The sequence below is a fragment of the Catharus ustulatus genome, chromosome 1 (genome assembly GCF_009819885.2).
Source record: "Catharus ustulatus isolate bCatUst1 chromosome 1, bCatUst1.pri.v2, whole genome shotgun sequence".
Classification (NCBI taxonomy): Eukaryota; Metazoa; Chordata; class Aves; order Passeriformes; family Turdidae; genus Catharus; species Catharus ustulatus.
In genome coordinates this window covers 48,589,122-48,661,210 of record NC_046221.1, presented here as the reverse complement: position 1 = coordinate 48,661,210, position 72,089 = coordinate 48,589,122, and the positions used below count along the sequence as shown (strand labels likewise).

General features: G+C 39.4%; 1 protein-coding gene across 2 annotated transcripts; it reads left to right on the top strand.

The window, feature by feature from the left end:
• Positions 1–17,662: 17,662 nt before the first annotated feature.
• On the top strand, positions 17,663–70,254 carry DPY19L1 (dpy-19 like C-mannosyltransferase 1). Of its 2 annotated transcripts, none has more exons than XM_033058622.2 (23): positions 17,663–18,146; positions 18,983–19,051; positions 25,587–25,611; positions 26,130–26,217; positions 27,925–28,062; positions 32,895–33,015; positions 34,561–34,654; positions 37,634–37,691; positions 41,843–41,934; positions 43,346–43,445; positions 44,806–44,883; positions 46,455–46,541; positions 48,560–48,619; positions 52,176–52,256; positions 53,031–53,132; positions 53,837–53,908; positions 55,371–55,420; positions 56,078–56,102; positions 57,695–57,814; positions 64,463–64,637; positions 65,406–65,505; positions 66,930–67,055; positions 68,666–70,254. In XM_033058622.2, exons 1-23 carry the CDS (start codon positions 17,852–17,854, stop codon positions 68,820–68,822), a joined length of 2,313 nt encoding a protein of 770 aa, XP_032914513.1. In that variant the 5' UTR covers positions 17,663–17,851; the 3' UTR covers positions 68,823–70,254. The 2 variants fall into 2 exon arrangements, with proteins under 2 accessions (XP_032914513.1, XP_032914521.1); XM_033058630.2 differs by lacking the exon at positions 17,663–18,146 and adding an exon at positions 18,360–18,514.
• Positions 70,255–72,089: the final 1,835 nt, after the last annotated feature.

Below are 72,089 nucleotides of genomic sequence, written 5' to 3'. Positions count from 1 at the left end.
TCGTCTGTTTAAATTACCAATAACTGCAGAATAGCTCAAAGAGTAAGATGTGTTTAAAAAGGGAAAATGAATCAGTAATTGGTGATATTTAGAACAAATAATCCCCCAAAAGGTGGAGGTGTTAACAATTCCTTGAACAGCTGTGGCTTTTGTCTGTTTAGTTGCTTAACTTTGGTCAGCAGTTCTGAGAGAATCATAGAAGAAACAAAGTACACACCAAAAAAATCTGTGTCTGACACCTTTGTCAGAAGTCTATTAACTGCACTTTCAAAGGCGATGCATTCATATGGCTTTGTCACCTCAAACTAGAATGATTTTTGTTCTTCTAACCTGGGTCTCAGTCTTAAGGCATCTTAAATTATGTGAAAGGAATTACATGAAATTGGTGAAGTTCATGATGTCTTTACTTCTAGTGACTGTACATAATTTTAAATATAAATATTAAATCATTTAGCTATTTGGGGTCATCAGAAACTCCTCTCTCTTCGAGTTCTGATGGAGGTGGAGTAAATTGTGATGCTTAAACTGGTAGTCCGCACTTAATAGCGGTCACTGAAATTTGATTTAAATCATGTTTTCTTCAATAGAAAATCCCACATGATTTTCTGAAACAAGAACTCTGCGGTCTTTGCTGGTCTTCACTCTGGTGTAAAAGTTGAGTGTGGGAGAGAGCAGTTTCTGTTTATCTTAAAGACATGGTTGATACATAATCACAAATCAATTATTATTTCTTCCTGTACTCTCTCATGATTGATACCAAGGCAGCCAAAAGAGAAATTACTTTTTATCTTGATGCAAACTCTTGGCTATAAGATTTGCGTTGATAATATCTGAACATGTAATGAGGGCTGTGGAGAGGCAGGCTTCAATTACCTTCCCTCTGAATGTCATAGCTTTCAGACTTGAGACAGCAGTCATACTACTCATCTCCAATGATACTACAAATAAGTTAATAGTACTCGGGATTTATCAGCCTGACTTTATTTAATCTCTCAATTTTCAGTTAATATAGTCACCTCAAACAGTGCATTTCCAGAGGATGATCAGATTGTTTCTGATGGTTAAAGGCTTTGGCCTTCCTTGCTCCCTCATTTTACAATGCACTAGGAATCTTGTACAGTTTTGACTGCACATATAAAAGCCTAATACTTGTGCCCCCATAATTTGCTTTACAAGGCTTTAAACACTTCTGAGTTTTGGTTTTGTTTTTTTTTAATGAACTAGTATGAGTTGAAGAGCCTATCTAGTGCTTAAGACAATTTGGCATGGTTTCCAGTAGTTCTGGACAGACATCTACTTGTGTTTTCAGTCACAGAAAATGTTTTCCTTCCTATATATTTGATGAGGAAAAAGACTAACAAAGAATATTATAGGCTGAGATTTCAAAGCCATTACAAAGGTAGATGCACAGCTCACAGTAATTTTAGCAAGATGTGTGTTTGAGTTCTGTTCAGAAAGTCTTTTCCATAGTGTTTGTTATCTTAAGTTTATGGTTTTTTTCAGAGTCCAGCCTAAACATTTTAACATTTGTTCCTGAATATTTTAAAGCCTCTTTTGCTCCATACCATAATATCGTCCCTTTGTTCTTCTGTTCTTTCAACTTTGGCCAAACTGTTAGAGAACATATGGATTCTTCCTTTTCATTTGCTAACTCAATAATAAGAGAACTCATGTGAACTGAAGAGGTTAATTTACTTTTTTCTTTCTTTGTGGAGTTTTGGATGTGGAGGTTTTTGGTCTTTCTTTGTGGATCCTGCTCTTCAGAGTTTACTTCTTTTTTGCTTTGCTTATAACAGAATAGTTAATATTATATATTTGTCTCAAAGGCAGAGAGACAATATTGCTCTCATGACAATATATGCAAAACTGAATTTTACTGTCCAAAATTTGAGGGATGAGCTTGAGTTGTCTCGACGTAAAAGAAATGAGAATGTAAAATGACATGGAGAAGCATCAGATCAGCATGCTTTCACCACTGCCAGGAACTCCCACTCTGCTCCTGAGCAGCTGCTGCCATTCTGCATGCAAAATTTACCCAACAGCAAAAGCAAAATGTTTTCCTCTTCAGGGTTTTGGTATAGGCAGAAAAGCAGATATTAGGTTCATGATTAGTTTGTCCCCACCTTGCCCTCAAACATATAAATATGCAGAGTATTTGATGCTGAGGAAGAGCTTCATCAGCTTGTGCCTAGAGCCCCCCAAGGCTGTGGATTCCCCAAGTGATCTAAAAGCCTAGAACCTAAAATTTGCAATGTATAAGCCTGTCTGTCACACATGCAAATCTTTATGGCTTAGAATATTTTTAACGCTTGTATTATTCTGGAAATGTGAATCCCCAGTGCAGCTACAACGAGATGGATATGTTCACCAGAATGGACACACTGGAAAATCAGGAAAGATGTAAATAGCAACTGTCCAGATGCAACAGCAGAAATAAATTGGACGCTGATCATATGATCCAAGTGGGTATTTAGAGTTCGTGTAAATAGAAATACCAAATTAAGCAAATAACATGTAATTTTGAGATGAATTGCCCTATGTGCCAAGCGCAAAGCTTTGCACTGACTATGCACTGCATGATAACACGAGAATAGGGCAGACATTTAAAAACCTAAAATCACATGAGAAATTGCAAACCACAAAAAAGAATGCTAAAACTCACATGTGCAATATGACTGTAAACAAAACTGCAGTATGGTTAAAGACAATTCTTGCTTAGAAAGGTTTCCATAACATGTAACCTGAAGACAAACCAGATTATAGGTCTAAATTTCAGCTATAGCAGATTCTAATGGGAAAAAAATTTAAAAGCCCCAGTGTAAGCATGACTAAACACAGGAAATATGAATGCTTATTCTAATTTTTGTTTTACAATACACTAATTCCCTGTTTACTGCTTTAGTTCTGGAGTATGTCCACATAAAATACTGTGGCTTAAACCAGTTGTCCAGATACACAAAGTCAATAATAACTGATTTTTCTGATTTATCTGAGATTCATGGCAAGTGCTGAACATCTGTCCAGATGGAGAAACTTAGAGAAGACAAAAAGGAAACAGAACTGTGTATCATCTTCATTTAACTAATAAAAGCCATAAGAATTAATAAGTGCACCAATCTGTTGGAATAAAACTGAGAAAAGAAAGAAAGGTCTGCAAAATTTCTTCCACAAGTGAATACAACAATAAATAATTTTAAAATTAACAATGACTTCATTTTTGTTTCTCTCAACACTTCACTAATGTTGGATTAACCCATACCTTAAAATAGATTTCTCCATCTGAAGTCTCTTTGAAAATTAGCTTTTGAATGCAATGTTTCAAGCTAGTGAGGAAATCACAAATTTAAGAAAAAAAGAAAAAGGCAAGCTTTTGCAAAAAGCTTACATGATGATATGCACTTTTGCTAGTAAAGAGAACAATGATTCCTAAGCATGAAAATATTCAGGCATAAACTTGATTCTATAGATACTGTGCATCTCTGTGATAAAAAGAACCATAACAGGGAGCTTATTCATTTAACACAAGCGTGCTTTCACCTGCATTTTAACTGCATTTTCTTATTTTTATATACAAGACCTTATAGACTAGTTGTTCTTGTTTCATCCAGACCCAAATCTATCCACTATCCACACACAGAGGTATAAGACGGCTTTTAAATTTTAACGTGAGTTGGCTCCTCCCATTATCTAGTTTTAAGCCTGAAACATTTCAATTCAGTGTTAGGGAAACCAACTTTTTCCTCTCCAAAGCATCCTCTGATTTTTCTTTTGTAATTTTCCTATGAATTTTGTATTGTTTCATCTTGGGTTGTTATTAAAAGCATGGACTTGAGAAAAAGAATTTCCTGAGAACCCCACCTTCCAAAAAAGAAAAAAGGTGGGAGGAAATTAAGGTGGAATAAATATTTTAAAATTCTGGATACTAATAAATAAACCACCTTATAATTCTTGTTTGGACACTTTTTCTTTCACTAGTATTTGGGACTGTAAACAGAATAACTTTTGCTGTTGTTGCTATGTCAGCAAATATGTTTATTTCTAACATAATTTATTCCAGTTACACAACCAAAAGAAACAGTAATGGCAAAGTGACTTGTTGCTGTCACTCTTTACACAGCCTTTAGAATTCAAAAAAAGTTAGTGGATTTTTTTGGTTGGTAGATGAACTGTAAAAATATGGGGAAATTAAATCAGAATTAAATGAAATTGCAAAAATCAAATTTGGAGGAGAATAAAGGGCTGATTTAAATGAAGAACAAGACCCATGCATTTTGGGTAAATGCACAATGTATATTCACTGAAAATGTTTGACTGTGTCCTCAAGTTCATCAAAACTCTGTTAACTTACTAATTTACATCAGTTTCAACTGAAATACTGTAACACTTTATCACCTATCAAATAGCTTTTTATTTTCAACTTCTGATATAGTTTCCTCTTTTTATTTCCAGCTGAAAATCATTTGGTCTGAATTAGAAACTCATTTCCACTTCCAGGAGCCAGATTTAATTTTGACAAATGCACTTATTACTGAACTTCTTGGTCATGTGGAGTCCTAAGACACTCCTTCACGTGACTATTTAATCTTTAATGTAATATACACAGCCATTCCATCATTGCTTTTCTTGTTCGATGGAAGAAAAAACCAAAAACAAAGGAGGGTTGTCACCTAACACTCAGCCTATTCTGAAGGTACATAGACACAGGAACTTTTCTGTTTGTTTGTTCCTAGTCGAAAACTAGTGGTCTTTGCGTTATACACCCGTGAGGTAGGGCAGCACGCTCCTGTTCGCGGAGGGGAGCGCAGCCGCGCGTCCCGCGGGCGCCCTGTGCCCTCTGCCGGCGGCACCTGCGGGAGAAGGTAGGCGGGAGCATAAACAGCGAGAGGGAAAAAACTGAAGAAAAATTTCACTGGAATGCCTCCGATGTTTTTCAAGCAGCAATATCCCTTCTATCCCCCATACTCAATATGTAACACGTGGGGTATGTTTTCCCAGATTTTCTACCAGGTCCTCAGGTATAAAATCCACGTAGTGAGTTAAAGTGTGCTGTCCTGCATCAGATATCTATTTATGTTTCTTAAGTTGATTAGGCTTTTTCCAGGTTTGTTTTTATCTCAGTAATTTTGTTTGTTTGTTTTCTACTTACTGGTTGGATGACATCCAGGCAAGTCATAAATGTCTTTTTGGATTATGAATGGTAAATACAATTTTTTTACTTTCTTATTTTCAGCAAACATTACTGTTGTCTCCAATAAATGAGCCTGAGCAAGTAAAAAGAGTTAGCTTGTTTCCATATGTACTACTTCTAATTTCTTCCAGGTAGACAAAAGAAATATTTTGCTCTGTATCTTAACAAAGAAATAATCTTTAAATACTTCTGGAACATGCACTCAACACCATACCAGGCAGAAAATACAGAGCCTGATGTTCATTTACACAAAAGCCAATTTATAAAGCTCAGGAAAACTTCCAAGGATTAAAGCAGATGTCTGCACTCACTTAGAGCTTTCTTTCCACACCAGAGCTGTGTAACTGTATAGTTGTTCACGACTTGTTGCTGCTGAACTGGGTAAGTGTGCCACACCTAACACCTTACTCAGGGAAAAATTATGTAGATTGCATATTTGCATAAAGATGTATGTATTTTCTTTCGTGGCAATAGTTTTCATACATTTGCAGCCCTTCACTTTGGGTCTCAGAAAGCAAGCTGATAGTCTCAGCATTTTGTCCCCTTTTCCTTCCACTGATTGTGTTGATCCAAACTGTCATTAATACAGAAGCCATCAAATTAAGAAGCCACACCCCACCATTTTAAAGTGTAACATTGAATTAAGTTAAAACTGGCTATACAGTAAAAAATAATTTTGTATAATTAGAGAAGTTCATATATGCATATCCAAACATCTTTTTCTGTAGGAAACTGAGTAAAAAGCATGAGCATAAGGACTTATTTTCCTCTTTTTCATTTGATTTTGTATTCAAGTGGACACAATGAAAGAAATGGAATCACACACTGAAATGGATGAATACAGTCTCTGCAAAAGGATCATGTTGTCTCTGCTGAACTCTCTAGTGAAATGGGAATAATTCTCTTTTAATTCAAATGTTGAAGTCCAAAGTATGCATCTGCCATAGCCCTGCCATCTGAGGAGTAAAGACATATGACTGGTTTTGAGTTTGAATCCCTCCTTCTTCTTCCAAGCTGCATTTGGAGAGCTTTTTAGAAACAAGAGGGCTAAAATCCAGAAAAAAAAAAAAAAAACCAAAACCAAAAAAACTCTAACATCTAACATCCCATTCCATTAGTGCTAAAATTACAGGGACTTTAAGACAAGGACGGGGCAACACCAAAGAGTAGAGCAGAGACAGGACAGAAACCTGAACTGTTTATTAAGGACCTTACAACAGAATATGTGTCAGAAAAACTTGAAGGTGCAGTTGCAATCTTTCTTTTTGCAAGGTGGGTGTGAACTTCTTTGGCTTTCCTTTTCTTCTTGCACAAAGGGTGCAGTTGTTCTATGAAATTCAACAAAGGCAAATGCCAAATTCTGCACCTGGGACAGGGCAACTCCGGTTGTGAGCACAGGGAATGAGAGGCTGGAGAGCAGTGCTGCGGAAAGGGTCCTGGCTGTGACAGTAAGCGAAACATGAGTCAGAAGTCCCTGGCAGTCAGGAGGGGAATCTTGTCCTGGGGAACGTAAGGCACAACTTGTCCAGCCAAGCAAGGGACTCACCTTGAGTCCTGTGTGCAGTTTTGGGCATCATAAAATAAAAAAAGACATGAAGCTGTGAGAGCATCCAAAGGAGAGCAATGAGGATGGTGAAAGACCTTGAGGCAAAGCTGTATGGGAAGTGGCTGAAGTCACTCAGTCTGTTCAGCCTGGAGGAGACTGAAGGGAGACCTCATTGCAGCCTGCAACTTCCTTGTGAGGGGAAGAGGAACGGCAGATACTGATCTCACTCTCAGAACCAGTGACAGGACTTGAGGAAACATCATGAAGCTGGGTCACGGGAGATTTAGATTGGGTATCAGGAACAGGCTGCTCCCTGGCACTGGAACAGGCTCACCAGGGAAGTGGTCACATCATCAAGCCTTGTCTGATTTCAAGAAGTGTTTGGACAATGCTCTCAGGCACATGATGTGATTCTGGGGGTGCCCTGTGCAGGGCCAGGAGCTGGACTCAATGATCCTGATGGGGCCCTTCCAACACAGCATTTTCTGTCATTCTATGATTCTAATTCAGATAGTAGTGACAATGGAAAGTGAGGACCAGAAACAGGCTCTTCAAAAGACCTTTGGGACTTATTTGTGGTAGTCTTGAGTAGGAAGAAACCTTGAGTCAGTTCAAAAGAAGACAGCAGCAAAACTCTATCACAGTACAGACAGACCCACTCTAGAATGAGGGCAATAGAGCAGACATAATTCCATGAGAAACCAGCATTTATTGTATTCTGGGGTAAAGAAAATACATACAAGAATGCCTTCTCAATCTTGTAAATTACATGGAAAGTTTAACCATGGCTGATTGGCTTTTATATGTCCTTGGGAATGTGATGTTTTGGGGTCTCTGACCTACTATAAGCATCTGGTCAGGGGATGCAGGTTCCAGAGCCAAGATTCACTTCAGCACTTAGATATTTTTTCTACCTGTAGCACTCCTTTAAAAACATATGAAACAATGAAAAGCACAGAATCTTTGTTGGAGTTAGGCTTCTGTTGCACTTGCACATTAAAGGTTATTTTCTAATGTAACTTTTCTTTCCTCATTCCTTCTTTGTCCTCCGACTTTTTAATTTCTTCCTCATTTATTGCCTATTTCTCTTCATTCTCATTCTGCATACAAATCTCCTATTCTCAATGCTACTAATTAATTACTGTCACAGCTCTCTTCCTTTCTTGTTATCACCTCATCTTAGACCATCCACTGTACTTACAAAGTAGATCTGTGGCAGACCCAGTAGTGACACCTGTGTGCCTCTTTAAGACTTGGGCTAGTTTTCAACTGCAAACTCAGTGTTACCTCTCTTCCTTCTTTCGTTCTTCTGCTCTCCCACCTCAAAAGAGAGGCCCAAGCAAATATTACAGGTTTGTCCCTGCTCTTCTGCTTCCAGATTTCTTTCTCTTTTCTTGTGGTTTTTTTTTTTTCTTTCTCCCTTCCTTTTCAGGTATTTGCAAAATTTGAAGGTTTTGCACATGTATTCCACTGTTGAACATGGATAATCTCCAAGTTTACATAGAGCCTTTATGATAAACAACATAGCATGTCAGGGTAAAAGTAGCATTTTCCTCAGTATATTAGGAGCTGGGTGGTCTCCAGCTCAAAGGTGGGTCAGGGGGATACTTGCAAGGAATTTTCTTCATAAATACTCACTGAGGGATTAGCCAGTATATAATAATAATAGGTAGGGCAGGAAGGGGTCTTCAGAGATCATCTCCTTGATTCAAGCCACAATCAGTTTATAATTAAACCACCTCTGGCAGATGTTTATCTTATTTGTTTTTAAGAGGCCCCAACAATGGAGGCTCCACAGTCCTTTAAAGATTCTGATGCTTAACTATCCTTTCTTCAGTAATCGGCTGTAATATCTAACCTCACCCAGGCTGAAATTTTAGCCCTTCACTCCTTATCCAGTGCTACTGTCACTGCTTGTAGTAACCTTTTGCCTATTTGAAAACTGATATTACGTTCCCTCCGATTACTCTTCTCCAGACTACTTTTTACATCTTCCTTGTGTAGACTTCAAGGGTGTTTTCTGCTGTATGTGCTTGGTGGAGGAAGAAATCTGCTTTGCAATTACCATGGCTGACTTAAATTAAGGATGACAGCAAGAGATAAAGGAGATTAGGAAAAGTCCCTGTCTTTCATTGTGTCTACACATTTCCTGAAGTGCAGTGTTCACTATCAGATGCATTCCTTTAGTTGAGATTACCCCAGAATTAACTAAAGTTAATAGATGACTGCAAAGTAAGATGGTCATAAGCTATTTTGCATTCTTTCTTCTGCAGTTTTTCTAATAATGCTGGCAATGAGGCTTATAATAACAGCTGAAATGTGGAGGTTCCATGCTGCCTGTAAAATGGAATTCTGCATATGGTGTGCTAACACTAAACTACTTTAAACCTGGTACAGGCAGTTTATAGTTGTTAGTGGGCACTAAAGCTCTTTCTGTTTGAAAGGCAGATGGAATTTTTCCAAATACCACCTCAACAGATCAGAAAGTTTTCTCTAAAGAGAAAATACCTTTTAAAACTTCATCATGTTTATTCTGACAGTCATTCTGCATTCTGCCCTTTGACATCCTTTTCTCCTTCCATTAAGTGGTAATTTTAAAAGCATCCTACCCATGAAGTATTTCTCCACCAAAACCCAGAATTACTAGTGGGCCTTGCAATGAAGCCCTGGGACTCATTCTGGAACCATAGCTCTACTCAATTAAATTCTTGGTGGCTTTATGACATGACAGCTGCATGGGAGAAATGGCTAAAGACAGGTCTGTCTTGTGAAATACGCCTTCCATGCTCAGCAGTGCAGGATTTTAGTATTTTGTAGATGCTTTTTATATATACATGCATGCAAACAGATACATTTGTATGTACACGCTTGAAAGTGCATTGTTTAGTGAATTCTCCTAATTTTGCTGTGGGGCTAGCAGGAGAAAATGAATGCCATCCTATATTCAGGCTTCAGTCCATTGTCAATATACACCTTGATATGTATATCAATGTAATCTCTCCGGAAGGGAAATCCTCTGAACTCCCATGTGTCATGCCAGAAGGAGCCATGTTACAAGATGCATTACTGGGAAACAAGTTGTTGCACATTGAGGAACTGGAGTGGTTGCACCTGCTTTGTGAAACAATAAGTCATCTGCTGCTGACTGAGCATAATGAGTTGTTCTGTCAAACTAAAAAGAAATTGAGATTATGAAACAAGTTGTGTATTCTAGAAGGAGTTTTTCCCCTCCCCTCACATAACCTCTTCAATGCTAACAGCTTCTTGAGAAGTGGGTGAGGCTAGAGATTTTTGTTCCCTATTGATACTTCTTTTGAATTGTTTTCCGTAATATCAAAAGTAGGATTTTCTAATGGTAGGGATGGAATGGGCAGAGCAATCCATGCCTTGTGTAAATGTAAATGGGGCTTTTGGGGTGAGAGAGGGAGTGCCACCAAAGGTCTGCGGTTACTTGTGAGCAGTGGTTGGTGGGAGAGCAGGAATGGTCCCAGGCTCTCTCACAGGACAGTCTGTGGTGCTCCAAGTGACACTCCCAGGGAAGTGAAACTACCTACATTGCCACACACCACTCATGGAGAGAGTGAAGGCAAACACAAACGGAAGATGAGCTTGTAAACAACACCTCTGTATGTAACAGGTAATTTGTATCTGCAGAGCTGGAATGATCATCTGGAGCAATACAAATCTGTGGCAGAGGTATTTACAACTTGTACTTGAAACACAGGCTTGATTCTTCTTACTTTGCATGCATCTCCAAGTGCTTCCTTATGTAGACTTACTCAACATTTACAAATCAGGTGTAACTCAAGATCTGCATAGATCCGTGGTTTAATTAAAATTATCAGCAACTCTGACAAAGTAGCATTAGAGTCAGCAAGAAATTATAATGGCTCAGCCAATCTGTTTTCTTTTCAATCGGTTGAACAACCCCAGACTTGGCCTACTAGCCTAGATGAAAGAGCATATTGAAACACAAATGAGTGTGTTATTTCACCTGCTGCTGTTCTAATTATGATACAGCAGCAGAGAGGATGCATTGGACAGTAGAGGGCACTGTGGCCTCAAAAATATGTTGCAAACCAGGCTGTAATTGAGCCTTTTTGTGAGCACAGCTCATCAGACACAGACAAATGCCCCATTCCAACCTAAAAAGAGCTCTGTTTGTTTCTTAGTAGTTCTAGAGACTAGATAAATAATGTCACAAAGCAAGGAGTGGTTGAACTTAGTACAAAGGCATGATCACTACAAATTTACACACAAAAAAAAATTGAGAAAAAGGGATGAATTTCATCAAGATGCTTGACACTGTGGCATATCTTAATGTTTTGTGAGCACAGTCTTTAAAGCCTGAGTTGGGTGCTATTCTTAACGAAGTTTAAGAATGTATGATGAAGTATTTAGGATCATGCTCTGAGACAGATTGTCAAAAAGTTGAAAAGGTGAGGAAGGAGATGAGAAGATGCAACTACTATTTTTAGTCATCAACAGGACTCCAAGTACCATTTTCAAAATTTTTCTGTATAAAATTTCTACCACATTTTTAATTTTGTATGGGTATAGATTAAAGGGTATGCAGCCTCAGTAACATTTTTTCCTCCTCTTTATAAGGTATCTAGGAAAAACATCAGATTTATCAAGAAAGGATGCCCTGTAGCCCCCCAAATGACTGTGTTAGTCACCTCAGTTTGTCATAAAGACTTCACCCTTTCTCAGTCATATACAGGAGGCAAACAGCATTTCCAAGCCATGACTTTGTTTGCCATTGAAGAGGTGTTTGAAGTGTAGGATTATCTTGCCTTCAGTCTTGTCTGCCATGTTGCTCGGTTTACCAGAGGTGCTTTCTAGCACTGCCTTAATGTGCCTCTTCTCTACCTCCAGTAACCAGGGCAGCAAAGCACATTCTGGAATCCCCACCAAAATGAAAATCAGGTTAAGCAAAGTGTGAAACAGAAATAAACTTGCTAACATCTGAACAGGCAAGCTTAGACCCTGCTGCTGTTTCTGATGCCACTGTTTGTATTTCACAATGATCCACAAGCTTCTCTTGCCAAAACAGATTTGCCAGTAAATCTCCAGATTGACACAGATATACTGACTTCAATATGCCAACATATATCAAGAGCCCCAGCATTTCTCACATGTGGCTGCTCTGCCAGTTGTTCACTGAAAAGCTATCCTGTGAGCACTTTCAGATCACTGCTTTTATCCTAAGTCCATTGCTGGCCTTCCTGTATTTGCACCATAAGTGGTCCCTATATTCTGAGTCTCACACAGGGAGTATCTGCTATGAAATATAGTAGTAGCTCATTCCATGTTCATACGGTTCTGTTCTGTTGTTATCACTTAGCTTCTGCTTGTCGCTGCAAGCTGTTTCCTCCGTGTTCTCTAATGCATCTTTTGGCAGCTGCTACTTAGAGACACAGCAGATAAACATCAACTCCATAAAAAATTAAGAAAAACCACTGTGGCTAGTAAATTAGGTTAGGGGAAGCCGGATCCATCACTTCTGCTTGTAAATATTGAGATCTGTGGTCCTTGGATAACTTACTTTATAATTTGCTCCTCCAAATAGAAGCATAATGAGATGCAGTTGCTATGGCTGTGAATCATGGCATCTATGCCAAATTACTGTGATTACTCACAGTGGCCAAATGCCATGCAAGGAGAATGTGGCGTATACAGCAAGAGATCTTAATTTTAAAATCTGTAAGGACATTATGTCATGTAGAGGAGTTAAAAGCCCTCAGAACAGTGAAGAATTCCAGGCCTCAGCTGGGAGGAGATGATCATGCTCCATGCCTTAGGAAGGGGCATTGCCAAATCTCCCCAGTCAGCTGATCAACAGGGCAAATGCTGCTTTCATTGTTCTGTCTGCCGCAAGGAAAGAAGGGTAACTGGAAATATGCTAGAACTACCTAAAAGTTTCTCAGTGTAGCCTAAATTTCTTTCCCGAAGTCATAGTGCTTAGTGGTCCTTTTTTTAAAGTATTTTTTTTCAGAGCTGCAGGGAAGCACTTAAGATAGCATGAATATATGGTACTGGAAACTGAGAGCAAGTACTTAGTGGTTCTTTTTTTTAAACTATTTTTTTTCAGAGCTACAGGAAAGCACTTGAAGTAGCATGAACATATGGTACTGGAAACTGAAAGCAAAGAAGTAAGAAAAACTCTGATGGAGATTAATTAGTTTTTTGAGTCATTAATGTTCTTCAGTGTTATTCTGGCAGCAGGAAGTTTGAGACTTATAATCGACATTATAAAAACAAATGAAGTAATTTCTGTGTCAAAGATAGAAGGGTTTTCAGGACCTCTCATTCAAAACATGTGATGTTTTGTTTCTTTTGTTGTTGTTGTTGTTGCCAGGGTAGGCAAGCTAGGGAAGGCGCTCTTATTTGTTTCTAGTAGAAACAAGATTTTGTTTGTATGAGCAGTGAGCCATGCAGACACAGATAATTCGGTTCTACATGTTTTTTTATATATACAAAATGCAACCACAACTTTAAAAGTGAGAGAAGATACATATGAGCTGGCATGTGTGTGTAGAGATCAGATTACTAACCTACCAGGAGCATACTTTCCCCTCCTCAGAATATAGGTAATTTATTTCAAAAGGGCTTAGCTCAAGGGGGAATATTTATATCCTGCAGAAAGTGAACTGGCCCCACAAAGCTGTTTAACAGGACAAAGCACATACTACAAAAGTTTGCCATTGCATTGTGCTGTTTTTATTTTTCCCTAGCAAATTCCTCCATGTACAAATTCCAATGGCAATCCTGCATCTTTACTTCTGCCTTACGAGACTCTTTTGTCTTCTACACTTATATTCAGCCTCGTCTTCACAAGAAGAGATTCCAACTATTTCTGGTTCCATAAAGATCTTTCTGTAAGTAAGAATTTGTCTGCTCAGTGACTGAAGCTCAAGTAGTATAAACAATGAGTTAAGTCAGTTATGGCCATATGGCATGGAGCTCAAAATGCTCTGATGTCCCGGTTAGTTACCTGAGGCTCTCTGAGCTCCACATTGCTGCAGCTCTCTGCTGTCAGCACTCAAAATGGCTCATTTAATGCCAGGTTGAGTATGTCTAACCATGCAGAAATCACACAATGGTTTTTTTAAGAAACATAGTTTTCTAGAATATGCTTTCATTGCATGCTAACCTTGGATTAAATGAACCAAAGAAAGGGAGCCTGAAGTTTCCAAACTTGCCACAATGCAGCCCTGCTATTATTAAGTCTGCTGCTGAATGTGTGAAAATGTGGGGGATCAACACAAACTTCACTGCAAAGCCCTCTGGTAGGTGGAAATGGCAGTCTTGTCACAAAATCTGCAGAATATGCTCTGAGGGAGTGCCACTGGAACAATGCACAGCAGTACAAGAAACATCATTACAGTTAGGACAATCTGATTAAGATGATGTCTCTCCTATGTCCTTCAGCGCCCTTGAGAATTGAGAAAAATAAAATTTATTTTCAGAGATATGTTTCTTTCCTTCCCTTCCTCTTTTTTGTTATAAACAGAAAGGTATGTGCTGATTTATTGGAATCACTCCATTTGCTGTGATGTGCAGGCTTAGTAATGAGCTACACTGTTTGAAATGAGATGCTGGATATTAAACATAGCCCTTCTCCAAAAAAAAAAAATGCAATTCCTGTGATAATACAAACCCAAGCTTTATTTCTTACTATCTTGTACCTTATAGGTTGAAACAAATGTAATTTTATTTTTAGAAAAGTACTACTGCTCTACTGCAGCTCTTCTGAAGTAGCATTGGAGGTTTTCTATAGCAATTAATGGTTGCTGAATATGGGCACCTTTACATTCAATAATGTGATGTTCTGTTTGTGCACACTTAGAGTAACTTTTAAAACCTTTAAAACTGTTTAGTAGTATATGCCTTTGTAACCAGGTTCTGTGGGTGGTACCTGTTCAAATAAATTGCCCAAAGAGTTTAGTAAGACAAAACAGCCTGAAGGTAATCGATCTGCTGCAGGCTGGAGCAGGCCCAGTTAATCTCAACAGCTGAGCCATCCCACAGCAATTTTATGAACCTTAATAATATCAGCTCTTCAAGTTTCTAAATGTTCCATGACTCTACTGATTTTGGCAAAAATTGAAATAGAGGTTACAGGAGTTAAAAATCAACAGAACGTACCATATTGCTCTTCGTCTATGCTGTTTATGTACATAACTCTATCTGGACCCTGTACCTTTCAATCACTCAGACAATAGACTCCTTTGGTTACTGAATTTATAACTAGGCTACTTAATTAAAATAAAATACAAAAAAGAGCAGATTGTGGGACTTTTTCTTCTGAAAAGCAGGTGAACAAAATAGTATGTAGTCTTCAAAAACTTGAAGGGTGTTCCTTTAATGCCTTCATTTATATTCAGTATGTAATAAGCACAGATAAATGTTTCTTGCACTATGAAACTGCCACACATAATTCATGTTGGAAGAAGAGCCCAGGTACTCAGGAGACCAGTTGTCTCATATGAAAAATTGCATTTCTTCCTTGCTTGCATTTTTAAGATCAGTGTAATACACATCCTTTGCAGTTATCTCCCCACAACAGCTAGTGGTAGGAAGGTGATTCTCCCCCAGCAAGGAAAAGAATATGGGGCCAAGAGAACTTATGGACACACAGGATTTCTGTCAGTCCCACTGGCTGGTTCATTTAGTAACACTTTTATATTTACAACCTTATTGGGATGTTAACAGCCTTACTACTACCACAAAGACAGCAAAAGCCATTCTGTTCCTACACTTCCATTGCCTCAGAAGCTGAATCTGAACCAAAATTACAGTAATTTCACAATTATAAGCGACACCTGATTGTAAGCCGCACCTCCGGGTTTCAGCATCGTCTTCATTAGGTCTTCATCCACATATAAGCTGCACCTGATTATAAGCCGCACTTTCGCTGGCAGCGAACTTTCACAAAGTTGCCAATTAGTAACGGAATCTCGGGATCGTGGGGTATACTGGCAGGTGCTGACTTTGGAAACATTATTTCCAAGCGAAAAAAGATACAGACAATAGCTGCGGCAGTGTACCCTGCAAGTTTATTTAAAAGCGGAAAAAGATACGAACAATAGTGTGGTAATTTTGCAAGCATTTCCAACAGATCCATGCTGCCTTTAAACAGCCACCCAGCCACGCGGGCAGGTGGCCGGCGGAGCTCCGAGCGGAGCCGTGCTGTCACCACCGAGTGGGGCCGAGAGGAGCAGCTCCACCGCCACCGCTGAGCGGAGCCATGCTGCTGCCGCCAGGCTCGCTCTCACCGGCCTGCCGCCTGCACTGCCACCGCCGGGCTCGCCCTGGCCCGGCGTTGCCCTGCAGTGCTGGCGGGAGCTTGCCTCCCGCCGCCGCGCAACAGAGTAACCAATTTGTAACAATCGCACGATTGCAGGTTTTACTGGCGGGTGCTCAATTCATGAGCTCGGCTTGGCCCGCAGCTCTCATTTCCAGGTTGGGAAATTTCCGAACTTTGTTCATATACTGGCCGCTCCGGAGTGTAAGCCACATTTCTGGGTTGGGACCAAAATTTTAGTCAAAATGGTGCAGCTTATAATCGTGAAATTACTGTACTTTCCCGTGCTAACAATGTGACAGTTATATATCTGTTAAATACTTTAAAAAATGCTTAGTACAATGTTTGCCACATTAGACTCAAACCTAGTGTTTCACAGGATAGGATTCATAAAAATAATTAGGAAAAGGAGATGGACATAAAGAGGTTGTAAACATTTCAGAAGAAACCTACATATGCCAGAGGAAAAAAGTGGAAAGGCTAGGAAAAGCAAACAGAGTTGTATGGAAAACTCAAACATAGAAAAATTGAGAGCAGAAACATGAAATGAAGAGTGCAGAGGGATAAAGAAAAGCCCAAAGACAGCAATGAGGAGCACCTGGAAGGCAAGGAACAGGTACAGTCAAGAAAGATAAAAATAAGAAGTCAAGTAGGAAGGAGTGAAATTGATCTGTTTGGAGAGGTTGCAGTTACTGAAGAGGTTATACTCTGCTATATTTAATCAACATTATCAAAAAGTGGTAATTAATATATTAATATATCCCTATCGGATGAACAGCTGCCTGAGTGTTGTTCTGTGCTGAGTAGGAGAGCACAAGAAGGAGTAGGAACAGTGGCTTTGCTGTAACTGGGTCTTGTTCCACAGTTGCTGTACATTCACTGCTCTTCAAAGAGTAGTGATTAGAGTAGGAGCTTCAGGATTGCTAGTGAGAGCTCCTGAAGATAACTGCTCTGGAAGTCATGAAACATGTCATGTCTCAAGGGTTCACATTACACAGAGTTTATGCACAACGGGGCCTTTTTAACATCTGAACCCAAAGAAAGGGTTTAGCTGGATATGCAGGGTGCTCATGAGCGAAGATGCCGCATTACAAAGGCAAACCCGCAATAAAACTCCAGAACAAGGAGTAGAAGGAAGAGGGTGTTTTCTGTGGTGCGGAAGGTCTGTAGGACACAGCAACAACACAGACAAGTTACGTTCTGGGAGTTAAAATTTTGAGAATTTGGGCGGGGTGAGGGGTGACGGGCACTTCTGGGGTGGACTCAGTTTAAGTTGATGTTTAAGATGATGTTACAAAGTTGAACGGCCCGGGAAGGGCAAAGGCAACTGAGCGAAACACCAAGAGGTCTCGGAGGACGAGGCCGCAGCAGCGCGGGGGTCACGGCAGGCCCGTCCGCATGGGTACCGGCGGGCGAACCGCAGCCGGCCCTCTGAAAGGAGAGAGAAAGGGCGAGCAGATAAAAGCGACTACCACCTACTCCTGCTTCCCCCCTCCCGCGGAGCTCCGGGGCAGCGCGTCCGTGAGCGGCGGGGTGGAGCAGGGGGCGCGGAAGCCGCACCCCGCCCCGCCGGCAGCACCGCCCCCGCCCCCACGTGTCCAGTAGGGCGGAGCGGACGGCGGCGGCAGCAGTAGCGACGGAACGAGGAGCGGCCGCCCCCTCGCCTCGTTACTACGAGCCCGCCGGCTGCGGCTCCGCCCCGTGGCCTCCGGGCCCTGCCAGGGGGTGGGGGAATCTTCTCACTGAGCACTGCCCCTCTCGGCTCGGCTCGGTGCGGTGCCCCGGCCCCAGCGGGGACTATGCGGAGATGGTCGTCCCGAGCCGAGGCAGGAACAAAGAGTCGCCGCCACTCAAGCCTGGTCAGCAGCAGCACCAGCAGCAGTCACCGGGCGCCAGCCCCAGCCGCAGCCGCCGGCCGCACTCTCCCGGCCGGCTGGGCTCCGGCGGGGCCCGCGCCATGCGGAGGGGAGGTGGTGGCCGGCGGGGAGCCAGAGGCGACCCCCGGGGACCCTACCGGGAGGGGCTCGCGGCGGACGGGGAGCGGGACGTGCTGGGCCGCGGCCCCCTGAGTCTCCTACGCGTGTGCGGAGACCGGCTCCGAGGTGAGGTTCCTGCCCCGAACCTTGCCCCCTCCCCGCTCCCTCTGCCCCGCTGGGATGGGGGCTAGCCCTTCCGCCTGGGGGAAGTGCGGTGGGGCTGAGCGCTGCTTCCCGTCCCTCTTTCCGGCAAGTGGCGATGCCCTTGCCCAGTGGCACAGGGTGGCTGTTGCCGGGTAAGGGAGCGCAGGGACTTCTTTCCCCGGAGGCGGCGGGCGGTGTCTGGCACTGCCTGGCGCAGCCGGCGGCGAGGTCGCGCTCCCGCTCTGCTCGGGCCCGTGCTCCAGCCTGTCACAGCGCGGTAAAGAGAGGGAAGAGCTGACAAAACCCACACAGGGTTCGACGAGAAACGAGGGCGAGGGAAAAGCAAAAAGGTTTTTACCACTTCATCATCCTTTGGGGCAGAAGTGGGGAAACGTGCTGTTTGTGTAACTAACTCTTGTTAAAGAGTTATTGTCTGTCTGGTGGTGTTGACTGTCGCAGCTTGCAGTGCTGGCATGACAAGCTTATTTCTGCTGGAAAGCATGGAGGGTTGTGTATGCTTTAGAAGTCTGACTTTCTGCTTGAGCAAATTTGCCAGTAACCTAGCTATGTAGAAATTCCCCTTTAACAAGTTATTCTGTGAAAGTTATTTCAGAAATTAAAAACCTGATGGTTTATATAGTCACTATAGTAGTCTGTGATTAAAGCTTTTATGTGTACTCATGAACTTGCTGTATGAAGTTTCTTTCATAATTTTTGAGGTCAAGATTTTTACGTAAAACTAATGCTGCAGAGCTCACATTTCCTTTTATAGACGCTGTGCTTAAGTGATGTTTAAGGTGCGTCTGTTCTTTTGGCAGTATTTGTTATCGACAGAAAGGCCTTCATCACAAAAGCTGATAGCAAGATATGGCTCACATTCCTTCTGGGTAAGTAGAAGGACTAAAACTGGGGGGAAGGTAAATACTGATCTTTTTACCTGCTTTCTCTGGAATTGTAAGTTGTATCAAAATATATTTAGAAATATAACTTCGAAAAAGAAAAAAAACATAGCTGATGTTGAAAAAGGACAGGAAATAACTTCCTACGTGATAACTTTTGTAAAGCTATTACTGTAGCAGTTGATGTGGTATCACAACATTTGTAGGAAAAAAACCTCCAGATATTTATGGATTTGTCCTAGCCAATCATTAATTTCTAGGAAAAGAAATAAAAAGGCAGCAACTCTTGTTAAGTAACGTAAAACGCAACAGCTTGTTTGGGAAGAATTATGGTGGAAGTACGTACAGTTGTAGAGGGATGTAAATTCAGATGTTATTATGTTTGGAAATATTCTTGAGTAAATAATGGCTAATGACAAAAGTTTTGAAAAAATCGCGTAAAGTATTTGCAAAGAGATCCATTCCTAAAGTTAACAAATGTTAAGTAATAGCATATTTGTCAGATCTACCATTAGATATACCCTGAAAGGTATTTTAGGGAAGACTGTCAGGAGATTCCAATGATATTGGAACTGTTAATCACATCACCAGTAGTCCTGGTTGCTGGAGGGAGTTTCTTCAGTTAGATAATTGCATTGCAAAGTAGTAGCAGGGAAACAGCCCTTAGCTTACAAACTAATTAATGAATGAAATGTTCCTGAATTGCTTTGCTTACATCTGTTTATTCAGCATTTCCTAGACCTGTAGTTACTTAAGTGACATAGAAACACTAAAATGATGGAGAGAATTGAAAAATGCTTTCCTCTGATTGAAATTTGACAGCAGATTAGGGAGAGAGCTTTATAATTTCTAGAAATTGAATTTATCTGTGAATCCCAGATAACCTATTAAATATTTCAGGGAGGTTTTTTTCCCTAATTGGAGTAAAAACTTAATAGCAAAGTATGTACCTAGTGTACAGTATTTTCAGTAGCAAAGAATGTACTTATACTAGATATAAAGTAATGAGTTTTGATTAAGTTTACTGGAATTTGAATTTTTGTTGTTGCTTTGCTTAAGATTTAAGGCCCATATTTTAAAAACCAAGGCTCCCACAGCTGGAGCCTAGTTTAATTATAGGGTGTGAATTTTCTCCAATTTATGTGAAGCAGTAAAGTTTTCAGACTTTTAAGGATATTCTTGTACGACGCTTCACCCTGTTATGTTGTTCAGGTTTTTTTTTTCATAATGACCGTTGAGTTGAGGCCGTATTCCTGAAAACATCCTTATTGCATTACACAGAATCTCAAAATGCAACAACTTGACTAAGCTGCAGAAGTAGTCAATGCTTGCAGGTTCCTCATTGTTTCCGGTTCTGCTGGAAACAGAATCTCTTACCTGGTCACTTTATGGATATTTGCAAAATATGGATCGGTTTATTATACCCTTCACATCCTGTTGAGTTATAGTGTCTCAGCATTTGTTCTCTTGGTAAATAAAGACAAAGAATGGCTATATTCTTCAGTATTTAATCTTCAGAATTAGAATCCTTTTTATATGCCATTCATATTGCTTTTCTTAGAAAAACACATGGGCAAATAGGAAATCTATCAGATTTTGCATATTAGCCTTAGTCTGCAAAAATCTTATCGTATGCTTTGCTTTTAGGGCTTCTTAGGGTGGTTGAGAAAATGGGATCTGCAAGTTCAAGTACATAGTAGCTGTGTAAGTGTCTATAGCATTAGGACTATAGTATTCCCTTCCTGTTGCCTCCTTCATTCCCTTTCTAGTAAGGTCATTAATGAGATCAAAGGGTGGTAATTTAACAGAGCTGAGCTGCATGTTTTTCATCAGAAACTGGCTTAATACAGTCTGTTGAAAAATGCTGATTGGGACTTAGAGAGAAAGTCTAAGAATTAGGCCTGTTGTCTCTTGAAATATGAGTAATTAACTTTAATTGCTGTGTGATTATGAAAAGTCTTCACTTTGTACTTATAAAAGAATGAAACTCTGAAAAAGTATGAAATTCTCCAAAATAACTGTGATTGTATTTACCCTTACTGCATTGACTTTCAATAAAACATTTACTGATGGGAAGAATCAGATTTAAAGACATTATTCTCTTTATGAAATAAGTGGTATGTTTGGATGTGAAATGTAATTTCCATAATAATAGATAATTTATTTGCATCAATAAAACACTACTTATTTGCCTTATTTGGAACCACTTGAATTTGAGTTAATGAACAGTATTGGTAACTCATATGCATTGGACTTTACTGTATATTCTTACCTAACGTGTGATCTTTTGTAAAATTGTTATTTTTTATAGCTGGTGTGTGTGCAGAAGTAAATGTATTTCAGCATCTAATCTTACTGGGAGTCTTGGGAATGTTGCTGAGAAATGAAATAATGCCTTGTGAACATGTGTAACTATTACTCAATAAGCAATAACTAAGAAAGGTATTAGGCTGCTCTGTTTCTTTCCATACAGTTGCTGAAAAACATGGTTTTTATACGGAGTGTGGTTTGCTGTATTGCTGATAGAGCTAATGTGCTTACCTGGAATTCTGTATCGTATCAATACCTGCTCTCTGAAGAAGACATTTGCAGCTTCCCATGAGAACTAATGTAAATGTCCTTAGTATAAAAATACAGTAATTTCACGACCATAAGGCGCACTGGCCTATAAGGTGCACCCCCTGGGAGCCAGCAAATTTCGCAACTCTGTAGATCATATAAGGCGCACCGGACTATAAGGCGTGCTTTTTTTTTTGCAGCAAGGATCTGTGCCGTGTGCAACAAAGTAACGAAGTAGTAACGCCTCCCTGCCCGCGCTGCTCCCAGTGCTTGGGGCCGCCCCCCGCCTCCCTGCCAGCACTGCTCCTGCCCCCTGCCTCCCTGCCAGCACTGCTCCTGCCCCCTGCCTCCCTGCCAGCGCTGCTCCCGCCCCCAGCATCTCTGCCAGCGCTGCTCCAGCCTCCCGCCTCTCTGCCAGTGCTGCTCCCGCCCCCCGCATCTCTGCCAGCACTGCTCCTGTCCCCCGCCTCTTTGCCAGCACTGCTCCTGCCCCCCGCCTCTCTGCTAGCGCTGCTCCAGCTGCCATGCTGTTCCCCCTCGCAGCTCTGTGGAGCCACTGTGCTGTTCCCTTGCTCGGCTCGGCGCTCCTGCCATGCTGTTCCCCATCACGGCTCCGTTGTGCCACCATGCTGTTCCCCCTCGCGGCTCTGTGGTGCCGCAGTGCTGTTCCCCCTCGCAGCTCCGCAGAGCCACTGTGCTGTTCCCTCGCTCGGCTCGGCGCTCCTGCCGTGCTGTTCCCCATTGCGGCTCCGCCCTGCCGCCTGTCCCTCGCTTGGCTTGGCGTTCCTGCTGTCCCACCTGTCCCCCGCGGCTTGGTGCTCCCACCATGCCGTTCCCCCTCACGGCTCTGTGGTACCGCCATGCTGTTCCCCCTCGCGGCTCTGCGGTGCCGTGGTGCCACCTCCCCCCTCGTGGCACGGGGCTCCCGCGGCACCGGGGCTGCAGCAACTCAGGGGGGGCTGCGGCTCGCGGCGGCTCACGGCGGCTGGAAGCGCCCAGGGCTCGCGGTGGCTCACAGCGACTCGGAGCGCCCGGGGCTCAAGGCAGCTCGCAGCAACTCAGAGCGCCTGGGGCTCAAGGCGGCTTGGAGTGCCCTTGGCTCACGACGGCTCGCGGCAGCTCAGAGCGCTCTTGACTCACGGCAGCTCGGAGCGCCCGTGGCTCGTGGCGGCTCGCAGCAGCTCGGAGCGTCCTTGGCTCGCGGTGGCTCAGAGTGCTTGCGGCTTCTGCGGCAGCCCGCTCCCTCCCTCCCCGTGCTGCCCTGGCGCTCCAGGTGCCCCGTGCCGCGCCAGGAGCCCCATGCCCCCCTGGGTTTTTCCCCCGCACTGGCGCAGCCCTGATGCTGGCGGGCTCGCGCCGTGCCGCCCCTTCCCCGATGGCACCGGCTTTCCCCCCGCGCCCGGGTTGCGCCGCCGCTGCCAGCTTTCGCCCTGTGCCAGCACTGCCCCAATGCCACTGGGCTTGCCCCAACCCGGTGCTGGCCCGATGCCGCCGCCGGGCGGGCTCTGCTCAGCTCGGGACTGTTGTGGGCTCGCACTTCCGGGTTGGCAAATTTCACAACTTTGCCCATAATATAAGGTGCACCGGACTATAAGACGCACTTCTGGGTTCGGGGGAAAATTTTAGTCAAAAGGGTGCACCTTAGTTGTGAAATTACTGTAAGCCCTGCAACTCCTGGACCTTTCCTAAAACATTAAGTTCTGCTCACACCAAGCAATTTTGGTGATTTTTTTTTTCTAAAAAGTACATAGAAAGGTGAAGTTTTAAGTGAAAGATTGAGGTTTTCATTTTTTAACTGGAACTCAGGCTTGTCTTTGAAAAACCTACTTTGGTGATGGAAGTAGAGCTGTAAAACTCTGAGGAAAGTTTCAGTGTAGTGTAGTACCACCTGACCTGCTGTGCAAAGCGTTTAGCATGAGGTAAATGTTGTTAATTGTACCAGCAGCTGGTTTATAGATTTTTTGTAGGTAATTTTTTTTGTGTGTTTTTCTATTTTTGTGGTGGTAATTTGTTGCATGCAAAACTTGTAAATTGTAAAATTAAGTTAAAATGTAACACACTACAGTTAGGAACCTTGTTGTGACCATGATAACAAGTACTGTCAGCAGCAGCAGCACTTCCAGCCTCTGTGTTAGAGGAATATGTGGAAATATATATATTGGGCATATATACTGGGGCATGAAGTGTATATTAAGTCCACTCCCATTCCACATAAATTTAGTGGGTTTGCAAAGGTGTTATTCTTTCTCTTATCCCTGCTGCTTTCCAGAAACAGACAACCTTGTAACATGCAGCCTGAACAAATCTACATTCACTAACTCTCAGACTATATTCTGCATCAGCATGCAGGCATTGCTGTGTGTTTTACCAATGTCCAAGCAACTTGACTCACTCCATGTCTTCAGAGGCAACAACAGTGTCCAGGTGCTAAAACGAGGGAAGGTGCGTGCCAGTCAGCACCCTGGTGTCCAAGCAGGGAGGGTGGTTGTCCTTTCACTTACTCTTTGCTCCATAGAACTTATGTGAATAAGAGGGTTCTTCATTAAGGATTTTCATGGATTAAAGACAATTAGTCTGCCAGATCTTTCTATGGCAGAAAGCCTAGAGGACAACTGAGACACCTCCAGTCTGGGAGGAGCACTGTGGTCCCTTTAAATGCCTTCCTATTATCCTCACCCATGACCTTTGCTTTATGACCTTTGCTTCCATGGTAAGCTGCATTTGTTGTTAGCACTGCCCAAGCAAAATGGAGCGGCTCTTGCTCTCTCTGGATCTTGTCATGGTCAGAGTCCTAGACTGTTAACCCACCACTTTATCAGTATTTGTCTCTTCGCTTTGTCCCTCATATTGCCTCCTGTGTTCTGTACCTAATGGCAACAGTACAGATAGTCTTCAAATGGACAAATGGAACCTATTTGTGTGCAGAGTCTATCACTTTTCAGCAATTACAGTCTCAATTAGATTTGTGTTGGTTGTCACAGTCCATTTGGATTGCTCATATTTACAAGCAGAATATGCTCTGTAAATTAAGATTTATTTTATGAGTCCATTAGGAAAGAAAAAAAAAACTAACATGACAAACAAGGGCCAGTCCACTTTGTACCGGCTAGTCTAAAATAGAAATTCACTAAATCATCATTTAAGGCATAAGGTTCTGAACTCACAAGTTCTCTAGTTCACAGCTTAACTTGAAACTTCTAACTTGTGCACCTCTCAGCAAAATAATTACCTTGATGATGTTGGTAGTGTTCATCCTTCCTTTTTCAGCATGATGCTGTATCACTTGTATCACACCAAGAAGCATTAAAGCCGCAGGAGTCCAGGTGCTGTTGGATCTGCTTCAGAAAGTTTTTGGCTAAGCTGATTTCCTTTTACCTTAAAGCTTGAAATTTTGGTCTGTAGTGTTTCCATGAGTTAGCAGATTTTGAAGAAGCTGCCAGACAAACAATACACCAGGAGATTTAGGAGATGGCTGCAGGAGACAGCAGGCTGCTGGTGATAATGGCTGCAGAGTGACCTTAAGCCCTTTCAGACCGCCAGGTCCTGCCTGTTGGTTGTCCTTGCTTTGTCCTAGCAGTGCCGCTTGTAGTGTGCTTCGGGCCTTTTAGCGTGAGATAGTGAAAATATGAGCAGGAGTTGACTAAAGTCACAGTAGGCATAATAAAAATTCTAAAAGTATTTATGCTTATTAAAAATAATGTTTGTAATTCAGTTTTGTTGTTGATAACTGAAATGTGTGCATTTGGTGCTGGTGGGTCAGCTTGAATGATGCAAGATGTAGGTGGAAATGTTGCCTAGTGCTGAATACCACAGAAAATTTTCAAAGATCTGGCTCTGGATGTTAATTCAGATGTTCCTATTCTTCTGTTCTCTGAAGTAGTACTGCAATTACTGCAGTGAACATGGTTTCATGTTCAGTTACTTAAATATTTGAGTAACTTTGCACCTTTTGTTTGCTTTGCAGCTGTTTTTGCAGGAGTTCTACATTGGTAAGGTTAAATTTATTGCTTCAGAGTAATATGGTATTTTAAAATAATAAAAAATATAATTTTTAGTTCTTTTTAGAGAGGGTATTGGGGTAATTTATGTTTAGAACTTTCCTCTCAAGACTAAATTGTCTTTGAGCTGAATAATTCTGTTCTTGTGAAGCTGACATGAAACATGCTTAAGCCTATTCAGAGAAGAGTGAAGCCTGCTTTTCAAGTGAAAAATTGCTGCTTAATCCTTAAGTGTATGCACTTAAAATACATTACAGTTTTATATATAATATATAGTGTTATAGTATTATTACTACTCCTGTAATAGAATTTAATAAATACTCTGTGTTCATACATTTTCAATTTAAAATTATCTGAATAGATTAGGATATTGATATAATATATGAGTAAACTACAATAGCAGTTTGGAAGTAAACTTCTGGTATTCATTGAATGTTCTTTGGTATGTATGACTTAGTAAATATTCTAAACTTCTTTATTCCATTTTAATTGTTACTATTTTTTGGCAGGTGTCACATAACAACTCTTTTTGAAAATGACCGTCATTTTTCTCACCTGTCAACACTAGAAAGAGAAATGGCTTTTCGTACGGAAATGGTTAGATTATGTTTCAGTATTTGGAAAACTTTTGTCTGTAATCTGACCCTGGGCTTTCCAAAATTTCTGAATGCATTCTGCATAAATATACATATTGATTTCTTATAACTGCTGTGCATAACAATTTTACATGCAGGGTATTTGTGTGACTTGATCCTTATGAATGTATCACTTCACAGTTCACCTAAAGTATTATCTAAAAGTATGGTTCTGGAGGACCTAAAATACAAAACTGCAAGTACCTTATACCTTGTTTTTGGTTGTAGTCTTCTTATGCAGCCTTTTTTTTCCTAAATATTTTGTCAATTAATATACAGTAAATTCACGAATACAAGCCGCACTGAGTATAAGCCGCATCTCTGGGTGTTGGCTAATATTTCGGTTTTTGTCCATAGATAAGCCGCACCCGAATATAAGCCGCTCTGTCGTTCGCAGCGAGGACCCGCGTGCAATTAGTAACAGAACCGCGGGAGGGCGGGGTTTACTGGCTGAGCTAAGGCTGTGCAGGCTCGGCCCGCTAGGGGCCGCTGACGGGGCCAGGTCGCCCAGCCCGGTGCTGCTGGTCGGGGCCGGCCGCCGCTGCCGCTGGGCTCGGTCACCCCGGGTCGGCGCTGCCCCGCGGTGGCAGGCAGGGACGGAGCTTCCCCCGCTCCTACGGCAGCAGCGGTGGGCAAGGACGGAGCTTTCCTGCGCCCGTGGCGCCGGCGGCGGGCGCGGACAAAGCACCCCACCTCCTCCCCGGGCCGCGGCAATGGCTGCGCAGGGCTCCCGTCGGCTCCCCAAGACGCGGCAATGGCGGCGCGCGCTTCCACCCGCCTCCCCGGGCCACAGCAATGGCTGCGCGGGGCTCCCGTCGGCTCCCCGAGCCGCGGCAATGGCGGCGCGCACTTCCCCCCCCCTCCCCGGGCTGCAGCAATGGCGGCGCGCACTTCCCGCCCCCCCCTGAGCCGCGGCAACAGCGGCGCGCCTTCCCCCGTTGGCTCCCCGGGCCGCGGCAATGGCGGCGCCCCCCCCCCTCCCCCCGGTCGGCTCCCCGGGCCGCGGCAACGGCGGCGCCCCCCCGCGTCCTCCCCGAACAGCGGCAATGGCGGCGCCCCCCCCCCCCCCCTCCCCTGGGCTGCGGCAGAGGAGGGAAGAAGAGAGCTCTCCCGCCTCTCTCCCCGCCCCCCGTGCTGCCTGCAGGGAGCCAGGGCAACACGGTAACACTGTAACAATTGCGAAATGCCGGCTTTTACTGGCAGGTGCTTGGCTCGGCACTCTGGCTGGCACGTCTGGGGTTGTAAATGTCAGAAAATTATTCACATATTAGCCGCCCCTGACTATTAGCCGCACTTCCGGGTTTCTACCAAAATTTTTGTCAAATTGCTGCGGCTTGTATTCGTGAAATTACTGTATGTTGGCATACACACACACACAACCCCCTTTTGTCTGCTTTTATTTTGAGAACTGTGAAACGCTTTTTAATGCATAGTTACCAGCCCAAATGAGAGATTGCTAGGTGTGCTATGGAACAAAGTGGAAGGAAACCCACATTGCTTGTTTCGGTGGCAGTAATAGAAGAGATTTGAAAAACTGGGTAGTCATCTTCAGTAAGCCTGTCCTGTTTGTTGCGTTACAAAATTTGTTTTAAAATGAAGCTTGTATGTAGTGGTTCCTGAAGCAGAAATGACATCTCTAATTGTAAATAATAATTCTGTTCTCCTGTAGGGTCTTTATTATTCCTATTTCAAGATCATTATTGAGGCACCATCATTTTGGAGTGGAGTATGCGCAATTATGAATGACAAACTAACTGAATATCCTTTAGTGATTAACACCTTACAAAGGTTCAATCTTTACCCAGAGGTGAGCTATTTTTAAAATATAATACCTTCTGCAAATCTTTGGTTCTTTTAGCTTTGACAACAAATTTTTAAGAAAAATTACTCTGGAAAATGCGGTTGTAAAGATACAGTGACTAATGAAGTGTTGCTTAAATGCTGTATTTCAGTTCTAGATTTCAAATGTGTAAGTTAATTCATACATTGTGATAAATTTTCAAAGTTCAAGTATTTTCAATCAAGAGTGAAAGCTTTCTATATGTTTCTTATATTTCTTCTTTTGTGCCCAAAAGTTCCAGACCAATTCTATACTTCTTGCCTTTTTTTGTTCTTTTCCCTGAAAGCAAGTAGGTTACTGATCTTATGTACTTATGTACAGGAAATAAGAAGTATGAGATATCAGTAGCATGTGAAAATAATGACTGCAGTGATACAGATTGCAAGAGGTTATTTTGTTTTCCATTTTGTGTAGGACACAGAAAACTGACAGAACTAAGCACTTCACTGTTCATAGTGGCTGTGAAATCTATGGGTGGTAATAGTTTCTTAGATGTTGCAGAGGAAATTCCTCTGTGGAGGATTGACTGCTGTTGCTTTGTACATACTTAATGTTGGACTTGTTACCTGTTTAGGTCACCTTCCTACTCTGCTTTTTTGTCAGTAAAAAGGACATGTGTTTAAAGTAATGTTGAGGTTTCTGTCTTTTAAGATTTTGCCATTGTGTCTCAAACATTTTGAAAAGGGAAGATTCCTTTGGTTAATGTCCATTTCTGTAATATCATGTGCCAGCAGCAGTTAATTTTTATGAGAACCAACTAATAATGGCTGTGATTGTTAGGTACTAACTTTTATGCTCGTTCTCCTGCTCTGTTGGAGCAGAGCTGCTTTCAGGATCTGTGTGTGTAAGAGTTCTTGGAGTTCTTGGTGTGCATGTATTTGAACAAGTTGCATGTAGTGGTTTCATTTGCTTCTTAAGTCCTTGCTCTGGAAGAACTAAATGCTATGTAGATTAGCACTTTTTGTTGTCCTCTCACTTGATTAGAGTTTGCTTGGAATTTTTTTTCTAACTCCAGAGGGCTTGCAATTCAGTTCTAGAAATCATTTGAATACTTAAGAGTTACTTAGTTTAGCTGAGAAAGATTTGTTGACTTCAGCTGTAGTCTGACTTTCGAAAATCAAAGGTTTCTGGTCAAATGAACTTGTTCTTAAAGAATCATTGGTATCATCCTAAAAGATGACTTAGTAAATTAGATGATGAAATCAAAACAAGAACAATCAGGTGTAGTGGTTGATACTCTGTAAGAGCACTAGGTTGATTGCAATGCAAATTGTGTAGCTTTGTCTGTTCATTCAGTTTTCTAGGATTATACTGGCTCGCAAAAATTGGTGATAAGGTATGAATTCATTTATCTTTTCTGTGCATGTGTGGGCATGCAAAGCAGACAAATAGTCTCTTCTCCTTTCAGTCATTTACTGCTTAATGTCTAGCCTTCCTATAAATAATGCTTTGGGGGTTTTGTTAGTATATATATTGAGTACTCCTGTTTCCACATAACTGTATTTATAAAACTGTCAGTAGGTGGGACTTGACATTTGAAATACATTGTCCAAATTTATAGAATTTTCTTATGATTATAATGGGGCTGGGTGGTGAGAAGATGCTTGTGGATTTATTTGCTGGCAGTAAAATTTTTCCTTCAGATGCTCAGTATCCAGTCATGCTTCCTGAAAGTGTTTAATTTCCTCTTTGATATTTTGGGGTCTTTCCAGTTCCTTCAGCCCATTAGTAGCACTAAGGCTAAATTCTAATAAAGTGTTTGTTTGTTTAGTGGATATTAAAACTAAATTCATCAAAATCAATCTGTAAATCCTATTGCTAAATAGGATGTTAAATAAATTAAGATAAACGAAACAATTCACTTGCATGTACAGCCAGTTCTAGCATTAAAAACATTTAAAAAAGTAAAATGAGTCTGTAACAATCAATACATAATTTATGTAAATTATACATATAAGCAGTAAAAAAACTATTAAAAGCAGCAAGGTATTTCTTGTAGCTGTACAGTGTTATAATCCAAATAAAGTTATTTTACAAGTATTTGCTCCATAGTCAGGTTGTTCTAGTAATTGTGGTGTTTTCATTTCGATGAAAAATGGCAGAGATAACGTGTTCATTTCTGTGGTGGAGAGATAATGTGTTAAGTTTGCTCTCTTGATGTTCATTGTTGTGGAACAGTTGATATTTTTGTGTGCGGTGGTGATAATGAAAATGTGAGTTGAAATGAGGAGTGCGTTGCAAAGATCCATGTAGTTGGCTTTAAAGTGCATACTCAAAGGCAGCTAGTGAAAGGGCTTGACTTTTCTCCGTGTTCGTTTACAGCAAAGGACTGGCCTTTTCCACAGAGCTCTCCTGGGTCTAAAAGCTAGGCTTTTGTTTTCTGGGTTCTATGTTTACTGCCTTGTCTGATAGAGAACAGTAGAAATTCCAGAAGTATCACTGCTCCAACTGACCTAGCAATTTTGTACTACTTACTGATTTACTTCAATTTTTATACTTTACTGTTTCATGTAAAGTATCTTTTGGCAAAAAAAATGTTTTTTTTTTTTTTACATGAAGTACCTAGCCTGATACCTTTTTAGGGAGTATTCTCTTGTAAAATCTGCAGCAGACAGACACTTGTGGCATTAAATGGGTAACTTGATGAATTAATAATTGGGTTGTTTTTGGTTTTTTTGGTGCAACATTGGTTTGGCAAGAATGCTTATATGCTTGGGTAATGTCAGCTTCAGGGCTAGTGATGCAAATATGCCATACAGGTATACCTAAAAAAGCACAATCAGGTGATAAGAAGAAAGACACTGATTTGGTTCTATGCCTATTGATGTCTGTCTAGAGATGGGGCAGGTGTCTGGTTCATGTATGCATGCGTGCACTGCCAGAGGCACTAAGGCACAGATGTTTAGAAAGCTTCCAGGAATTTAGGATACTGTACTTAGTAAGGCACAATGTTGAGGCACGAAATCTAGGTCTAGGAGATGTAGTCATATTTTAAATATACAGGATTTACATTGTGAGGGTATGAAGGCCACAGATTAAGTGAACCATGATGATTGAAGCCTTGGTATTAAAAATTAATGAATTTTAGAATCCCAGAACAACTGAGGTTGGACGGGCTGTCTGAAGGTTGTCTAGTCTCAACACTGCTTAAACCAGGGTGAAGTAGAGCAGATTGCTCAGGGTCATCTCCAGTTTCAATTTGAATGTACTCCATTTATGTGCAGGTTGCTAGTGTTTGACCACTCCCAAATTTAAAGTTTTTTTCCTGTATACAAGCGGATTTTCCTGTATTTGCATTTGTGCTCATTGTCTTATTAACCAAAAAGAGTCTGTCTAAGTCATCTTTATTCTATGTCCTTCTTGTCTTGGGCAGCCCAGAACTGGGCTCAGCACTGCATATACAGTCTTAACAGTCCTGAGTAGAGGGGAAGAGTCTCCTTTCTTGTCCTGGTGATGTACAACTGATGATATATTTGTCTTTTTTGCCTCAGGGGCTTGTTACTGGCTCAAGTATAAATTGTCCACCAGGACTTGCAGGTCCTTTTCATCAAAACTGCTTTCTAGGTGATCAGCTTCCAACATCACTGGTGCATGGTGGTGTTCATCCCCAGTGCAGGACTTTGCATTTCCCCATTGGGAAGATTCCTTTTGGCCCATTTTATCAGGAGTTTCAGATTCCTGATGTCCCTCCGAATGGCAGCACAAGGATCAGTCACTCCTTCCAGTGTTTATCCTGCAGACTTGCATAGGATGTTCCCTTGTACCATTATCTATTGACACTAGATTAAAAAAATATCCACAACTGTCTGTTTATCTAGACAGTCATCCCAGAATATGTTATAAAACCAGGCAGGTGTGATTTAACTTTGTAAATTCATGCTGATTGCTTTAAATCACCTTTTTGTCCTTTGTATCTTTGGAAGTGGTTTCCAGGAGGATTTACTCTATCACATTCTCACACGTATTGTTTGTTTTTCGTTCTTGCTCTTCATGAAGTTACATAAAGAGTTTTATTAATTGTATGGGGAATGAGAAGAGAGAACTATCTTTCTTACATATATTCTCTGTGACGCGGGGCAGAGGTAGTGGTGAAACACATTGTATGTCTGGGAACCCCTGGGTTATAACTTTAAAAGCAACTCAAGTGGAATGGCCACATTACTCATTTATGAACTCTATAAAGTTAGTTATGTCCTGACAGAGTACCCTGGTAATGTTATTAACTAATAACTTTGCTGAGAGATGTATATAAAGTACTGATGTTTTCTGTGTCACGTGTTGAGATTTAATTGAGTTGTTATAAGAACAACCTTTGCACGGAAAATGGAAATACTCTCTTACATTGCACCTGGAAGCCCTTCGTAATACATGCTTAAAATTAACCTATCAAAATTTAACAGACTAAAAATCCTGAAGATTTGGTACACTAACATGCTTGTGAGGTAGAAAAAAATTGACTTGAATGGGTTAAATTTGGTCAACTATGCTCTGTCAACAGTGTCTGTGATTTTAATATCTGATAAATGAAAATACTCAAATGAGGAACCTTCCAGACAATATGTAGGGATTTTTTTTCTGAATATAACAGATTGATGCATGAAATGATTTCTGTTATAAAGCATCTAAATATCAATAGGTATAATTTCAGTCTATTAATGAACAGTTGGCCTCTAGAAAATTGTCATCAAAAGTGCTAAATTGCTAGAATAAATCCTGAGTTTGAAAATTATCCTGGATGAGGACCAGCTGTCGTGAGAGGTTACTCTGGGCAGAAATTTCTAATTCTGTTTTCCCCCTAGGTGGTCCTTGCCAGCTGGTATCGCATGTATACTACCATTATGGATTTCCTTGGTATACCAACAAAGACATGTTGGACTGTAAACAGAGGAAAAGGGCTTAGTCCTGTTGAAAGCTGTGAAGGTAAATGCTGGTTTATCATGATTTCTCCTTGGACGCGTACAATGGTGTCTGTATGTATTTCAGAAATAATAAATATTCCTGTGTTACCAAGGGTGAAAAAATGTGGGTTTTGCTTATTAGATAAGTCCTCCTGCCTAGATTAAATTCCTATCCTGAGCTTCAAAACTTCAGTTATGTTCTGAGCTTTCATAATGTTGGATTGTTACAAAGAGTAAGATGTCCTAAATGTAATTTGAAACCTACTGTACATTATTTTTGTAAATTCTGAAGGATCCTAAATGCATTCTAAGTTCCTACATTTCAAAGTTTCCTTCCTCAATTTTGGAGATTTTTTAGAGAAATCTTGCTTAGTGATGCTGAGAAAAATCATCTCGTGAGCTACTATGCAGCATAAGAATTTCAACCTTATACCTTGATTTTAACACCAAAGTAAGGACACTGCCACTTCCCCCCGCCCCCACATTTGAAATAATGACTTGTCTCAGGTAGGTATTAGACAATCAAAATACCTTACCAAGAAGTGCTTTGGAGGTGTTCTACAGTCAGTTTAAGCTGAATAATCAATGATAGTTTGTGAAGTTGTTTTATTTTATCATTTTGAATGCCTTTGTGTGATGACGGGGTAGTATTTTTCCTTTGCACAAAGGCTGTAAGAACTTTGGAGCTTGAATGGTTCACTTTCTCTGATTTTGCAAGAAACAATAAACAGTGTAAAACTTTTCATTCCTGTTTTCCGTAAAAACAAAACTAACAGAAAAACCAACAGAAGCACCAACTATTCAGACTACTCTGTTTGGTGAGTGTATCATCATCTTACTTTAGAAAACTGTTTTGCTGTGTTTTCAGCAGTGGAGAATAATCAGTTCTGCAAATGAAACTATGAAGTTTTGCTGCCCTTCACTTTAATGAATAAGGCTTTTTATGCTGTATTGCTGAAATGATTAGAGCCACAAGGGTTTAAAGAAATAGTGGAAAAGAGAATAACAGCAGAAGAGTGAGCGCAGAAGCGTCTGTTAATGAATAATTTGAAAGACTTGCATTACTGGAAAATACCTTGGCTTATAATGAAACAAAGAAGGCAAAGAACAATGTGTGTGCTATGTTTAAAGATGGATTTACTCCTGCAAGAGATGGGAAGTGAGAGTCTAGGATTAACAAACCTGTTCGAAAATGCTCTGTGAAGTCAAAATGTAGCCTAGAGAATATTCTTAGCAGTACTTCTACCTTCTAAACTTCACAGGTTTTTCTGTGCAGTTAATGCATCCCTCTTGGCCTATTCTGTCACTGACTGCCCCGATGTTATGTCTACCTCTACTCTTCCTGGTTTTTTTTCAAAGCAATGGTCTCCTGATTGAATCTTCACAATAGTCATAATGATACCTACTTCTTTTTTAATTGTCTCTTTCTGTAGATACACTGAGATATTGTACTGATAGTTTATATATAATAAAGATATATTAAGATGGTATATTGAATGTGTAGTTCTTTATAACCAATATGGCCTTTCTTCTATATTTGTCAACATATATTAACTTTTTTTGTTAGGGTTGGGAGACCCTGCTTCCTTTTATGTTGCTGTGATTTTTCTGTTGAATGGATTCATGATGTCACTGTTCTTCATATATGGTACATACCTCAGGTAAGTCAGTTGAGACTGGGCTATATAGTTGGTATAAGCTGTCAACTATTAGACAAAAACTGAAAAAGTGAATGTAAAAATGTTTTTATGTGATATTGATTATTTGTTTGTACAGCAATGGTGCTTTTTTTTACATCTATGTTGTCACTAAAAATTACTGAAGTAGAGAATATTTTTGCTTAAAATAATGATGCTGAAAAAAATTTGTGAAAATGTCATTGAGGTGGTATCTCATTCATATCACGTGGTTGTGGATAAAACTAGATGCTATATGTGTTTTAAATGGCTTTTGACACATTTCTGCTCTCAAAATTATCACTATAACTAATTTTTAAATGCAGGTTGGATGACAGTGTACTTTTAACGAAGATTGGTATTTTCACAGTGCTTTGCTTCAAGTCACATTTACATGTATTTCCATTTTAACTTAACTGAGAAGGCAAAATATTTTTTGACATAATGCATTCTTTTGGACAAATTGTTTGCACTTCCCTTTTTCTATAAATTTGTGTTTTCAGTATCTGTCCTTACATTTAAGGAACTGTAATATACTTTCATACAAAAATAGATTCCACATTCAACAGAAAAACAGAAGTGGAAATATATTTTGTTTACATCTATTTTCATGTGTTGGTTTTGCCAAAAAGTGAAAGGCAGCTATATTTTCCTCTGAGAGATGTGATTAGTTTTCCCCCTCATTAATTTTCTGGCTTCATTGTCATGGGTTTTCTTCTTTTTCTCTCTCAAGCATGTGCTGATAGTTAAAATAAGGAATAGCCCAGGGCACATACTGTCAGCAAAAACAGGAAGTTACCTAGTGTATTTTTTGAGGAAGTAAGTAAACTTTGAATATGTGTGTCATTAACTTGTAATATTTCTCTTAAGGGAGTTATACAGAAATTTGTATTTTATATTTAATGTCATTGAAAAATCAGTGAGCTCTTAATTTCTCAGTACTTTCTTTAGAAAGCATAGACCTTGAATTTTGTTTCTGGTTTGGGGGTATTTTTTGGCAAATTTTTGTTTTGTTTCTGAGGATAGCATTTTTAATGTTAAGCACCTTCTTTTTGTCATTTTGCATTTTAGTATTGAGGCTTTTCAAATTTATGTAAGGTTGAGTAAGGTTGAGTTTTAGGTGCAAGAAGGATCTGAGAGCATTTGAAGGGGTTTTTTTTTGTTGACTTTTTTTTGGTGAGGGGTTGATTTTTTCCTTCTTGTTTTTGTTTGGTTTGGGTTTTTTTTAAAAGAATCTTAACAGCTGGCTGCTGCTTTTGTTTAGTACCAAAAATGGAATCATCTGTCATTGAGAGTAGTTATGAACTTGTGTGTACAAAAATGTTCTTTGCTTTATATTACATAACCTGAGTACAGTAATTTCATTATTATAAGCCACACTGAATATAAGCTGCACTTCCAGGTGCCAGCAACTTTTTGTTCTTTGTCTATATATAAGCCGCACCTAATTATAAGCTGCACTGTTACAGTACAGAGTGTAATAAAAGGTATCTATTCCATCACCATCTGTTGAGGATGGGGGCAGTGATCCTTATCTCAACGGCAGAATGGGCCATCCATTGAAACCAGGTGGGGCATTGTTCTTTATCTTTTCACAACCCATCCTTCCTCCAGCGAGCCATTTTCTGCCAATGGCCCATTGAGTCCCACTGTGTGACTGATAAAATTACTTCATCCCATTGGAAGTTGCTCCAGCCAGGGGGAAGAGCCCAACATTTCTTACCAAGATAAAAACAGAGGTTTTGGGACACTAAGGGAGCCCCTTTCTCCTCTGGACTCCAGAGGAAAACTGGATTTCTCCACATGACCACTGGACCTCCGGAGGGAAAATGCACCTTCTGCAGAGCACTGCTTCAACTGAATCACATTTGTCACTGCAGGAGGATGCAGCCACCATTTAATGGGACTGCTACCAACACTCTGCCTGACGGAGTGTCAGGTTGTACTCTGACTTTGTCAGGGTTTGGAGTTTGTTTCTTTGTAGTACTATATTTCTATTTTAATTTCCCTAGTAAAGAACTGTTATTCCTAATTCCCATATTTTTGCCTGAAAACCTCTTGATTTCAAAATTCTAATAATTTGGAGGGAGGGGGTTTACATTCTCCATTTCAAAGAGAAGCTCCTGCCTTTCTTAGCAGACACCTGTCCTCCAAACTAAAACAGCAACTTTTTGTTCTTTGTCTGTATTATAAGCTGCACTTCGGGTTCGGACCAAAATTTTAGTCAAAATGGTGTGGCTTATAATCGTGAAATTACTGTAATTACAAATCTGTTCAAATAGGAGCCTTATCTATTGCTCTTTTGAAATGGGAAAAATATAAGTAATATCTTTGGGTTTACTTTTGTTATTTATTCAATGGTGAATTTGATTTTTATGGAAATGTAAAAAATACTTAGGTAAAAGACTTTAAAAACTTCCTCCTGTTAACATTACAGTATTTCACATAAAAATTAAATTGTATCTTGCATTGACTATATATGACTTAATTTTTAAGTATATTTTTTGAATGTGCTTGATTTGATTACCCTAAATTAATCTTTAGATCCAGACTGGAATTTTTTGTTGGGTGATTAGGCATGCAGATTCTGAAATTTACTGCTCAACGTCTTAGGGTAGAAGTACTGCATTTATATTGTCTGGTTTTTAAAGGCACTAGATGTAATGATCTAAACTGAAATTTGTGAGCAGTGGAATAACTGTTTTCCAAGTTATTAACATTAAAATTGGTGTTCTGTGGAAAAGAATCTATGTATGAAGGACAGGTTTGCCCTGAAATAAACACTGTCTGACTAACTAGTATTTTAATATTGTGTGTACTGTGTTGATTGCCTTCCCTTGATGCTTGAAAGCTTTCCTCCCTTTTCCCCAATAAACTTACCAGTACACAAGTACTTCTTCACATTTTTTAAGCAACATTGACCATCATAAGTTTCTGTTGTACCTATTTTTCTTATTTTCACAGTGGGAGTCGTCTAGGAGGCCTTGTTACCGTGTTGTGCTTCTTTTTCAATCATGGAGAGGTAAGTTTCCTCTCCCACAACTCCTTTTTAAAAAATTATTATTGAAGTTTAAGCTAATTCTGATTTCATTAAATGTAATGATGTTGCTAATTTATTTGAGATTGAATGTAAAAACTTAAATTCAATTAAAATAAGACAATTAAAAGCAAAATAGATTATGACTGGAAAATACATAGCACAGTCCAATGTCACTTTAGTGTGTAAAATAAAAAATCAGAAAAGAAACATATTGTAAACTGGTCCTGAAAATGAAACTTAATAGCACAATGACTTAGTTTAAAAACATCAGAATACTCTATTTTTGTTCCCTTACCACACATAACTGGGTTACATATACTGTATGAGTAAGCTTCAGAAGCTTCTTTAAATTACTTGTTATTTTACTGGAAATTCATCAATACAAAGAAAAGTGCAAAGAAACCTTTGCATTACTTATGTACTATACTCAGGATACACAGAACTGAGAAATAGTGTATGTGTATAAAGGATTCCAGTGCTAAACTTAAATAAGCTGCATTGCAGGAAAGAAGAAGAAAAGAAACCATCACTTAAAGCATCTCCTAGTTTTACCAGTTAATACTGTTCATGTTATTTTTTCATATTTTGGAAGAAAAATCATAGCTTTCATTCTGATTTCCTTGGGCTATTTTGTTGGGTTTTTTTCCTTAGTGCGCATTTTATGAATGGAAATTTGTAAAGATCATCTAAATGGAATCTAACTACCTTATAATTTAGTTTAGGGTTGAATTTATATTTTCTTATTTTATTGAGCTGAACTTAGAGAACACTGAGTTGTAAGAGCATGTATTGTACATCATAGAATTAGAGATGCTTCCATTCACAGTAAGCTTTGACAGTTTTGTAAAAAAATCTATGTGATGAAATAGCTATTTTATTTTCATTTGAAATGTCTTTTCTTTAAATATCCCACATGCATGGGGATATTTAAAGAATTTAAGAATTTAAACATTAAAACATTGTCACCCATGCATATTGAACTGACTGGTTGAGAACAGGTAAACATTAGAGTTGCTAAACTTTTTTTTTGTGCTCTGCAAGTGTAAATACAGTATTTTATGTGGATTTCTATTCTTAATGGCATCCTGAAGTGGCATGATGTTTCATCCTTTGCTAATGAATACTAATGGAATAGGGACTGTTTTGCCAAGTCTGTGAAGGTGTAAGTGTAGCTTTGGAAAGAAATACGTCGAAAACTTTAAGGTAGTGGTGTCAAAAAACCACTTATTTCACTGTGGTACAGTGCTGTTCTATCCATAGATGATTGTAGGAGAGTTTCTTTCTCTCTGTGAAAGACTTTACTTGGGGAAAAAGCACAGATACTGTATTTTGGAGAATGGTGTGAAATCAGATTTACATACCTCTACACAGATGTAATCTGCCCTTAGGGCTTAAGGAAGGTGACTGATTCAGGCTCAACTGTATGGATTTCTGGAGAACAGTAGAAAATACTTGCAGAGGTGCAGCGTTGGATCTCAGCTGGCACTTTGGGTTTGGATCGTAGTTGAGTGAAGTATCTCAGACTTATTTGATAATTTTGTGTGTGCAGTTAAAGTAGTTATTTACAGGTACACAGGGGGTCTCTCCTCACTGGGTCTCTGTTGAATCCCATGTTGTGGGTGTGCCTGTGTGTGTGAAAGAAATGCCCAGTTCTTCAGTACGCTTATGATTATGTGCAAATCATCCTGTGTGGGTCGACTGTGTACAGTCAAGCTAGACCAGCTGCTAAAAATTTCCTTTCCTATTTGGGAAGAATAGAACTTAGCTACACAAGTAAGCCTGATCTGCAAGCCTTGGTATCTCAGCTCTAATGCTGTGCAGAAGCAGTATGTAAAAACGCTCTCTGGCTTTGAGCTAGTGACCTAGGGCTGTATGTTTTCGTTTGTGCTGTGCTACTGTGTTTTAATGATTTCAAACTTAGACAAATCTGATTTTTCTACCTGCAGCAGAGTGAACTTACAGCCTTGAAAATCATCCGCATTTTATTGAGTGTAGTGTTACATTCCAAATATAGAAAAGTAGCATAGCCCATGTTTGTCAATTCACTTGTAGTGTAATGCTTCCTTTTTATGATTGTATATGCTCATCATTTTTTTCCTCTTACCTTCTTCAGTATCATAAGATTTGGTAAACCAGGTGTTGCTGTAGTCTGGAGAAATATTCAAAATTACTACACTGCTTTAGAATAATCAGATTATATTAATTAGATTATTGATTATTAAAAACATTAAGTCGTCACATCTGTGCAGTCAGCTGAGGACAGTACAATAATACATGTATTTATGAAAGGCTTATTTTAATGATTATTGATGCAACTTTTACAAAGAGTGTTCTAGACATCGGGGACTGTGATTCATGTGATGGGTTTCTGTATTTTGCTTTAATTTTACACTATTAATTTAGCATACAGTAATTTCATGACTGTAAGGTGCACTGGATTATAAGGTGCACCTCCGGGAGTCAGCAAATTTCGCAGTTTTGTACATTATATAAGGTGCACCTGACTATAAGGCGCATCTTTTTTTTTTTTTTTGCAGTGAGGAGCTGTGCCGCGCGCAACAAAGTAACAAATTACTGGCAGGTGCTCAATTTGCAAACATTTTTCACAGATCGGTGTAGCCTTTAAATGCAGCCCCAGGCGCCCTCCCCATGCTGCGGGCCCCGATACTCCTGCCCGCCCCCAACGCCGGCTGGCACGGCTCGCAGCTCCCGGCTGCCAGCGCGCGGCCGCGGCGGGTCCCGGCGTCCCCCCGACCGGTGGCCGTGCCACTTTTCCCCGCTTCTCCCCGGCCGGTGGCTGCGCCACTTTCCCCTGGCCGGTGGCCGCGCTGCGTCCCGGCGTCCCCCTGCCTGGCAGCCACACCGGGTCCTGGCTTCCCCCGCCCGGCGGCCGCGGCTCTCGTGGTTCCCAGCTTCCCCTGCACGGCCGCAGCTCCTCTGGGTCCCAGCTTGGCTCGCAGCTCTCACTTCTGGGTTGGCAAATTTCAGAACGTTGTCCATATATAAGGCACATCTGGATTATAAGGTGCACTTCCAGGTTCGGGCCAAAATTTTAGTCAAAAGGGTGTGCCTTATAGTCGTGAAATTACTGTACTTGGGAAATAGCAAGACAATAACCAAGGAGTTACATAGTGTTGATTTTTGTGACTTGTGTGATAAAATGATATTTTAAAAAATGGTTTAAAGATTCTAGGAAACAAATGAAAAGGACCATCCTTGTAACAGTATCCTATGAGCTTTTCATAGATTCATTATGGTCCATGTTAAGATGAATTATATTTTTCTTCTATTTCTAATTTTTAATCCAAATCTCTTGATAGCAAATTTGAACCTGTTTTTTGTATGTCAAAGTACTCCTGTTAAGTTGTATTTGTTCTTTTTCTATGGTCAATGCAAGCACTTTGTAAAGAACTGAATATAAACATTGGAGACAACAGCTGTAGCTGAGCCATTTGCTATGAGGCCATTATTTATTTGTCATGAACCCCATTAATTAAGAAATTAATGAAAAAAAACTATTCAGTTGACTTCACTGTATTATGCTTTGCTCTATTTGGGTTAAAGAGTGAAATACATAAATTATGTATAAGTAGTACAGGGTCTGTATGAACTTAATTTCATAAGTTTAGTATACTGGCCTGTTTTGGAGGGCTGCTTTGATTTTATACTTTATGCTGTTACTGATAGAAATGTGAAGTGCTTATAATCTGAAGAACTCTAACATAATGAGGAATATATTGGTTTATCCTTCAGATTTATTTCCCCACACAAGTCACTGCATAAATTTGAGAATGATTTACCTGGAAGAGCTGGTAATATCAGCAGAATCAGGAACAAGTAGCTGCTGTCCTTTTTTACTCTGAATATTCTCTAGCTGTCACATTTCATTTTGAATGAGCAATGATCTATTTTAATTAAACGGTGTATGTTAGGCCCCAAGTGTCAAAGCCACTTCCTTTTCCTTCCTCTTTTTTGCTTCCTGGCTTGTCTTTTAAACTTTCTGACTAAAACCTCATATAGCTTGGTTTTTGCTTTATTGGAGTATCTGTCGTCATTCATTTTGAAATACAAATGTGTGGTTTTATCTAAATGTATCAGTCAATGTTACCAGTTAACCCAGTTCTTATTTTTAGTGCACTCGTGTCATGTGGACTCCACCTCTTCGTGAAAGTTTCTCATACCCCTTCCTTGTGATGCAGATGTTGCTTTTGACCTATATTCTCAGGTACCTTTCAATTTATACTAGGTGTTTACAATACTTTAAAAAAATTGAATGTCATTGAACATTTATTTAAGTGTCTTTATTTAAATATTAATTTCAATGCCTCCATGTGCCATAACAATGGTATTATTAACAGAGAAACTTTCCTGTGGCTGTTACATTGCAGACGCTGCACCAGTAGAACTGCAGTCATATTACTCACTTATTAAAAGGAAAACTTTGCAACTTGAAGACATGATTAACATAAAAATCAGAATTACTGTGTTGGCAAATGCATATCTAAAGTAAAAATCAGAATTTTTGGTTGATGTCCCTTCCTTCCAATGAGAAACAAGCTCATACTTCATCAATTGGTTTTGTCCCTCTTGGAGAGTGGTATGTTGGCTGCACATAGTAAGCCTATGCTTTGCAACAGAGGATGCTATAGGCACCCAAAGGTAGTATGTTCTTGCAGTTTTCTATGACTAATTAACTAGTCTCATTAACTAGTTCAACAATTTAGAGCAGTCTAATTACATTAATGCAGGGATGTTCTTGAGTTAATTAGCCCTGCTTTTCCATTATTATTTCTGGCTTGCAACATGATTATGTTACTGTCCTGCCTCTGTTTTAGAAAACTAGCATGGCCATTCATACTTAAAGGCTTCTCCAGCAATTCCATTGCATCAGATTTACAATGTATTTATGATTTAGCTGAACTTAGTACTTATAACTACCAATTTTTCTTTATTAGGTCATACTAATTTGTACTTGCTGAAGTATAAAGCAAAAGTATTTCATGCTTGTCACTAATTTGTGTTGTTTATATGAGGAAAAGATATGTGCTCTCTAGAATTTAGTGAAATTTGAAACACAACATGTTTTGGAATTGAACTTGAATCAAATACAGGATTAAATATTTTAAATAGCATTTATTTCAGGACATGGAGAATAGACTGAGGTTTCAGTTGCAGATGAGTTTCATGAATTTGTCATGAAATATCACTCGGGATTGCTAGCAGAAAGTTGCAGAAACTAGATATGGAAAAAATGTGTGAGAGAGGAGTTAAATCACTTTCAAATGCAGACCATTCTGAAACAATTGTGATTTCAGCTGAAATGGAAGTGGTTGTCACAAGAAGGTGAAGCACTTGCAAATGGCATACTTTGGCCTGCTCTATTGTGTACTGCCAGGAGAAGACTTGTTTTGTAGTCAGTGACTCATCAAAGAGTTAAGGAATGTTTAACATCAGAGCGGCTGTCATGAAAACTCAAGGAAAAAAAAGATTAAATTTACTTGAACTGTGTTATTTGTGGTTGATCTATCTTCCAAGGTAACTGTGTTTTTATTGCATTTTCTGTTGTACTTTTCAATTATATGCAAACACTTGTGTAATTTTACTTACTGATACCTATTCTGTCTCTTTTTCCCAAGGATTCCGAGTATTAATACAGGAAGCTTGATTGCACTGTGTGTTTCTAATATCTTTTTCATGCTTCCCTGGCAGTTTGCTCAGTTTGTTCTTCTAACTCAGGTAAGCCCATATCTACCTCTAAACAGCCTCTTTGTCTAACCTGGAGAAACTGACTGCTTTGTATAGACAGCCATTGAATTTACAACTATACTCGCACTTTCGTTTGAGCCAGATTTGATTCTTTCTGTCAGGAAAGATTCTCACCATTTATCACATCAATATTTTTCTAGTCTTGAGTTTAAAAATTGACCATTTACATCACTTAGCATTCTGTCTCCTAAAATTATTTACTTTTCCCATAATAAGCAGCCTCTAGCCTGAGATCGGTTCATTAGAACAAGAAAAAAAATTTGTATTTTGAAGCACAAAAATAAATGTATTGATCTTGCATCTCTTCAGGCTGTTATAATTTTCTAAATGTACCAGTGTTTGCATGGCATGTAATATTTGGCATGATTTTGCATGATTTCCTATGTAATTTTGATAAGTCTGTGAGTAGTGCTGTAGTCTGAGATTTTGGGTAGTTAAGATAACTGTAGTTAGCCTTGAAATCTAGTGAATGCTGATTAGAACAGTAGAATACTGTCATACAGCAACTTTTTTAGTGTTTGAGTTGGTTGAAATGTAGCCTGGTGCTGCAATCAATCTGTCTCCAGACCTTTTCACTTTTCTGCCTTATTTGAAGCAGATGTTGCCTGGTTTGAGTTGATAGCTTTAAACAATCAATTTAAACTGTGGTATGCAAGTTTTCTAACTGCATAAGAGGAAACCAATAAATTCTGTAAAATACTGAGAGAAAATTGTCACTATAACCTGTTTAAAATGCTGAGCCTGAAATTTGAAAATTCAGGATCACTTCATAATTTTACTAATTTCCCATACAACTTTTAAGGGGCTGTCTAATCAATGAGTCAAAAAGTCTTATTTTCTTCAGTGGCAAATTGTGGATGTTTCCATACTTTGCTGAAAAATTTAAATTCTTTTGTGGTTTTGACGGATATATTTTGGCTTTTTGGTTTTGGTTGGTTTGGGAATTTTTGTTTGTTGGGTTTTTTTCCCCATTTTTATTTGATTTGGTTTATTTTGTTTGGGTTTTTGCTTGTCTGGTTTGGGGTATTTTGTGTTCATTTTTTTTTTTAATTTTGTTTTAAATTTAAAGGTGAAAGGTAATGTGTTAGTGCTGTATTTTGGTGACTTGCATTTTTATAAAGTTGAATACCTATTTCTTAAGTATTCAACTATATTTGATAATTCTTATTTAGAGCACAACGGGGTTTTTGAAAGAAATAATTATGAAATGCCTAAGTACCTAGCAAAAAGTAGCAATAAAAATTAATGATTGTTTGAATAATCTTTTCTTTTGCATGAAGGCATACACCAGTGCAAATTGTTTTAACTTCCCTTTCACTTTTGATTTTAGATAGCTTCATTATTTGCAGTGTGTATTATGGGTTATATTGACTCCAGCAAATTACAGAAGATACTATCTGCTCATATGGTAATACTTTTATTTAAAAAACCTTAAATCCTCTCAAACAGGTCAAAGCATGAAAAGAGACCATTTGTCTGAAGTGTTTTCCGTAGTTGCACAAAGGTTGAAAACTTGCATTGATAAGGGAGGGAGGGGTCTGGATTGGAACTAAAATTGGGTTTTGAAAACTGTTGTAGTCTTGACCATGCAAAGATCTTGTGGTTTAACTATTTGAGGAGATATTTAGAAAGGAGAACAAGAAAATAAATGGTGAAGTTGAAAACCAAATTTTCTTTTTTTTCAAAATTGGATGAGAAAGTGAAGAAAGAAGGTAAATGATAAGTAAAAGATGTGTAAGTTTCTGCATAATATCTGATTTTCATTTTTGAAGTTGAGATAATGATCAAGTTTTGCTTTTTGAAGTGAGGTTAAAGTTCTAAATGTAAAGGAAGAGGTAGACAATTTTTTTAAGAAATGTGATGATGTTTAAAAATACTTTTTTTTTTTGCTAAAATTGTGCTATGCTTAGTCAGTGGGCAAAAAGAGAATATTTCCCCAGAAAAGAAACTGAATTATATTTTATATGTTTTCAAGCATTTTTTTAAAATACTATAAATGATAAACTAGAGGCAGTGGTGTGTTCTGTGCAACTCATTTCTTATATAAAGCAGGTTTGTTTGGTAGTTTTTTGACAGAACCAGGGTGACATACTTAAGCTTTCTAGCTTATGTCAGTAGCTATATCATAATTTAGGTGCTGAAGTGCCATAAATAGCCTATTTTCAGACAGATAAACAGTCATGTTATATTACAGAGATAGATTAGTGAGACTGGGTAAACTGCCAGTCTGTTTTGTGGTGTTTTCAATTTTTGCCTCCTTCCTACCCTCCTCCTTCCGTGGAAAATGAAAGTCTTAACTATGTGAAGGGGGAAGTAGAAAAGTCTGCAAATTACTGTTATTTTTCCTTATTCCTGTGTATAAAAGAAGACAGCTTGCTTATTGATTTTTGCCCTCCAAGTTGGAAAATATAATTCGGATTTTTTTTCTGTTAAAAAAGAGAGCGCAGGAGATAAGGATAGTGGATAAAAGTTGTATTTCAGCCTTGACTTTCAAATTTATATAATTAGGTGCATATGATCAAGTCAGAGTTCTGCTTCCTTGACTTTGATGATGATGGTATTTTAAATATCTGTTTGTCAGTTAGGAAGAAAGAAGACATCAAACATTCTATATTTTTTTTTTGTCCAGAATTCTAAAAGGTAACAAACAGGATGGCGAGAACTCATACAGTAATTTAGAAAAAAATTAGTATTTTAGAAATAACTTCAGAAATGTAGCTAATGTATTACAGAAATTTATGCTATGACCAGGATTTGTTCTTGCATACTTTTAATACATAAAAACAGTAATCTATACTTGGCTACCAGCTGTGCCATTAACTCCTTACAATCAGTGTTTTCAGAACAAATCTGCAAGTGTGACTATCAGGTTTGCATTTTGCTGTAAAGTAGGTATTTTTAAATTTAAAGCTGTTAACAGATTAGGTAATCTTTACCTTTTCTGTTTTAAATTGAATAACTTTTATTTTCTTCTTTCAGGTATCTCTTCTGGTGTGTTTTATTCTGATGTTTGGTAATTCAATGTTACTGACATCATATTATGCTGCATCTTTAGTAGTTATCTCGGTAGGTTCTTAGGAAGAATCATATGCTGTGCTAAGGCTGCAGTGCTGTACTGTTGTATATGTTTTGATGTAAAATGTGAAACTACTGCATTACCAGACAGATGAGAAACCTTTCACATGAGAACAGAATTAGACCATAAAGATATCTGGTGAAAGGGTAAATATTAATTCAAGAAATCATGATTTACACCAAAGCCTCTTTGTAAGAGAAATTTAGTTAAGACTCAGCTCTTCTGCTTTTACAGTGCTCTTCTTTTAATAAAAATGTAAAATATACCATGTATGTAATTTTGACTAGAGTGGCTGTAAAACAAGAACATGAGCAAGGAGGAACTTCATTTAAATGCTTGTTATTGATAGTAAATCTTCTAGTGCAGAACAAATGACTAAACCATATATAACAGTGGTTTAAGACTGAAACTGCTATATCATACCACTGTGTTAGCAAAATTATTCACTGAAGATTCATCATCTCACCATTCATTATCTTGATTTTTCTTTAAATAGGAAAAAAAAAACCCAACCTCTTTCAGTTTGTGTACAGTAATTTCACGATTATAAGCCGCATGATTTTGACTAAAATTTTGTTCCCAACCCAGAAATGCGGCTTACACTTAGGAGTGGCCAATATATGAAAAAAGTTCAGAAATTTCCAAACCCGAAAGTGCCAGCCAGGGTGCTGAGCTGAGCACCTGCCAGTAAAACTCGGGATTGCGCGATTGTTACAAATTGGTTACTCTGTTGTGCAGTGGGTGGAGGTGGGGGGCAGCGCTGGGTGGGGGGGGGGGGGGGAGGCAGGGACTCCCTCCTGCTGGCCCAGGGGGGAGGTGGGAGGCTCCCTCCTGCTGGCCCCGCGGCCCAGGGGGAAGGCAGGGGGGCTCCGTGCCCACCTCCCACTGGCGGCCGGGTCCCTGGGCCACCTGGCCCCATCAGCAGCCCCGAGCGGGCCGAGCCCGCCTGGCCCCAAGCTGAACCAAAAAACCCCGCAGTCCTGTGATTCTGTTACTAATTGGCAACTTTGTTGCATGTGGGTCCTCGTGGCAAATGACAGTGTGGCTTATAATCAGGTGTGGTTTATATATGGACAGAGGCCTAAAGGTTGCCGACACCCGGAGCTGCAGCTTATAATCAGGTGCGGCTTGTAATCGTGAAATTACTGTAGTTCCTCTTAAAGGATTTATGTATGTAAGAATTAGGAGATGAAGTGTTGTGAGCAGATCCTATTTAGCTTGCTGCAAATCATCTTAATTTTTGATTCTTTTTTCTTCTTTGTCTCTTTGTATTTTGTCAATCACTGAGAGTGTGGCAATTCCTCATGTACATTAGCAGTAAACTGCCTTGGCTGCGTATTTGCTGTAGTGTAGTTGGCTCATTATGAATCTATTCTCATTTCTTGTAGTAGCTTTTGTCATTATATATTAAGTACAAATTGAGTTGAGTTCTCAACCTTCTGAGTTCCTTGCCTGTTTTCTGCTTTTAAAAAAGTATTTGTTGTTTGTGTGCTATTTGGGTGCTTATATTGGCCTCAGTCTCACATATGGACTGGATTTCTGGAAGCTTTTAATTATATTGTTCATCAAATTAGCCTAAAATGCGTCTTCCTTGTTTCATAAAATGATCATATTGTGAAACAGAAAAGAGTGACTCCTACCGCCTTCCATGCTCTGTTGCCTTACTTAAAAATTGTTTGTATTATGCTGCCAGTAATTTATTTATTGCTTCAGTCTTTTGTCATTCACAGAAGCAGACAGATCTCAGTTTCCCATTGGTTTTGATTTAAAGAAGCTTGAACTGAATAATACAGACTGTCCTTACTCGTTCAGGAGAAAAGTAGTCTTCCATTGCTTGTACTCATACTATATATATTAGTATCTCAGGTTGTACTAATTATGAAAGATTTTTTAATAAATAAATATGTGATGCAATAGGCTTACCGAAAGGAAAAACCTCTCATTCAGGGTACTGAAATAGCTTGATGTTATTACATTACCTGAAAATATGCATTAATTTTTTTTTTAGGGAATTCTTGAATGGAGTCCAAAAGTCTTGAAAAGGCGCAAAAGAGAAGTCTGTGTATGGGTATGTGTATTCATATATTTTGAATTTCAGAGAAAAACTATGACTTTTTTGGGTTTTTTTTAATCAACTACAGAAATAGCTTCTGGTTTTATTTCTAATAATTGAAAATCAAGGAATATAGCTGAACTACTGTCTTTAATAAATTGTCAATGTTCCCAGCAATTAATCTTAAACTCCTGAAGAAATAAAGAAGCATAAACATGCATTTACATCAAAAAGCTGAAATAGCCTTTCAATGGCAACATGTTTAATTTTAAATTGCCAACTTTTCATGTTTACAAAACTTAAGATCTGTATGGAAATCCTTTTAAAGTAAAGGTCAATTTAGAAAAGGCAAGTAAAATGCTAACAGTATTCCAGAAATGGAAATTAAGGTACTGCATTAGATACTCACTAACATGTGGGAATCTATATAATTTGTAAGGATATTTTTGTGACAGCAGCAAACACCTTAAAATTATGTAGGGAAGCAAGTCAAACACTGTAGGGTGTGTGGGTGAGGCTGGACGGTAGTAGAAGTCGTGTCCAAACAGGGAGAAGACTCCCAAAACCATTATGAATAAAATACAACACTGTAGAGAACATGAGAAGTGACTTGCTTAAGATGTAACATTAATATGTAAAAACACCTGAAATGGGAGCCTACCAAGACTTACGCCTAACTTAAGGCATTTGTATTAAATGAAGGGTAAGCTGTTAGCAAAACCGTATGAAATTCATACAGTTACTATACAGGAATTAGAATAAGAAGGAATTAAAATATTTATAGCAAACTTCATGTATACATGCCTGACCTGTAGTACCACGGAAAACCAGAGTGTAGGCAAATTTCATGTCAGTTTTCTAAAATGGAGATCCAAGACACTTGTGAAACAGCAAACTAATAAATTTTGTAAAAGAATAAGAACTTGTATGATGAGGAAATTGTTTAGCTGTACGTATGTGCAGCATAATGAGAGACAGTGCAGCCTTTGTGGAATGAAGTCATGCCTTGCAAAAGTGTTTGATTCCTCTGAAGGATATAAATAAGGGTGTGTGGGTGAATGTAATGTACATAAATTTCAGGAACTTTCTGAAGAAGTTGTCTAACTGGAACTGTAGAAAAAATTTAACTCCATGAAATAAGGTATGAATATTAGAAGGTCAGAAAGAAAGGGTGGGATTAAATGGTTAGTTTTGAAAAGACCACCTCGACCCTAAAAGCGTGTATAAAATAATTGATCCCAAATAAGGTGCTACCATTCAGCAGGGAAATCTCAGTATTCCTACGCAAAGGTCTCTAAAACACCAATTCATTAGTAAGCAGGCACAAAGAAGGAAAATACTTGATGGAAATCACAGAGAAGGACCTGCAGAGAAAGCAGAATTTTTAAAAAATTTTGTAAATTCATATGTAACATTGTAAATACTGCATGTAGTCCCACTCAGTGTATCTTACCTAAAAAAAAACCTAAAAAACTAGAATGCTTTCCCCCAAAACTATTACCTTTAGGTAGAGTATGAAGATAATTATTGCCATAATTTCACGAGTATAAGGCGCACTGGATTATAAGCTGCTCTTCCGGGTGCCGGCAACTTTCCGTTCTTTGTCCATATATAAACTGCACCGGATTATAAGCTGCACTTTTGTTCACAGCAAGGATACTCGTGCAACAAAGTAACCAATTTGTAACAATCACGCGATCGCGGGTTTTACTGGCAGGTGCTCAATTCGTGAGCTCCGCTCCCCCTGCACTGCCGGCAGGAGCCCCGGCTTTCCCCTGCACCACGCCACGAGCGGGAGCCTCGGCTTTCCCCCACGCTACGCCGCTGGCGGGGGCCCCGGCTTTCCCCCACGCTGGCAGCTGGAGCTCACTCCACTTGCTGCACAACAGAGTAACCAATTTGTAACAATCACGCGATCACGGGTTTTACTGGCAGTTGCTCAATTCGCGAGCTCGGCTTGGCCCGTGGCTCGCACTTCTGGGTTGGGAAATTTCAGAACTTTGTCCATATATCGGCCACTCCAGATTATAAGCCACACTTCTGGGTTCGGACCAAAAATTTTAGTCCAAAGGGTGTGGCTTATACTCGTGAAATTACTGTAATCTGTAGAGTCACCAAATAGCTGAGATTTTAAAATACATTAGGATTCTACATCTTGTAAAATAAAGGTAAATATGACAAAGCCATTGAATAAAAGTAGAATATACAGTAATTTCACGAGTATAAGGCACACCGGAGTATAAGGTGCACTTCCAGGTGTCAGCAAATTTCCAAACTTTGTCCATATATAAGGCACCCTGGAGTGTAAGGCGCGCTCTTTTTTTTGGCAGTGAGGATTCACGCGCAATAAAGTAACAAATTAGTAACAGAACCGCGTGGTTTACTGGCAGGTGCTCAATTTGCAAACATTTTTCACAGATTGGTGTAGCCTTTAAAAGCAACCCCAGGTGCCCTCCCTGTGCTACAGGCCCCGGCACTCCCACCCGTCCCCAGTGCTGGCTGGTGCTGCTGGAGTGGCTCGGCTCCTGTGGTGCTGCTGCAGCTCGTGGCTCGGCGCTCCCCCAGCACGGCTGCGGCTCGGTGCTCCCGCGGCGCTGCCCCCCCTCGCGGCTCGGTGCTCCCGCAGGGCTGCCTCCCCTCATGGCTCAGCTCGCAGGTCGCACTTCCAGGTTGGCAAATTTCCGAACTTTGTCCATATATAAGGTGCTCCAGGGTTTAAGGCACACTTCCGGGTTCAGACCAAAATTTTAGTCAAAAGGGTCTGCCTTATACACGTGAAATTACTGTAATTATGTTTTTTAATGCCTCTTATGCTAGCACCAATAAGCTTATCAGGAATAAGAAAGTTACTGTGGGGAAAAAAAAAACCTAGAGCCATTCAGTAAATGATTAGGATACCTCCTAGGTATTTAGGTTTCTTAGCAGCCATTAAATGAGAAAATTGAATACAGCCCATCATCACATAAAAACCCTGGTTACACTAGGGCAAAGATCAGTTTTTTGTTGCATTCTCTCTTAAAGCATCTGATGTGAGTCCCAAATACAAGATACTGAGACAGGTTGTCCTATTCAGTTGTTTCAATGTTATAAAGAATGGAGTAGATTAAGCTACACTGCCAAGAATTTAACCTTTCTGGTACAGGAATAAAATTGATATATAACTAAAAGTCATAACTGTACATGCTTTGTTTGTATTTCCATCAACTTCTAATGTCAAATCATCTTGAGACAGAGCTATAAATTGTCAAATTCCTCCAAAGATTTGAATTACCAGGCCAGCACAACCCAGTAATATGGAGCAGCTCTTGTCCAAAAACAATCCCTACACACTAATATGTGCAAAACAGATGGAACAGTGAGGCTGCCGCTGTTAAAAGATAACTATGCTACCCCCTCTGCTACGGTGTTGTATGCAGTGGTACAGCTGTAGTGTCAATCAGTTGCGCAAAACTATTTCAACTGTAACATCGGAGAGTTTATAAGTAGTAGCTAAATTTAATAAGCCTTTTTAAAAAGAAAAAAAATTATAAAACTTAAAGACATCCATTTAATTCTAAATATATTTTTCAAGGTCATTGAAGGATGTGCCTGGATATTTGGGACAGTCACCTTGAAATACCTGACTTCTCTTGTGTTTGGAATAGCCGACGATGTAAGTTCTCTTATCAAAGTATTTGGTTGGTATATTTAAAAAATTTTATCACTCCTAATATTTGATTTTGACATCTTACTGATATACTTTGCTATATTTCCAAAATTTGTTTTGCAGAAGTGGGATAGAGATTGTATATTTGCTTTTTCTTTCATTATGTATTATTACTTCAAGATGTTACTGCCGAAATTTGTGAAAACACAAATATCTTTACATTTGTCTTAGTGAATGCTCTATGTTTGTTTTTAAATGTGAATTTACAGGGCTTCGTTTGTCTTGGCTTTCTTCTCCTACACCTTTATTTACTCAGTATGTCAGTTCACTCTTAAATTAATTTTCATGACAGTTTTGAAATGCTTGTTGTAACAAGTACGGCCTTTGCTGTATTTCAGCCCCTTTATTCTGTTGTTAAAAACCTGTCTGCAGATGTGTATCAAGACCCTAAAAGATAGGAAGGTCACGTCTTAAAATATGACTATGCAAACCTATACTCTTGTTGAATACAGTCACAATAGTAACACCCTTTTTACTGCTGTTTTCTGCTTTTTATTTAAGACCATACAATCTGTGTTACACTCAAAGATGTTATGTAATACCCCGGAAGTAGATTTTTGGTGCTCTTGTAACAATAATGTAAATGGTATAAACTTCTGTTCTAATTAAAAATATATCTCAATACAATATGATTTCTTATATTTATACTATTTTGTTGTGGAAAACAGGACAGTTTTTGCTTACTACAGTTTGGTATTTCTTTCCTGTATATCCTACCAGGCTCATATAGGAAATATATTGAAATCTAAATTTATTGGCTACAAGGATTTTGATACATTAATGTATACCTGTGCTGCTGAGTTTGACTTCATGGAAAAAGAGGTAATTTGGTCAAAAAATGTGATTTTGGGAGAGGGAACTTCTTGCTTTATCTTTATTTGTAACTAAAACATTTGAGAACCACACTTCCTACTGCCATCATAAGTTCAAATACATGCTTGTGAAAAGAGAAATTATTTAACTAAAACTAAATTTAATTGGGTGTATTGCATTTAAATAAACTTAAACCAAAGCAGTGTTTTGATTTTAGATCTAAGAAATCTGCTTGTTTGAATGAAAGGAGTGCTTCCTCAGGAATAAATGAGAGGTTAAAATTCTGCAAACAAGACTTTATGGGGCTCTCAGTACCTGGTTTTGAGTATATGGAAAGTGTACTGAGAGCTGCAAGGACCTTATGTGGTAGGTTTAGACTACGTAACAGCATTGAAGCTTCATAATGTGGCACTAATAGACTTCTTTTAATTTATTAGCACCTAGATATGCATTTGGAATGTTTATAGGTTAGTCAACCTATAGTACTCAAATTCAGATGAGATACAATCTATTTCTCATCTTTGGATGGCTTACCAAAGAACTGGAAATCATTTACTGGTGACCCTAGTATTATGTCGTTAGTATGATTGCTGGGTGGAGTTTATATTTACATTTTACTCCAGGAAGATCTCCTTATATTAATTTCTTTAAAATGATGATTGAAATAATTACAGATGAAGGGAAGTGATTAATGAATGTGATTTCCATTTTAGACTCCAGTAAGATACACAAAGACTCTGCTATTACCAGTTGTTCTGGTGGTTTTTGGGGTAATCATCAAAAGGGTAAGTGATTGATTTAGTGAGTTGCCTTTACCTTGAACTTACATTTCACTTTTTTTGAAGGGATTGCTATTTAATTATTTATTTGAGATGGGAAGAAATTGATGTGGTGGGTTAACCTTTGCTGACTGCCAGGTGCCTACCAAGCTATGCTGCCATTCCCTGCTCTCAGTGTGATGGGGAAAGAATAGAAAAATCTCATGGATCAAGATAACTATGGGGGCCTCACTTTCTGATTCACTGTCATGAGCTTGAATTGAGGAAGATCAAATTAATTTTTTGTGAATTGAAAATAAAATGCAAGATGCAAACCAAAAGCTAAAACTATCTTTTCCTCATCTCCAGGCTCAGTGAGTCCCTTCCATAGGCTGTAGTTGTTTTAAGTATTGGTTCAGGTCCTTTCCATGTTTATATACATATATATAAACATGTTCTTCATATATATGAACCTATAAACAGTTCTTCAGAAACAGACTGCTCCAGCATAAGTCCCCTACAGATTGCAGCTCCTGCCAGAAAACCTGTTCCTTTGTGGGTTCTTGTCCCCAAGGTGCAGTTCTGCCATGAGCTTTTTCCTTTGGGGGCTCTCTGTGGGTTGCAGCATCCTTCAAGGCACGTGCACCTGCTCTGGCATGGAGTCCTGCACAGGTCTCACACGTGAATTTCTGTCTGTTCCACGTTAATCTTTCATGGATCTCTGGGAAAAAAACAAAAAACAAACAGTGCTATCCAAAAGCTGCAATCTCATGGTTCACATGGAGCACCTCCTCCTGCTCCTTCACTAACCTTGGTGACTTCTGGGTCATTTCACTCCCAATTCTACTGCTCTCTCTTAAACCTGCTGCAGTGCTACTTTTTTGTAAAGATGTTATCAGAGGGGCCCCACCAGTGTTGGTGATGAGTTCAGCTTTAGCCAGTGGCAGATCTGGTTTGAAGCTGTCTGATCTGTCTTGGACAGGGGGCAACCCCTGGTCTCTTCCCACAGAAGTCACCCCTGCACTGCTCCTGCTGGTGAAACCTTGGCATGAAAACCCAATAGTCAGAAAAAATGCAGGTTTTCAAAAACATGTTTTTAAAATTCTGTGTTCTCTTTGCAAAGAGTTTTGCAAAGGTCCAGTCCTGAGTCCTGATAAAACTTTATTTGACGTTAAGCACCCAAAAAATTTCTGTTACTTAGTTGATCAATATTAACACTGGAGTTTGTAACTGTTTTTGTAAATTTGATTATGTATAATTTGCATAAAAGCAACTTGCACTTTGCACAAGAGCAAATGGGATAACTGCTAACTGCCTGGCTAATTAAACATCCTCTAAAAGAAGTTTTAGCTAAAATATTGCATGTCTTTTATCTTATTATCTCAAAAAGAGATTACCCAGATATAATTTAATGTAACAAATGTTGGAAATGCTTCAAAATGCTTTTGAAAGTTGTTTCATAAATTTTGTTGTCTCTTGTTTTCTTCAGGCAATTAAATATATTTTGTGGTCCTTATCTCATACAGGCCGATATGAAAAGTAAGTATTATCTTCTTTTTTAATGTAAAACTGAATTTTCTGCTAGAAGTTCATTTGATTTGCTATATGCTACATAATTTAGAAGTCTACATTATGTTAGTAATTTTTGAAAGGTTAGTTATATGCAGGTGGTAACTGAGTGGATGTATAACAAATGGCATTTTTATATTACAACTAAAACTAAAGTTATCTGCTAAACCTGTTTTAGACATCTTAACCCATTTATGCCTAGATTTTATGTTTAGTGATTTACTTTTTCTGCTCTGTTCCTAAACCACTATTTATGTACTTTGTTTATGTTATAACAAGAAAGCCTTTTTGCTTTTTTACTATGAATAATGAATGCAATTTCTTTTTTCCCCATTATTTTCTTCTGGGTTATAAAAGATACCCGAGTTTGATCTCATGGAAGTAATTAAAAAGACCTGCTAAAATCAAAACTCAAGATTTCCAAATAGATACAGGGATTGAGGAAGATAGTTGTGATATGCAATTTATTTCAAAACTTGCATAGAGGGGAAAAAAATTTTTGACACTTGACTTAAGCTTACTGGATTAGTTGCATTGTCTAATGCTGTTAGAGATGATTTTAAAATAAATCCGGTGCTTCTGTAGTACATAAATAATGTTGAGTTTTGGGTTGGTTTTTTTTTTCAGAGATGAACACTTTAACCATGGTGAGGTAAGATTCTTTTTCTGCACAATTTTATTCCTATTTTAATGCAAATACTCAGTATTGAAATGCAGGTTGCAATGGACTGATGCCATTGCACATGGTTTATTTGAAGCTAAGTATTTGCATTGTTATTTCCCTCATCGTAAATTTGGTCTGGTATGTCACCAGAATAACTCTGGAATGTTGGACAAAGGAATATACTCGCTTATGTGGGTGACTGTGCAAGAGAGGAATCTTGGACTTTTGCTGTAGCTGCTCCAAAATTAGAAATTAGAAATGCTGAAATTAGGCTGGACCTTCTGTTTTCAACACGGAGACTGAGAAGGAGATTGGTTCCTTCGCATGACGTATAAATGTTCAAATTCTGTTTTGAGATACGCCATAAATGAATGTTGTAGTACACATGGTTCTTTTTAGTAAAACTGTGCAAAGCAATGTAGTGTGTCCCCCTCTGGAGCCCTCTGCACAGGAAGAACATGGACCTGTTAGCACAGGTCTAGAGGACATCCACAAAAATAGCACACTTCTTCTATGAGGACAGACTGAGAGAGATGGGATTGTTCAGCCTGGAGAAGAGAAGGCTGTAAGGAGACTTGATTGGGGCCTTTCACTGCTTAAAGGGGACCTACCTATAAGAAAGACAACTTTTTAGATGAACGTGTTTCAATAGGACAAGGGATAATGACTTAAAACTACAATCAGGTAGATTTAGGCTAGCTATAGGGAAGAAATCTTTCTACAATGAGAGTGGTGAAACATTGGGATCAGGTCACTCAGAGAGCTGGTGGATGTCTCATGGTTTAACCTCAAGTTGCTTTAGAGGAGGTTTAGATTGGACATTAGGAAAAATGCCAGAAGTGTTGTCAAGCAGTGGGATAGGCTGCCCAGGGAAGAAGCTGAGTCACCATCCCTGAAGACATTTAAAGACATGTAGATATGGCACTGAGGTCATGGTTTAGCTGTGGACTTGACAATGTTAGATTAATGAGTGGACTTAAATCTTAGAGGTTTTCTCAAACCTAAATGATTCTATGATAATCAATCAGATAAAAGCACTGACTGCAAAAATGTCTCTGATTTAGCACAGCACTTTGACAAGTAACAGATTAATGTTAAGAGTAGTGAGTGACATATGCCTTTTAGAATACTAAAGCAAGCTGCCTCTGATTGCGTGATTATCGAGGATGATCTTATTCACGTCTTTTATTCCATACTTGGGTATTTTGGGCACTAAAAAGCAGGGTCTCTTAACTTCTATTAAGAGGTTATACAAGAAATTTTGCATATATAATTGCCTATTAATGTCTAAGGATTTTTTTTATTAGCTAGCTGTTTCTCTAGCTCCTTTTTCTTTTATTGATAATGTTTCTTCTTCTTCTTGTTATTCCATTCCTTAGATGCGCTACGTGCGCTTCAGATAAAAGGTAACAGAAAGTCATTATCATCATCTGAAATATGAATATCTTTACTTTGACTTGGAGTCTTTCACACAAGTTCATCATTTAAGCCATACTGAAAATGAAGTTGTGTGTTTAAGGCAGAAATGAAAAGTATGCAAATTTGCTTCTGTGTCTTGTGGTTTCTTTTTTTCTTTTCAGCTGGTATTCCACGCATTGCAGCTGTTGGCATACAGTGTCCTTGCAATTTTAATTATGAGACTAAAACTGTTTTTAACACCCCATCTGTGTATTATGGCTTCCTTGGTGTGTTCAAAACAGGTAAGGTCTCTTTTTTCCTGTAGCTATCTCAGTACTTTGTCCTAAGTTAAGTGTCCTCAGTTATTTGTCCTAAAGCAGATTTCTCTGTGTGTAATTGCTGAATACGAGAGTACCAGATAAAAATAAACTTGGTTATATTGCCTGTCAAAAAATGGTTCCTTTTCCCCTCTTCCCAAATAAAGCAAAAGGCTTGCTTTATGCAACTTGTCCAACTGCATTATTATGCGAGTTAACATGCTGTGTATCGAGCTTGAGCACAGGGAGACAGATTTTACTGTATTTGCACACTTTTATGCCAGTGCAAGTTTTTATTGACTATTAATTTTATCCAGTGTGTGTCTTTGTTTTACAGCTCTTCAGAGTTTATTGCCTTGCATATTTTTTGTCTATTAATTCTTTCCAGAAGTCTTGTTTGAAGTCTTGCATGTTGAAAACATTTCAGTCTTAAAAATCAAACTCATATGCCTAACTCAGACTTAATCTTTCTACTTTGAAATAATTTATAACATCAAATGTTACAGATTTCCTCCAGATATAAAAGGTCTTAGAATAGGCTTTCATTGTCTGTGTTCTTAGGAAGTGGACATGATTAAAACTCTATTTAAATAGCTGCTTTAGAAGCGTTGTATATGCAGCAAAAGTAGGGTAAGTAGTCCTTTGTCTGGGAAGCAGGCAGGGAGGTACAGTAATTTCACGACTATAAGGCGCACTGGACTATAAGGCGCACCCCCTGGGAGTCGGCAAAATTTGCAACTTTGTAGATCATATAAGGCGCACTGGACTATAGGGCGCACATTTTTTTTGCAGCGAGGCTCCGCCCCCAGCTCCCCCAACATGGTTGCTGGCCAAGGCCCCCACCCAGCAGCCGTGGGCCCCCGGGCCCACCTGGACCCGGGAGGGGCGGTGCCACGGGCCCCAGGGCCCACCTCAACCGGGCAGCCATGGGCCCCCGGGCCCGCCTCCACCCAGCAGGGAAGGCGCTGCAGGCCCCCGGGCCCGCCTCCACCCAGCTGCCGTGGCACTACTGGCTCCCCTCACGGCTCACACTTCCGGGGTGGCAAATGTCGCAACTTTGTACATCATATAAGGCGCACCGGACTATAAGGCACACTTCTGGGTTCGGGGGAAAATTTTAGTCAAAAGGGTGCACATTATAGTCGTGAAATTACTGTAGATTGAAAACTGAACGGTTGGGCCCAGAGAGGGGTGATCAGTGGTGCCAAGTCTGGTTGAAGGCCAGTAACCTGAGGGTCCAATGCTGGGTCGAGGACTCTTCAGTATCTTTGTTAGTGGAATGAATGGTGGGACAGAGTTCACTCTCAGCAAGTTTGCTGACGGTACAAAACTGGGAGGAATGTCAGGCTCTTTCATATATCCAGGGACAGGACAAGAGGCAATGGGCATACGATGAAATGCATATTCCCTCTGAGCATGTGGAAACTTTCACTGTGAGGGTGGTCAGCATTGGCACAGGTTGCCCAGGGATGTGGTGAAGTATCCATCCTTGGAGGTATTCAGAAACTGTCTGGACAGGGACCTGGGGCACTTGGCTCTGGGTGACCATGCTCAAGCAGTAGGGCTGGATCTTCAGAGGTTCCTGTCACCCTGCACTCCACTGTGATTTTGTAGAAAGTGTCTAAAGGAGAATTAGGGTGGTATGGTGAAGCCAGTTTCTGTCTGTGAAACAGCTGATACCCCTGTCAAACAACTGGAAGATGAGTGAATCAGATGGATTTATGCAAAGAGGCGAAAACTATTTTGGGTAGCTGAACAAATAATTGTTTTCCAGAAAACTGAACTGCTTCCTAAATGATCTTTAGAGAGGGATAGTTCTTTGTAACACTGGACAGATTATACAGTATCAGTCTGCTTAAATGTTGTGCTCATCCCTTTCTTGATGCCTCGTGTACTTGGCATAGGTGAAAGTGCTGAATGTTCGCCAACATCAAATCAATCTCTACAGTTAAAATATAAATGCTAAGAAATTATCAAAATCTCTTTCTTTAGCCATCTTGTAATTGAGTATTGGGACTTAGGAATTTTCTCTGCATGCTTGCTATTCTAGAACATTCACAGGTGTTCAGTTTTGCAGCTCTTAGTTCTTGAGATGCTAGTATCCTTTTAGGTGGTCTGGTTGTTCAAGCAATAGCAGTTGCACTGGTTATTTTTCTAAGTGAACTTTCATAAGATGTTTCTGAGTAATTTGAAATGAAGCTACTTTTCAAAGGTCAGAAAAACAAAATGAAAAAATGTTTTTTAACATGCAATTTCTAGATAACAATTATGATTTAAATTAACGCTGTCCAATGTTGATTTGTTCTTAGTTCTTTTTTTAACTGTGTGTTTCTTGATGGGATTTTCTGCCCTGTTGGTTGGGGTGGTGGTAGTAGTAGTAGAGTTTTGTAGGTGAAGTTCAGAACTAAAAGTATTTATATATTTTGTGCTACAGTAAAATCTGTCCTGATTTTTTTTTAGCTACATGGTGACTTTTGTTTTTTTTAAAGCACCTGAGTAATAGCATTTCAATAATTCTTCCTGCATTGTTATGGGTGTTGAGTACTGCAGATGGGATCCTCAGGCCAGTTAGTGAATGGTGGTGCTTTTCATAACTGTGGCGTGTTGGATCTTAGAGGATTCCTCAAGTGGTAAATGTGTAAATATTGGAAGGGAGGATGGGTTCAGGGTATTTTGTCAGTATTTTTTATTTGCTACTTCCAACTGCATTTTGTCACTTTGTTTGTTCTGCTGTTTCCTATTGTAGAGTGAGAGTAAGCTTCTCAGGGAGCTGCAATTGCAGATGATAAGCTTTTCTGGGAGCTGCCATAAGCCACCATTGAGCAGATCACTTCTAAGACTTAAGCAAACAATAAGAAAACTTCTCTTTTTGTTCTTGTTTTGGTTGGTTTGCTTGTTTTTGTAAGGCCAGGAAAATACCAAGTGTTTTTTAATGAGCTTTTTCTATACTACTGGCTGCAGAGAAATAGCTTTTTGAGGCTGGAAAATCTGACTATGTGCAATACTAATCCAGAATTTCTTGGGTGGAGGAAGATGGGACTTATGACCAAATGGTTGATTAACACTTGGTACACTTTATCATTGGATAAAGTTGTAGATGTTTGAATGGACATAAGTTAAGTGAAAATTTGGTTTTACAGATGCAAGAAAAATTTAAGCAAATTTATGATAGGCAGTTATTGTAATTTAGGTCAACACTATCCTTTCATCTAGCAGACTATGAAAGTTGATCTGCAGTGGTATGTTAGTGTATCTACAGTAATTTCACGAATACAAGCCGCACTGAGTATAAGCTGCATCACCGGGTGTTGACAAACATTTCGTTCTTTGTCCGTAAATAAGCTGCACCTGAGTATAAGTCGCTCTGTCGTTCGCAGGGAGGACCTGCGTGCAACAAAGTTGCCAAATCTTAACAGAATCGCAGCAGGGCGGGGTTTACTGTCTCAGCTTGGCCGTGCAGGCTCGGTGCTGCCGACAGGGCTAGGTGGCCCAGCTCGGCGCTGCCGCTTGGTGGCAGGGGGGGCACAGAGCCTACCGGCACCCGTGGCGGCGGTGGGAGGTGGGGATGGAGCCACCCCGCTCCTGCGGTGGCGCCATGCGGGGACGGGAGCCCCCAGAGCCACGGGGCCAGCAGGAGAGAGCCCCTGCCTTTCCCCGAGCCATGGGGCCAGCAGGAGGGAGCTGCCCCGCCTTCCCCACCCCGTGTACTGCCTGCACGGAGCAGCTCCACCTGCTGCGCAACAGAGTAACCAATTTGTAACAGCCGCGTAAATGCCGGATTTTACTGACAGGTGCTCAACTTTGCAGTTTGCGATGACTCGGTTTGCACTCCCAGGGTTGAAAATGTCAGAAAATTATTCACATATTGGCCGCTCCTGAGTATTAGCTGCATTTCCGGTGTGGGAGCAAAATTTTGGTCAAAACAGTGTGGCTTGTATTCGTGAAATTACTGTAATTTGTTTTGAGGCTGAAAATTACTATTTGCACATGGAAATTTTGTATGTTGTGTTCTTTCAGCATGAATACCTGAACTTCCCATTTTTCCATTACCAGGAGCTTGTGGCAGCTAATGGGCAATAAAAATGATAATGTTCTTTTTCTAATAAAAAATATTTTCGTTGTCTGGAATGCTTTCTGATAAAGATAAGTGACCTAATGTTGATTTTCATGTGAAAGTAATTCATTTCATAACAGATTTTCAATAAAGGATTTTTAATGAAATAAAAATATAAAGCTGCATGTTTGCAAAGGGAGTAACTCCCTTCTTCTGTACAGGTGCATTTTAACTATGAGAAACCTGTGATTAAAACCTTTACTTCTCTTAAGTTGAATCAAGAGGAGTAATTAAATTAAGGATCAGTTCATTTTTGTCATTAAATTTACAGTAATTTCACGACCATAAGGCGCACCAGACTGTAGGGCCCACTTTTTTTTTTGCAGCGAGGAGCCGCCCCCAGTTCCCCCCGCGCGGTTGATGGCCGAGGCCCCGCCTCAACCCAGCAGCCATGGGCCCCTGGGCCTACCTGTACCCGACAGCCGCGGTGCCGCGGGCCCCCCTGTACCCGGCAGGAGGGGAGCTGCGGGCCCCCGGGCCCACCTCCACCCGGCAACCATGGGGCCCCAGGCCTGCCTGTACTGGGCAGGAGGGGCGCTGTGGGCCCCTGGGCCTGCCTGTACCTGGCAGGAGGGGCACCGTGGGCCCCTGGGCCTGCCTCCACCCAGCTGCCACACCCCCACAGTCCCGCCTCCACCCGGCTGCCACGGAACCGCGGCCCTGCGGGCCCACCTTCACCTGGCTGCCGCCGCACCGCAGCCCCGCGGGCCCGCCTCCACCCGGCTGCCGCGCCTCCGCAGCCCCACCTCCACCCGGCACTCGCGACACCACTGCTCCGCCTTCACCCGGCTGCCACAACCATGCTGTCTCCCCCCACGACTCACAGCTCACACTTCCATGTTGGCAAATTTCCAAACTTTGTAATGATATAAGGCACACCGGACCATATAGGCACACTTCTGGGTTTGGGCCAAAATTTTAGTCAAAAGGGTGTGCCTTGTAGTCGTGAAATTACTGTACTCTTTGTGCTTCAAGTTAGACTCATATCTGCTGTTCTTTCTGTTCAGGCTTTTGACCATTTACATCCACAAATTTCCTCTTTCTGTTGGGGAAATGATACAGTCCTGAGTGGAAACTTTGAAAACAAAATAAAATATCTGGAGAAAGACTTGAAGTATTCTTTTGGGGAAAAAAAACAAAAAACAACCCAATACATTTAATTGATAAAAAACACCCCGTAAGGAACAGCATGCCATGAAAGAGATGCTGCTTTTGCATTGAATATATATTCAATCATTCCAGGCTCCTTGTGTAACCAAAATGATCAAAGTCTCTGATTTTAGCGCTATTGAGGTTTTATAAAAGCATGACAGTAATGTAATTTTCCTTGATTTTAAAAACTGTGGGACTGTCAAAGTTCTAACATGTCCATGAAGTGACATTTTTGCAGCTGTTGGTGAAAAGGAGGTTTGCTTATGTAGAGCAGCCTACAAATAAATTCATTTATCTTCATCCTTTTAGATCCACACAGTGGTCAGGCCTATTTGGAATATTAACTTTCCCTGCATAGTATTACTCTGAGAAGAGTGTTTAGTGGGTCTTTAGGGATGACAGTAGAATACACTGTATTTTTGGAGAAGTGGCTGGAGAATTTTAATATTCTGACATAGTTTGTGGTTAGTTTATAAAAAAGATAACACACACTACCTAATTGGTATAGTCAGCCTAGTGGGTGTTTCTTTTATTGTTTCATGCTTTTGTTAAAAAAAAACCGCAGGTAATAGTACTACGAATGAAATTTTTTATTTAATGTAGGCTTGATATTTTTAATGTATGGGGCCTTCTGATTGGGAAAAAAATGTAGTTTATATTTTCTTATTTAAGGTTTAGTTCAAATATGGATGTGGTAAACTGTAACTGCTCAAACTAAGCTTCAAAAAATGTAGTGCTACTTATTTAACTACTTATTTTCATGTATTTATGAATATTTGCTTAGAGCCTTAAGCAAACTGTCTTTAAGAAACAATGCATGCTCCAGTTCAAGAAAGGAAAGATTGGGATGTAAAGCAGCATTAAACTTACTATCCTTAAAGTCTGTTGTTCTAATATGTTTCAAAAGTTTGCAGTATAATCTCTAATCTGTATACTGCATATAAAAACTTTAAATGTAAACAGGTGATAAAATACTGTAAAACTCCAGTTAGCTTTATTGAATCATCTTTACTCACAGATTTTTACATTTGAGCTACAACTTTAAAGGTTTACGTTAATGTGAATTTTTAAACTCTTTTTTTCTTTATTTAGAATTGCAAATGTAATGTAAAATATTTGTTAAACCATGAATAATTCTTCGGAATTATATTCTGAAATATTATATGTATTGTATATATTATATTATTATGTTCTGAACTATCTTATAATACTATGAATTATAATCTGAAGTTTAGTGAAGAAGAAATAGCAGAGATGTTTCGTAGTGCAATATACGTCAGGTTCCTTATAGAGAAATAAAAATTAATTGTTCTGCATACAACATTACAGAATTGTTGTCTAGGAATTAATTGATTCTTGCATTTCAGTTGTTTGGATGGCTCTTCTATAAAATCCAGCCCAAAACATTGGTCTTTGCTATTTTAGCATTGATGACAATAGAGGGATCTGCAAACCTTCGAACTCAGTGGAACATCATGGGAGAATTTAGCAATTTGCCACAGGAGGAACTTTTAGAGTGGATAAAAGTCAATACCAGACAAGGTAAACTATTTAATAATGTAGGATGTCCTCATTTATTGTGAGTTCGAACCACAGAACCTGTCACAAATGACTGCAGAGGTGTTGCTACTATCTGTGGCCCTGGCATGCCTTTTTGTCCGCATAAAAGCTATCTCGAATGAAAAAAGCACCAAAAGCTGACTTTGTTAGACTCCAGGCTACTGATCTGGAAGTTCTAATCCCTGGTGTAGTATTTTCAACAAAAAAATCTTGGTCAAGTCCAATTAAAACAGATTTTTACTTAAATGACGCTGGTCCTGTACATGGGTACATGATCAGCATTTTGCTAGAAGAGAATTTAAAATGTCTACGTGTGTTGTGGTTGCACCCCTCCTTTTCCTAATTCTGTCAGAAAACTGGCTGGAAACAAAGTAGTTGCCTTTCTAGAAGGAAAATATGTTAAAGCCATAGTGGACTGAAATTTTATTGCTCATTTAACACTGATGAAGTGACAAATAGAAGTGTGTTGTTGTAATGAGTATGTTATTCTACCAATTCAAGAAAAATAAGGTGTATTTAATCTCCATTCTTTAATGCTTAGTTATCTAATGGCTTATGTTCAAGGTTAAAAAAATCCCAAACTAAAATGCTGATTTTGTGCATTTCCTGTTGATGTCAAGTGCAGCCTTTTAAAAATGAGTACCCTACCCTCTTCATGGTTTTTCTACAGGATTACTGTTCAGATATTTGAATTGGTTCTCTAACTGTTTGATTTCTTGTTTCAAGAATGCATTTGATTGTGTATTTCAGATGCAGTTTTTGCAGGAGCAATGCCTACAATGGCAAGTGTTAAATTGTCTACACTTCGTCCTATTGTAAATCATCCTCACTATGAAGATGCAGGTTTAAGGTAAATTTTGCAGTTGAGGTTTTATTTCCATCTGCTATTGATTCTTGTAATGTTTTTAATACACAGTAGGAATGGCATCATGTAATCTTGTAAAATTTGTTAAAACCTTGTAGAACTGGATTTGTTATTTCAGTCAGATTGAAAACACATGCATTATTTCTTCAAGGTTTGTGTTCATCAGAAAGAATACACTCTAGGGACAGATATGCCTTGAAACTTATGTGCAAGAAAATCAGAATTAAATTAAGGAATTGGATTTCATCTATACAGTTATATCCTTTCTTCATTCTGGTTACTCCTGACATTGTAGACAGATGTATTTTTTTTATCTCTAGAATAGCCAGGGTATTTATTTCTATTAGCTTTCTGTGATTGACTGTTATTTTTTGTGATAATTGGTTAATTATTGAAGCTGAAATTTTGTAGTGGAGTTGCTAAGATTGGTTTTCAAAATCAGGACATTTGCTTAAATTGAAATTGATTTATCTGAAAAGGTCATTCATTTCTTTTACTAAATTTAATACTGTAGCATGATGTTCTTGTTAATTTGGTGAAACTGCTTAAAAGATATCCACAACAATAAAGCAGCAAGATAGAGAGGGATAGAAGAGAATGGACAGGAATTCATTTTACATACCTTAAGTCCTTAGTTCTCTGCCTGGCATCAACAGGTTTAACTTTTAGTCAGCCCTGAATTGGTCAGACATTGGGACTTGGATAATCACTATAGGTCCCTTTCAATTGAAATATTTTGTTCTAGTTACAAAATTGCGGGACCAGGGCATGTTTGGGAAAAATAAGGTACAGCTACTACCCATATTAAGTATCAGAAAATGAATGGACTTTAACAGCATCATACTTTGCACATTCAGAGGAGGATATTGCTGGATGTGATACGGACTGGCCTGGTTTGGAGGGACGTTAAAGGTTATCTAGTTCTGAAACAGGATCATGGTGTCCAAGGGCTGAATTTGCTTCATTACTAGGCAGACTCCAGGTCTTGTGCTCTGCATTTCAGAATGTCCCAGCAAGGGCAGTGTGACACAGTGACAGGGATCTGGAGAGACTTGGCTGAGGATTGATTCCTTCTGATCACCCCAGTCCAAGCAAGGTCGTTTCTAGCCTTCAGTGTTACATGGTGAATTAATTGCTTTGGCATCTTTACACTTTCAGTTCACAGTAACCATGGATCTTGTTACAGAGTTGTCTCCTGCTACAGAAAAACCAAACGGCTGTATAACTTGTTCTTGGAAGTACTATATTTATGAAGTCGTAATCATACTTAAGCAAATGGCACTGTTAATGTAAATTTTGCTTTAGCATAGTTACCTTGTGAAATAAAAAAGCCTTTCTCTCCAGTCTAAGGTTAAAGCTTACATTTTTATATTCCATTGCAGCTAACCCTTAGATTTTTCTTTTTGAAGGGACAGAACTAAGGTAGTGTATTCCATGTACAGTCGAAAACCTGCAAACCAAGTGAAAAGAGATTTGATAAAACTAGGAGTGAATTACTATATCCTTGAAGAGTCATTGTGTGTAAGCAGAAAAAAGTAAGTAATCTCCCTCTTTCACACAAGAATGATACATCTCTCAAATATGTAGTCTAAGATTCATATCAAGTTTTGGAATATTAATTTGTGTTGTATTTTGGACACTTTTAATAAATAAATTTTTGTCCAGCATCTGTAGATAGTAATCAGTATAATTGACTTTACCATCATTAGCAACCTTGTGTTCTTTGTGTGAACCTGGAAAGGTGCGTGCTATGGATTTTTAAACTTCACTGTACAAAACTGAAGAAAAGAAGGAAAGAAGGCATTACAAAGGAAAGAAGTACAGTAATTTCACGATTACAAGCCGCACCTAATTATAAACCGCAGGTCCGGTGTCGGCAACATTTTGCTCTTTGTCCATATATAAGCCGCACCGGATTATTAGCCGCACTTTGTTCGCGGCGAGAATCTGCGTGCAACTTTCACAAAGTGGCCGGTGCCACTAGGAAGAGGGAGAGGGGCGTCCCTGGCCACTGCTGCTGGGAAGAGGGAGAGGGGCGTGCCCAGCCGGTGCCGCTAGGAAGAGGGAGAGGGGCGTCCCTGGCCGCTGCCGCCGCGAAGAGGGAGAGGGGCTTGCCTGGCCACTGCCGCCAGGATGGGGCAGAGGGGCGTGCCCTGCTGGTACCGCTGCCGCGCCCCCGGGGCCAGGCAGCGCTGCCGCTGCACCGCCACTGCCCCGCCACCCGGGGCTGGGTGGGCTCTGGCTCGGCTCTGGGCTGCTGTGGGCTCAGACTTCCAGGTTGGGAAATTTCCAAAATTTGTTCATATATTGGCCGCTCCTGAATGTAAGCCGCACTTCTGGTTTGGGAGCAAAATTTTAGTCAAAATAGTGCGGCTTATAATTGTGAAATTACTGTAATTCTCTGATGACAAGAACAGATGTGTATATAATGAAAGCCTAGTATAAATAAAACATGCAAATTATAAGATAGTTGGAGCACCAAAATCTATGACCACTAATAGTCACAAAAAATTTTGTCACATTTAAGATGTTCTTCAGAAATGTCCCCCCCCCTCCTTCTCCCTTGGTTTCTCTTTCTGGTCTCCAAAACACAATTAGTTTGGATTTTTTGTTTTATTTTATTTTCATTTAGAATAAAATTAAATGTTCAATTTCTTTGCTGAATCTTTGATGAAATTAGAAATTTCTCAGTTATAATAATTTTGAAAGTCAGCTGTTCAGGGAATTGATGTTGGCTATGATCTTTTATAAAAAGCAGGAAGTTACTACTTTTTAAAGGTGTTTTATTTCCTGAATTTTCTTTAGAAATGTTAGCAATGTGTATATCACACATGGAAGATTTAAGGGTCCCTGGTAATGTATAATGTGTTGCATAATTTGCATTGTTTTAGGTGCTTCCTCCTCCAAATTAATTCTTTATTAATTACATAATCACAAAAGCCAGATGCATTTTACACATTCTTAATACTATTTTAAATTACTGCTATATTTATTGATTTGGTAATCTTTTCATTTTTCTAGTATAAAGACAAACATAAAAAAATACAGAAGGCACAGTCAAGTATTCATGGGGCACTATGAAGCAAGCTTCATGGGGTTTTTTATGGCATTTCTTCATTTCTCTTTTCATATTCCTATTTTTTAGGCCTGGCTGCAGTATGCCTGAAATTTGGGATGTCGAAGATCCTGCTAATAGAGGAAAAATTCCTTTATGTACCCTTATGAGCAAGGATTCCAGGCCATATTTCATCACAGTATTTGAAAATAGCAATTACAGGGTCTTGAAGATTCCAAAGGAATAATATTTCAATGCAATGAAGCATTCAGTCTTTCAAATCTTTAAACTAGTAACTGTAAGAATTCTGAATCAAAAATACCTTTTTTACTAGACTTAAAATGGGAAAATGTGTATTTTATTTTTTACCATTTTAAGTGAATTCTGATTGTAGAAATATCTTAAACCTAGCAGTTTGGATTTCTATTTCAGGGTCAGTCCCTTGAGATTTGCTATGCAAATGATTATATGTTTGCACATTTTATTTAACACTGATCCAAAAAGAGCTAAAAGTAGCTATGGAAAAGTTTGTAGGTGGACTTGAAACTTCATTTTTTTGGTGCATGTTATTTGGAGTCCTATTGATATTAAAAAAGAAGACTAATAAGGGTAATATTTGCAGTAAGCAATAGTTTAGCTTCTCAGTGTCCAAGGGTTTTTAGCATTTTCTTATGCTTTCAGAATAAGCTGGCATAATATACACGAAATTTTTAAGGGAAAATGCTTTATTCAGGAAAAATCTGTCATAGCCTTAGAAAGATACTAAAATAAATCCTTCACTGCCTTAACTAGACCTTCAGCGCCTAACTTGATAATAAATTACTTTCAAAATTTAATGCCCTTTTCCCTTTCCCCATATATTAGATTCTGCCTGGACTTTTTCATCAGCATTAAAGAAAAATGGAATTTATCCCAGTTGTGCTATGGGTGTAGTCAGTTGTGTGGGTATAATTGCTCCAGCATTATTAGATTGTTTCTGCTGTTTTTCTGTCAGCTTGATGTCACACCAGTATTATAATTAGATAATAGAAAACTCACCTTCCGAGATAGCCAGTGCAAGGATACCCTTTATTCATTTAACTAACTTGGTAGAATTCTTGTATGTTTATTGCCATTGGCAACTATCACAGCTTCCTGTGATACTACAGCATCATAAGACTTCTAAGGTCTGATGTTTCACCATGCATCATTCATGGTTTGGGTTTGTTCCAACTCAGTTTTTTTGTTCACATCAGTCTATTGGTATGACTGGTCTTTTTAGCCCTTAACAGCATCTGGTGATCCTGGATGTTATAGGGACACCATCCATCACGCCTGTAACAGTGTCAATTAAATGGGAATCTGTGATAAAGTGGTAGTATAACAACTGATCAGTATACTAAAACATCTTATTTTTTTATAATCTGTTTTATTGAGAGGATGAGGGCGAATGGCTGAAAATGCATTAGCTTTTTAACTTTTACAGAATAGATTTTGGAAAAATTTCTATAAGGAAACACAAAAAAGGGCTTTTGGGAAGTCACTTTTTAAAATGTTAATTGAATTCAAGGAAGCAGGAAAAAAGTCTTTATGTAAACATTGACTAGTGTTTCAGCACAAAAAGATACTGTATTTTTATGAAGTTTATGCCAACTGTTGACATGTACTTATGTGGTTAATAAAAAAGAGAAAGAAGGAAATTGTTCTCATGTTTCTGGTAGGTGTTACACTTCCCTTATGTCTGTTAAACTGAAGTTTAACAGTTACCACAGCAGATATAATTGAAGCTGAAATTTCAGCTAAAAAAGTGCACAGGAGGGCTGTAGATAATTAAACCAAACACACACCTCTTTCTGGCTTCCTTTTTATTCAAAATATCAGTGCAGGAATATGCAAAAAGACTGGTGGAATGACAAAACATTTGAAAGTTAAGGTTCAAAGATGTGCTTTTATAAAAATGTTCATCATTTGTTGAGGAGGTGACTGTTACTCAGTACATGGCCAGTACACTCTAAATTTCATCCCCAGGGATATTACGCTCTCCCTCTCTTTGAACTTCTCTGAAATCCAAAGAATTATTTTCATCTGTTTGATATTAATGTGATAACATTTAGTAATGAAAAAATACAGAGTAAAAAATGCATCATTGTGAGGAAGAAAATGTGAACCCTTGAATCAGGTTTCTTATCTTAGGAACTTCTTGTTGTCTCAGTAAATTGCTCTCGGTTACAAAGGAAAGAATTTTAGTTTAAATAACACATTTAACAAATAGAAGCACCATGTTAACATTATGCTTATCACTGCAACCTCAACCAGGAAACACAAGTTGGAGGCTTCTTAGCTCTCACTGAAGTTGCTTCTCTCTTTGCAAGATCTTAACTGATAAATGCGTAACACAAGTAAGTTCAGATTTAAATGCATGCAGGCCTTGAAGTAATTTAGGCATGAGACTGGAATACTTCCATACTTGAAGATAGTTTCCATTACATCTTAGTAATACTGGATCATTGTGCTAGTTTTGGCTGTGGGCTGTGTTTTGGCAGAGCCAAGATGTACTGCCACACTGGCCAGGAAGTTGAGGGTGCGTGGGAGGCTTGGAGGAGACACAGCTAGGACAGATTACCCAAACTGACAAAAGGGACATTCCTGACCATGACATCATGCTCAGTGTATAACAAAGTAGGGAGAGGGAGGAGGAAGAGAGGGATGTTTGGAGTGATGGTGTTTGTATTCCCAAGTTACGGCTGTGGAGGATGGGACCCTGGTCTCCCAGAGATGGCTGAGCACTTGCCTGCCCATGGGAAGCACTAAATTAATTCCTTGGTTTTTTGCTTGTATGTTCAGCTTTTGCTTTCTGTCTTAAACTGTCTATATCTCACCCACGAGTTTTCTGGTGTTTGCTCTCCTGATTCTCTCCCCAATCCTGCTGGTAGAGGAGTGAGCAAGTTCTTGTGTCGGGCTTGGCTGCTTGCTTAGGTTAAACTATGACAATCTGCCTGATTTGTCTATTGGAATCTGAAATACTGCTTGCTTTGCATTAAATTTCTTCAGTACAATGGGCACAATTACGATTTGATATGAAACTTCTGATAATTGTGCAAGCTTAATGTTCAGTATGGAATCCAAGTGAAGCATCTTTGTGAAATGAAGCTACTAAATCTTATTCAGTACTGCCCTGTCTGTCATTCTATCCATATGCCATTTAAAAAATGCTCTTTTACCTTTTTTTGCAGTTCAGTTGTAACAGTGAATTTGGATCAATCTCTTGAATTTTTATGATTAGACATGGAGTTCCAAAGCACAGGACTCACTCCGAGTGAAGAAAACTCCTTTAGCAAAAGCAGATATGTAAGGAAGAACATAAACATAGGGTTGTCAGAAATAAGCATTGTTTTTCTGCATGGCATGCAGAAATTCTAAATATGAGAACTGGTCAGCTGTGCAGAATTTGCTTGGGTAGTGAAACCTTTCAGTGCTACAGTAAGTTCTCCGCTGTAGCAGTACAATATCAACACTTTTATTTCAGTACAAAATC

Excerpts from the sequence above, each read along its gene's own strand:
- DPY19L1 (XM_033058622.2), top strand. The coding sequence starts at position 17,852 with ATGGTCGTCCCGAGCCGAGGCAGGAACAAAGAGTCGCCGCCACTCAAG. Across the intron at positions 19,052-25,586 it reads ATGGCTCACATTCCTTCTGG|CTGTTTTTGCAGGAGTTCTA; the intron begins GTAAGTAGAAGG and ends TTTGCTTTGCAG. Across the intron at positions 48,620-52,175 it reads AAAGAGAAGTCTGTGTATGG|GTCATTGAAGGATGTGCCTG; the intron begins GTATGTGTATTC and ends ATATTTTTCAAG.